Below are 68,621 nucleotides of genomic sequence, written 5' to 3'. Positions count from 1 at the left end.
TCTCTGACCAGATTGAGCCAGGCAAGGGAGATGCCTGGCAACATTACATGGCTGAGGTGAAAAAATATAAAGCCCACCAGTGTGGTGATGATGACAAAACCAGGCCTCTGGTCAAGTAGACTCTGGAATCGCCAACGGTTTGATGAGGAAAACCAACAGGAAGACACTTTGGAAGGCTGCAGCCTCCAAACTTTCCCCCACACTGCCAGACTCAGCTACCCTTCACAGAGGGAACAATCTGCCACACACAATATTGTTTCATCTTGTCTTCCCCCCAGATTATTATTATTTTTAAATTGTTTATAAGATTCATGTCAGCTTGTGTGGGGCAATTGTAGTTGGATATGATGTTACAGGCTTTTAGAAAATGTATGATTGATCCTGCTTGATTATTAAAGGGTGATAGCTTCTGGATTGAGTCATGACATGTTGATAGTTTATTTTGGATTTCTGTTGATTTGGCATTTGATGTCGCCTAAATCAAAGTTTGGATTAAAAACACTGCCCATTGACTTGTGTGTTGTGCCTCAGGTGTGTTGGTTTGTGTGTAAGAAACCCTGACCTTACATAAACTCAAACTGCTGTTTCAACCTCAAGTTTGGAGGAAGCACAGAATATTGTGTAGCCTTATGAGTGTATGGATTCATTTACCTTTTTGGGCTTCTTGGGATAAGATACTTAGTAACTATCAAACCAATCTTTTCTCCTGTGTGGTCATTTGTTACCCCGATTGCTTGACCTGTCAAATAAAGTATTTTTATGAATCTGACTCTTTCTTCACCCTAGGTAATATAGAAACATCTCATAAACGTATGAGTACTTGTGAATTCCAATATAAGACTATTGCATGGTTTTATTCACAACCCACTACGATACCAGTACCTACCTGCCATCACCTGTATTCTATCAAATTTCCTTCGCTTCATCGAGCTACTATATCAGCATCCCAATTCTCATCCCTTTTCCCTGAAGCGTACACTTATCCACTCCCCTAGGTTTAAAAGCATAGGACTGGTGTAACCCCAGGCTCTTATGTTATTAATTGAATGTGGGGTCGTGGACAAGTGAGCTCTTCAGGGAAAAGGGTGTAGAATTTGGAAGGGGTGTAGAAGGGGTGTAGCCTTGGAGCTTTGAGACTCGTCATGAAGTCAAAGCACAACACATGAGCTGTGACAACCAATCATATAGAGACAACACAGCATTTTTGTTCTAATCCTGCATAGCTCCTTGGGTTTTTGTAAGGCTTTTTAATTTGAGTTTTGTACAGCAAAAAAACTTGAAAATTCAAGTACAATGAAAAAATTGACGTCCCATTGCGAAAGGTTCTAATTCAACAAGTTTGCATTCATATCAATTTTTTTTACAGGTCTTAATACTAATAATTACAATGTAAAAAAAACAGCACCAAGTAGATACACTGACCCAGGTATCAGAGGGGAGGGTTGCACACACAATTCTGCACACTGACCGATAAAGAATTGTGCATTCATCCACACATTCATTCTCTCCAGCATTCAGACAACTGTCACTCACTCTCTCCCCCCTGTCCACAGTGATAAAGGTCTGTTTTTGTAAACACTGACAAAAAAAATGTCATTTAGCCATTCTATTAACAATTATTATCAAAACAAATATCAAATTGCTGTTTAAAAAAAGTAACTGTGTATCATACTTGGGCCGATCATATATAGAGAGGGTCCATTTCCCAAAATCAGCTTATCCTGTGATTGGCCATTTCATACGTCATTCAAAGCCGTCCAAGTTCCTGATTTGTCCTTATAGCTGTCATGTCATGGTCTCTACGTGTTCCAAACAAGCTTGGTCAAAGAGACTTCCGGTTCACGTCCCCTCCCTGGCTTTGATTGACATCTGGACAGGAAGAGTAGAGTTCTTGAAATGTTCGTGGAAAAACAAAAACAAATAGTAAAACAGACAGACACTTTTACACCGACGGAACAAATCACTAAAATGACTATGCACAGAGACAGACAGGCATGCGACCACCACCAGACAAGCAGAGAGACCAGGGGACAGATAGGATGCCCCCCCAAGAGGGGAGAAACACCAGACAATTGATGTGACGGCAGGGTAGAGAGAGGAGCAGGAGAGCGGAGGAGGGTCAGGGGTCAGGGGCGGGAGGGGCAGATTTTACCTGAGAAAGCGAGCTGCAAGTGAGGAGGCAGAGAACCTGACTGGAAACTCTTAAACAGATCTGAGGAGAGACAGGAGGACAGGGAGCATGGGGAGGAGGAGGGAACAGACAGAGGAGAGACAGGAGGACAGGGAGCATGGGGAGGAGGAGGGGACAGACAGAGGAGAGACAGGAGGACAGGGAGCATGGGGAGGAGGAGGGGACAGACAGAGGAGAGACAGGAGGACAGGGAGCATGGGGAGGAGGAGGGGACAGACAGAGGAGAGACAGGAGGACAGGGAGCATGGGGAGGAGGAGGGGACAGACAGAGGAGAGACAGGAGGACAGGGAGCATGGGGAGGAGGAGGGGACAGACAGAGGAGAGACAGGAGGACAGGGAGCATGGGGAGGAGGAGGAGGAGGAGGGGTGGTGTCAAGAAAGGAATGGAAATGACAAGGCAAGACAGAAGAGAAGAGGGCAAAGGAAAAGAGGTTGGAAAGAGGGGAGTCAATGAGTGATGGACAGAACAGTACAGAAGATTAAATAATGGATTGAATTGTATTTTGAAGGCAGAGGCACAGGCGGCAAGAGGAGAAAGGAGAGAAATGAGGAAAGAACCAAAGAACAAAATGGGAGAATGTCAGACAATGGGGAGAAAAATCTCACACTTCCAGGCACACAGTATGATGATATGCAACACAATGGTTCAACAACATGTACGACACAAAAATAGACTATACACAAATGACTCTACACAACTACTACACACTCGACACAGGAACCCAGACATCAAAAGTGACACCGATGGCACAGCATGTCTACCGACTACACTGTTCCTGATCACAGTTAATTGATCAACCTATTGATGACTTTTCAGAATTTATTTCGTTTTCCTGAACATTCCCGGACACAGATTAAGCCTAGTCCTGGACTAAAAAAAACATTGTCAATAGAAAATCTCTATTGAAGATGTGTTTGTGTCTAGGATTAGGCCTAACCTGTGCCCGGGAAACCTGGTTCAGTATTTCCCCATCTGCAGCCTGCCTGTGTCACTCACTCTGGGTCAGGGCGAAGGCTGAGCTGTTGCTGGCTGAGGAGCCGCTGGCCCCTGTGCTGGAGCCCCCCGCGCCCAGCGGGGGCAGGTTGAGGAGCGGGAATGGCAGGGAGACGGGCACTAGTCCACCCAGCCCCCCCAGCATCCCAAAGCCCAGGGGGAGAGATGGAGAGGTTGAGCCCAGGAGACCACCTCCTGCCGTGGACACCTGGAGAACAGGGGCAGATGTCAGGTCGGTGTCAAAACACACAGGCAAAACACAGACACTAAAGACACGACTGTGGAACATACATCACAATACTTCATTTTCACCATGAAGGGGACCATAACCTTCCCCCTTCCTCTCCTACCACACTTACCTGTGGTAACTGAGAAGAGACAGACGACGCAGAGATAGATGTCATTGTCTTAGCCCCCTGATTAGTTCCACCTGCCGGCCTTTGTCGAAGGGCCTGATTGGTCAAGGCTGCCGTGGGGGAAGGACTGGACCCTGAATGCTTGATGATGATGGGTGAGGTGTTTGTAAGGCTGGTGTTGGCACTGCTGATCTGAGAGGGGGTCTTCTGCCCCCCTGGAGGGGTGTAGCTGCCTTGCCCAGGCTTGGTTGGCCCTCCCTGGGCACCTGAGAAAGGCGGGTGGAACCCTGCTGGGCTTTTGGAGGGGTACTGCTGCATGCTGGGAGCTGCCTGAGGCCGGGGATGGGGCGAGGGAGAGGGGGAGGAGGAGGTGGGGTTGGAGGGGTTCTGGGGGCGAGGGGTGAGTTTGATGATGGGTGGAGTGCTGCTGTGGGCGGACTTGGTGAGTGTGGCCTGCATGGGGGTGATGAAGTTGGACTGAACCTGGGACGGCTGGGGGAGGCGGGGGGCCTGAGGAGTTTTGGGAGTCAGGTGAGAAGGCGAGGGGAGTGTGAGTGGCCGGGCCTGAGCGGACGTAGTGATGAGAGTGTCACCGCTGTAGGCTTTAGTATTATTGCTGCCTTTGAGGAGGCCTGTGGCTGGAGTGGGGCCGCCTGGCTTGGCCCCGGGGGAGCCGAAGCCCTTCTGCTGGGGGGGCATGAGTGGGGAGGAGGTGGGGGGCGGCCGCAGTTTGGCCGTGGAGGGGGAGCCTGGCGTGCTGGCTTTACTCATGCCCGTCCCTGCGGGCCTCGGGGTGCTCAGCATTGATTGTCTATGAGCCTGTGCCAGGGCGCCTCCGCCGGCCTTCACCATCCCCATCCCCAAGCCCTCGCTCCGGGCCGAGGTCATAGGGGAGGAGGAGGAGATTGGGGAAGGCCGAGAGAGAGAGGAGGAGGAGGAGGAGGTAGAGACGTAGAGAGGTGTGTTAGAGCTGGATGCGTTGATGATGGATGTGTTCTTCTTGTGCTGCATGAGGAGAGGCGAGGCGTGGAGGGAGGGGGCCGTGGGGGTCCTGAGGCTGTCCAGACTGTCCCCGTGGACCAGGTCCCTGGCTTGGTTGCTGAGGAGGGCCAGGGCCTGGGAGATGGAGTCCAGAGAGACCACGGTCAGATCCTCACCCAGAGAGTCCAGGAAGACGGGCTCAGAGGGGGACTGAGGGAGCCGCCGGGGGACTGCGACAGGGGAGGGGGTAGCACCTGCTGATGGGGTCGACCTTTGAACCCAACCAGCCTCCTGGGTTAAATGACAAAACGAGAAAGAAAGAAATGAGAAACAATGATTGGGGGTTGATCTAAATGTATTCACATGACAATCCCTTGTAAGCCATATACAGTGCCCTGCATAAGTAATGGGACAGTGAAGCATTTGTTCTTCTTTTGGCTCTACACTCCAAGCAATTACTATTATGTCCAAGTAGAGACTTTCAGCTTTTATTTGATGGTATTTGTGTACATTCAGAAATTACAACACTTTTTATGCATAGTCCCTCTGTTTGCATAGGAATGACTGTGCAAGTCATCCATGGATAAATTGCAGAATGAAGAGCAAGGTCAAAACCGTACCTTGGGTGTGGGTTTGGACTTGGGAGTGGGGACCATCTTTTTCTTAGCTCTGGATCAGAGAGGAATACGAAAGAACGTGCGGGTGTGTGCAAGAGAAAATGAACGCATTAGTAGAGAGACTGTCACACTTACAGCTAAATGAAGGAGGGATTCCTAAAATGTGCTCAAAAGAGAATCTAGGTGATGACTCACGTGTTGCCCGTGAGGTGGCCGTGGACCATCATGCTTTCTTTTAATAGCATCCTGAGGGAGAAGGAGACAGTCCATCAATGTGGTTTGTGTAGACATGTGCAAGAAAAACTAAGGAAAATACATAGTAGTCTAATCAAATATTTCAATACACACACACGCACACATACCTGGCCTGCATCCAGCCCTTGGGCCACAGTAGTTTGACCTCAGTCTCCATGAAGGCTTTGAGGTAGTCCTCTGGAGAGATAGAGCTCTGTCCTTCCAGCTCATAGCAGCTCAGCTTTACCCGCACCAGATTACACAGCAGCATCCTAAACATCCAGGTACAAGGTTAGCTAACATAAATATACTGTATAACACAATACATCAATATCCCCTCTACAGGCCTTGTGCTGACCTACAGTCTTGTCCCTGCTTTGGCAGTTTTCCATCAACATATTTGGTGAATATATTATGTTACAGCACACCCATTGTACATTGTCAAACAAATACCCAATTTACTTCATCACGTCACAGAGAATACATAAAAGCGGAGCTCACCTGAGCTTGTCATCCCAGACAAACTTCTTCCGAGGTCCCATCACCCTCTTCCCGGGCTTCTCCTCATCCTCCTCTTCTGAACCGTTCTTCTCCCCCTCCTCCGACTGCTGCCTGCGAACGCACCACACAGACAGAACGTTGAGGGGAGTTCTAAAGGGCGAACACAGCGAGAGGTTCCAGGACCTTGAGGACAAGAGGGGAGGTGTGGCGGCATGGAGATGTAGACGGTGAAACATACGAGAGCGGGACTTCATCTTTGGTACTGTGAGTTGGTTGATTAGTAGAACTCCTACACAACAGTCAACACTGAAGGCTGCGACTACCGTTTTAATGAAGGGGACAGAAGCCAGGTTGGCATCATCAACTTGCCACTCACAACATGTTCCAACCACAGACGCCACACTGGCTGATAGCTTGTTGCACTGCCAGTCACTTCTCTGAGCGGATCCCTCTCCTTTCACACTGTAAGTACGCTTGGTGAGAGCTTAAAAGGTCTGGAAAACTGTTAGAGAAACATTATCCTTGCATTTTGGATACTTTAAAAACATGTTGGCATTTTATGTGCCGTGCGTTTAATCTTTAACTGTAATCGTCTGGATACGACAATGGTATTCAATACAGGAACACTTGGACTGTGGTGTCATATAATGTTTTGAGTTAATTTTGCACAATTAAGATAGTCATAGATTATGAATATGGCTCTGTTGAGTACACAGACAATATTGTTGCCCAAGAGCCACAGGCCGGAATGCTGCACTGTATTTTTTGGGTTTTAAAAACATAACAGTTTTAGAACAGTTCATGCAAATAAAGTGTATGCTACAGAGCTTTAGATTTGTTCAAAAAGTTCACCATACAATTGAAAGATCAGGTTTTCTTTTTTTACTGGCTAGAAAATGGACTTTTGTTGACTGAAACGTCACGTTTCTAAGACTGCAGGGTCATACAATGAGGGGCGGGAGAACAGCAGGAAGTGTGTTTGTGGCATTTCCCTTCTGCAGCAGGTATGAGGCATGGCATGATTCATTGTTTTCGAACGTTTCATTAATGCTATACAAAAGTTGTGTTCTTAACATCAGCAGTGACTCTGTATTGAATTTCCATCCATTGTCGTGTGTGTATTCCAGTGGTACTGGATCAGCATGGCTGGAGTGTGACTTCCACCCATCAGAGAATCTGTGCCATCAAAGGCTCATCGGTGGACCTGCCCTGCTCTTACACACATCCCAATGGTCTTAATGTCACCAAGGTGTTCTGGTCTAATACATGGGAGGATGGTGTGGAGCCTGAAGATCTGAGCCAATATCCAGAATATGCAGGTCGTGTAGAGTACCTTGGGAATACGGAGAGTAACTGCACTCACAAACCTGAGAGAGACTGACTCAGCTGAGTACAGGGTCAGAGATTCAGGACGAATCAAAATGTCAATCATTCTGTCTGTTATTCCTACAGTAGGTTTTCAGGTGATGATGACTCCTGTCGCAAAGGGACAGAGAGTGACCCTGGCCTGTAGCGTCGCCTGCACTCTGAGTGACAACCCCACCTACGTCTGGTACAAGAACGGACAGCCTCCAGATTGGCCCACTTCTCAGCTACACTCTGTCTGGGGTGACAGTCCAGACAGCTACTCCTGTGCTATAAAAGGCTATGAAGACATCCGCTCTCCTGTAGCACATGTTCGGGATCAAAGCTGCTAGTGGGTGAAGTACACCAAGAGGAGGATCTGTGCCTTGAAGGGATCGTCAGCGGACATAATACTGCACTTACAGCAGTGGGGAGGTTATCGTCACTTCAGCACTCTGGTTCAGTCCTAAACAGAGCAGCGGGTGGGGGGATAAGTCGATTCCTGAGAACCTCACCAGAGCTTAAAATATTTGTTCATGCACATGTCTAGGCTTATGCTTCTGGTCTTTCTCTACTATGGGTTTTGCAGAACTAGTTACTCTTGGTAAGGAGCAGGACGTACTGCAAACCATTGATTTTGTTGCCATAAGTGACTTAAGATATGATAGAATAAATAAACATTTGAAGACAAACAATAAAAATAGAGTGAAGTCGAGAGAGGTAGATGGGTGGAGTTGAAGAGCCAGAGGCAATGGAGAATTCAGGATAATAGAACAGCTGGTGTAGAGAGAGGGCCTTACTTGGCAACTTTAGCGATGCAGTCCATGTTGTATCTGGCGATCTGCTCTGGCATCACACTGCATACGGCCAGCTTCAGCTTCAACAGAGGGCTACGCAGACGGTCATCCTGGAGGATAGAGGGACAGTGACGGTCAAGTCTCTCTCTCACACACAGGAGAGCTCAAGAACACTCAAAACTTACAAATACACAAGGACACACACCTGTATATTGAGGCTGAGTTTTTTAAGGCGTTTGAGCAGAGCCTCCTTGTTGCAGGGCACAAAGGCTTCCAGGTGGGAGTAGACCGCAGAGCGCACTGCCACTGGCTGCTCCTGGACCTGCAACTCAATACTGGTGTGGGGGGGGGGGGGGGGGGGAGGAGTGAGGGAGAGAAATAAACAAACAAACAGTTTCAGAGAGATAGAGATGATAGGAGGATGAATATATGACACAAACAGGCAAACAGTGTAATAAAACACAGAGAGCAGAGACTCACTCTAGGAGGATGTTGTTCATATCCAGCGTGAAGAACTTTTTCCTGCCCTCTTCATCAAACTGACGAGATGCCTGTCATAGAAACATTTATTCAAATTATCAACTCCGAAAACAAACACATTAGAGCTCAGGTGGACATTGCAATGTAACATCCAGTATCAACTTTGTGTCACTTAGGTGATCATTTGATCAATCTAAAACCTACCCTTCCACTCCTCCATGCCTCATCTTGTTGTCTAAGTCTCTTTTCCTCTCCCTCCATACCCCTCTCTCTCAGACTCCTCTCCTCCCTGCTCCACTCCTCTCCCTCTACCTTTCTCTCTTTTTCCTGATCCTCCTTTTTTCATGGCCTTTATCCTCAACCTTTCGGTTCTGTCAAAGAAAGAGTGGGCACTGTTCACCTCAACAATCTCCCTCAAAGAGCGTCAACACTCTCGTTTCCACAGCGACCTCTACTTCTCATTCCTCATTGTGACCCTGAAAGAATGTCTGTTAATCCTGTCCCTGAGTCGTGACAGTCATTCAAAAACATAAAATTACGTTATAACAGCTACACAGCTTTCTCCTACCAACAAGAAGGCACTTCTGCTCATGTAAGAGAAAAGAAGAAATTGACCAAGGAGCAATTACCTTTTTTGTTTGCAATAAACACGCAGAAAAAAAGACATTTGTATCAAAATCACAAAGACGTTTTCTACGCTCAAAAATGTTACCAACAGGCGGTCAGCAAGGAAACAGACACTTACTGCTCTGAGGTCCTCAATCCTCTTAGTGAGTGGGGCAGGCAGCCCGTTAGGCAGAGGCGGAGGGCAGAGGATACCCATCTGTGTCCCGGCCTGCCCCCTCCCACCCACTGGTTTATGTCCCATCCCCAGAGCCCCGTTCTCCCCCTGTGCAGGGCTGGAGGGCTGAGGAGAGTCCAGCAGTCCAAAGTCCAGGTCGCCCATCATGTCCTGTAACATGTCGTTGTTATTGGCCGATCCCAGCAGTGACATCATAGCGGGGTCGGTGGTCAGGTCAACAATGTTCATGTCGTTGCCGGTGGTCTTCTGGTTAGTGTTGAGGAGGGCACTGTTGGCGTTGGGCACTTTGGCGTTGGGGTTGCCCCGTGGAGTGACGGCGCTGCCGGGGGTCTTCTTGCGCATGTCTGCTTTCTCCCGAGTGAAGCGGCGTAACATGGCCGCTAGATTTAGAGAGTCCTTCATCAGCTTCTTCCTCTTCTTCTTCTCTGGCCGGTGGACGCTCAGGGCCGACACTCTGGAGGACGAGACAGGGGTTGTTGCATTCATGTCATGATCTGGTCATACGTCAGACTAGAGAGACATGCTTCATGGCTAATAGGAGATACAATGCACTTCCATACAGCTCACCTCAACATCATAGTCTGGCAATTTACAGGCTATCAAAGAATTGCATAACCTAACCAATGGAAAGAGAGGCGTTTGATGTTGTTGTTTATCAAGCTCACCCTTGCTTCGGCACCCTGATCTTCCTGGGCTTCTTCTCCTGCATGTTACTGCCATCTGGCTTTTTCCTTCGCTTCTTGATCACTCGCTCCTCGCCATCTTTCAACTTCTACACACAGGAGCAACAGAAACCAATGTTGAGTTGCATGATCTCAACATCTAAAGTGTGTGTGTGTGTGTGTGTGTGTGTGTACACAACCCACCTTGAAGTCTTTACCCTCCTCTCCCTCTGACTCGGAGGCTGCTCTGAACTGCAGGGTGCCTGTGTTGATGTAGAACCCTCCCAGTTTGGTGGTGAGTGAGGCTGGCACCAGTTCATCATACTGAGGATGAAAGAGTCACGAACAGCAGAGAATTGCAGTACCGGGGGCAGGAATGTACTTAAATCATTCATGAAAAAGGTCATGAGACAGGCACATAGCCAGAGTGAACTGAAAAAGTACCCTGTATGAATTTGAAGGACTATGCTTTTAAGCATCCACCTAGAAATTATCTGTTGCGAGTGTAAAATGGTGGCAATTTCCAAAATACATGAAAATGGTGGGGAATAGGGACACACAGACCTGCGCAGGCAGGACTCTGGGGTACATTTGAGATATACAGAGAAAGTACTTACTGCCTCAGAGTTATCTATGAAGGGGTCTGTTTCATCGTAGCCAAAGCCAATGTCAATGAGATCCTGCATCCTGTCTTTTCTCTTCTTTTTCCCTGTATTGGCCTGTAAACAACAAAGAGGAAAACAGAATTATCTAGACATACAGAATGAGTACAAAAATAGACATGCTCACATACAGAGATTATTTACTCTTTGGTCTGCGTGTAGGTTACTTGTTTCCATCACGGTGAAAATAGACTTACATATTTGCTCTCAAATTTCTTGGCGAGTGCTTCTACTTCTTTTCTCTCCTTCTCGTCGTCAGCGAAGGGGTCGTTAGGGTCAAGGGCAGGCGTCAGGCCTTTAGGGCAGACACTCAGGCCTTTAGGGGGTCCTGAAGGAACTTTGACCTTCTTTTCCTTTGAGAGACAATCAGGCAGGTCAAGAAATAAGTAAGACGGGGGGCTGAAGTGAGGATTTTATAAAAACGTTAAAATGGCAGTGAAAATAGATGTTGATTGGCAATACCTGACATAATTCACTGATCAAGTTCTATGATTCACTGATCAACTTGTCGATAAATCCTGTATCTTGACAAGCATAACTTCTTAAGATTCTACACTGACTGAATATTCTAAAGTGACATTTCAGGCAGGATTTCAGTATTATACATTTCCACATCAAACACATTAAAAGTTTTCATAAAGTTTCCATTTCCATAAAGTTGCACTGCTAGCTTGGTCACATCACACCTGAATTTGACAGGACCGCTACAGCGACTGTAACCTCGCGAGGCTTAGTCTCAACAGTGGCCCAGCCTGTTGTGACAAGAATAACCAAAATCTATTGTAACTTCCATGTCCTCGGCTTCACTTTACCAGAGTTGGCTGGACCAGCTCGCTGTAGTTGAATTCCGCAGACCCCCGGTCGCTTGGCTCGGACAGGGAAAGGTTCAGTCGCACTGTTCGTCTCGTCTCCCCCGAATCCCCGTCACCGGCACTCACGTTACCGAACAGACCACCGGTGCAACCTCCTGACCCGGTTGCTGCACTTCCACTCCCTCCATCTTTCTCCAAAATGATCTCGACCTCATCTTCCCGTCGGCGTTTCTTGGACTCCGAGGGAGGTGTGGTATTGAAGGAGGAGATTGTGACGAACGGCACTTTTCTCGGCTCGGCCATTTGATGCTGACCGACTGGGCTCCTCTCGCGCCGGACACACAAGAGAGGGCGAGACTTCACTGAACTAGCCTGCGAGCTAAAATTGGATATGTTCGACAACTAGCGAGCTAGCTAGCTAGCTAGCTATGTCAGAAAAGACAATAAACTAGCGGCAATAAAATAACTCTCAAAACCACTCCGATGTAATCATCCAAAAACAGTTATCTCTCTTGCACCTCCCCGGTTACCGACAGGGATTTAAATCACGTGGAAACGTAGTTTTAGTTGTTTCCATGAAATTGTGAGATAGCTACCGCAAGGAGGCATCCGAAGTAGCCATCTTGATCATTATTATCATCATTCAGACTGAGAGTAGTAACTGGGCGTGCGTATGGAAAGAAACCGGAAACAGGGCAGACGGGGACAAGTCTTTGACCAATAGCAGAGCGAGAACGCCCCCAGCGAGCCGCCCACTTGACATACTAGCGCGAATATGGAAAAGACGATTGTTCCCGACACGCGGGATGTTTTGACGGGGTTTTTTGCTTAAGCACCCCCTTTCTTTGGCCACAACAGTTGGAATCAAAATGACAACAATTCAGTGATTGGAGATACCAAAGCAATCCACTTTGTCGTATCCTTCTATTGGCATGTTGTGACTGCACCAGGGCGCACTACTAAGTTATTTTATAAGAGTGAAAGAAGAAAATAGATGCAAGCATGGCAGATTATATTATTTACTTCACATAGGCAAATATACATGTATATATATACAGAATGTATGTGGAATAAAGAATAACAAGATCCAAACTTTTTTTCATACAAAATAACAAATGAAAATTAATTAAGATGCATATTGCAGAGCGAACAAACTGGCACTTAGTGATGAATTTTCTTGCATGACACCATTTTGACTCTGTGTCAGTTCATCTGAGGGACCCTGTTCTTTGTATTTGTGTCCTTGAATAAATAATGATGTAATTAGAGAGAAACCCTGTTGTCCTTGGCCCATTTCTTCATAATCCTGATGATGTATTCCACCTGAGGGTTCCCAGTGTTTCTCAGCAGAGGCAGCACCTCTCTCAAAGTCTCCCTGCAAAACACACACAAAGGAATTCAATGTTCAATGAATTCAACATTAATATCCCAGCAATGCAAAGTAAAACAGCTTTTGTTACACAATAACTTTGCGGTCGTTGTACTGGAGAAGAAGAGACAAAGGGAGAGCTGAGGATAGGTAGTGTTAACACAGTACAAGTGTTTCAGTTTCAAGTTTATTGTTACGTCTCATACACGAGTGCAGGGAGTAAAAATCTTGGGCTCAGTTCCATGACAATGCAGCATACAAAGTACAAATAATACAAATACGCAGTAGTGCAATGAAATAAGGACAAGACAATAAGTGACATAGTACAAGTGGTGACATAATGTCTTTCAAATAGATGGCCGGAGTATGTATGACACATACCTGGGTTCCCGGCCAGACAAAATGAGCTGAAAGATCCCCACACAGGCTCCCCTTTTGCCCTCCCAGTACTCAGGGTTTGGGTCCAGTCGCTCCAGGACATCAAAGGCTTTCGCTGAGTAATAGAAATGACCCATCTGTGGAGAGGACAGGAGACAGCACAGTTAACATGCAATGCAAATCCTGTCTGCTGGAATATCCTCATAGCTTAAAACACAGGAGGAGTCCAACCTTGTAGCAGTCATTGGCAATGAGCTGCAGGAGGTTGAAGGACTCTGCTGAGGTCTCCATCTTCAGGTAAAGCTCCCAGGCCGAACGGGCCTTCTGGTTCATGATGTCTACATGAGAGAACAGCAGGGTTCATTATCAACAACAAGATAATCATACCGTGTAGCACTCCTCATTCAATGATAAGGAGAAAGAACGTACAGCAACGTGCCAACCAGCTAATGTACACGTAGTCGCTCTTGAACTTCTCACTCTGAATCAACAGGAATACCTGAGGGGCATCAGAGGAACACAAACATGTCAACAGCATGGGTTACATGTTAAGTCAAGTGTAAAGGGACTTTGACTATATCCAAAGATCACAAAAGGTGATGCCAAGGCTGTACCTCCTCTGCCTCCCTGTAGTTGCCAACGGCAGCTTTGGCCTGTGCATAATTGAAGTTGAAGGTGTCATCGTTGTAGAAGTAACTCTGTGAAGAATGAAAGGGTATTAGAATCAGTTACTGAATGGTCATCTTGGAACATGAATACTCTACCTGAACACAAACGTTCGTAGGGGAATTTGTACTGCGCTCACCTTGACAGAGTTGAGGTAGATGAGTACATCTTCAAACTGCCTGAGCAGGAAGAAACAGGAGGCCATGCACTGTCTTCCAGGGATGGTATCTAAGACACAGAGAGTGGAGTTGTTCAAACAGAACCAGCTGAGTTGCTTATCTACTAGTTAGTTCAACATAATTCACTATGATTAATAATATATCTTACTGCAACAACCCCAGTTTACATGTGTGGAGTTCAGTAAGGGGCACTCACCACATTCACTGGCTGAACCGCCAACAAGTTGGAAAAACTGCTGAGCTATCTTCAGATGATCCCTCTGTAATGGAAGACAGCTGGTTTATCACACCATGAAGGTCTGATTATGGCATGGTCATGCTGTGTTATGTTTCTTTTGTGTCTCCGAAAGATAAGTCTTAGTTTAAAAGACTGGATTAAATCCCACAGATCTTTCTGGTACTTACCGACCCCACCTCTTGTCCCAGTGCAGCATTCACTACCCCCTTCAATATGTACTCCTGAGAGAGATGAAGGGAGAGGGTAAACCACATATGCATTAACCGGACACCACTGTCCCTGGAGTCTATTGCTAAGACTGCGCTAACCCTGACATAGAGATGGAGGACAGGGAGAGAGGGGGATATGGAGAGAGAGCTGGCCACACACACACTTACTGTACGCTGATGTACATTAAGACTAACACTGCCCTGAACCTGAGAGAGAGAGAGAGAGAGAAGGAGAGAGAGAGAGAAAAGGTTAATACACAAACGCCTACCACAAACTACTACTCTGTAAATACTTACATAGGCTACACTGATCTAGGTATAGAGAGAATAATAGAGAAAGGTAAAGAGAGAGAGAGAGCCAGAGAGAGAGGTAGGGGCCACACAGGGTGTAACTGCACCCTAGCAAGGCTGAGGACTGATAAGTGGCGTTGAAAGATGGGGGAAAAAGAGAGGGAATGGGAACAGTTGGAAATGAATGGTAACTGAGGAACCTACCTGAGGTGTGGTGGGTTCTAAGTCTTTGATGAGAGTGTAGGAGTCCTGGACATCATCTGAGAGAGGTAGAGAAACAGAAAATGACTGTCCATACATACACTGTATACATCCCTTTCAATACAAGGATTTGATCTGCCAAAACATCAATAGTAATCACTGGATCAGCATTGCATTGTCCGTATCAGAGACAGTGGCAACTGTTGAGCCCCACCTTGCCTGAGGTAGTAGATGACCAGGTTGAGCCGAGCCTCAGCGATGACATCGATCAGGGCAGGCAGCACCTGCAAGGCCCCCTCACCGCCACGAAACACCACCTGGAAACCGCCGAGGGTCAGAGGGTCATCTGTCTACACGCAGTACAATATCTGAAACATCTGAAACATATCTGAAACACATGTGAGACGCTGCTCTCTGGAGCCGTCAAGTGTCGGTTATGAGTGAGGAGCAGGCCCCAAAACGTTTATCGGTCACGGTTCTCACCAGGTTGTGCCGGATCAGCTCCTTGGCAAACTCAAATGAGCTGGAAGAGATGTCTATCAGATTCTTGAGCTCTGCCTGACAGAAGAAAAAACAACTTACTGTACAACTAACTGTACTTACTTACCGAAATAGTTCGATGCAAAAAAAACGTCCTAACCATAACCCATTTTTTAATGTTTCATATAGCGTCATCTTGCAGTGTTTGATTTACCTCAGCTGCTTTTCCATTGTAGAGCCTGAAGTGGTTGCAGGCCTTGAGGTTGAGGGCAATGGCGGAGTCGGGGACACTCTGCAGGTAGACAGCCAGCACCTCCTGGGACACGTCGTAGTAGTCCAGCTTGTAGTAGCACAGAGCCACGTACACGTTGAGGGCCAGGAAGTCTCTGCAGCAAGCACAAGATAAAACAGACTTTGAGCACTCTCACTCCTCAAGTATGTTAATATTATTATACTATATTTGGAGAGGCATATAGTGATATTTGGAGTATATTGTGATATTTTTCTCTTACAGAAAAGAGACTGTAAGGGACGGTTTACAGGACACATATTAAGCCTAGTCCTGGACTAAATCACACCTTCAATGGAAAATCTCCATTGAAGATGCTTTTTAGTCTAGAATTGGTCTTAATCTGTGTCTAGGAAACCAGCCCAATAAATGCTAAAAAATCCAGATATGTGCATAACTACAGATGCAGTGTCCTGCTTTTTGCAAGGCAAAGCACACCAGCCATACATTCAGGGCCGGTTTCCCAGTTTTAAGGGTCGTCCTGGACTAAATAACATTTTCAATAGAAGATGCATTGAAGATGCATATTAGTCTAGGATTATGCTTAATCTGATTTAATCTGTTTTACTATCCCATAGTCTGTGGGGCTGCTCCATGTGTTTTATGCTTATAAAAATGTTTGGTAGTCTCCCAAGGCAGAGGTGTTGCCTTCCACAAATGACATATGCTCCCAGCTAGCCGTCTGCTCCACTTTTGGCTTCCGAGTCCTATAGACGGAACCGGAGGGACGTGCACGTGCAGAAAATCCTACTCACGTTATTTCTTTAAGCCTCCTCCGCTGATTCCTCCATTTCATTGTAAACCCCACCCATCCAAACTCGTGATTTGTCGGGTCGAGAAATTTGTTGAGAAAACCCCCCCTCGGACGATGCATTTCATGTAAATATGTGACTGATCTGTTACTCTGTGGTGCCTTCTGTGGGGTTCTCACCTGTTCTGCAGCAGAATGCGTTTATAGATGTCTATGGCCTCCTGGTAGTGGGAGCGCATGTAGTGGATGGAAGCCAGACTGAGTTGATCCTCTGTCACATCTTCCAGGTTCTGGTGGAAAGTCATCAGCTGCTTCTCATCACTGAACTGGGAACAACATACGGAGCGAAGATTAGGGCTAAGGGTACAGAATAGTACACAGCAGGGTATTAACAAGTATCTGAAGTTGTTTTAGTACAAGAGCTCTGTATGAATGACATGGGAGTTGAAGGCTGACCTTGTGTGATAGGTGGAACAGCAGTCGATTCTGTAGCTGGCTTTTAGGGGCTGAAAGAGACAGAGGAAGCGTGTGAGGTCAAGGGTCAAGGAGAAGGTCCTCACTATCAGATGCCAGTGGGTTGAATAATGGTAACTAAAGGTAACAGAGAGGAGAATGGTTCATTAGGTACATTTGAGTGCAGCCTCCTCTGCCTCCTTGTAAAGCCCCAGGAAGAAGAGGGTACAGGCCAGGAAGACCCACATATCTGGACGGCAGTCGGGTTTCTCTGTCAGGGCCTTGTACTCCTAAGGAGGGGACAGACACGGTGGTAGATCATGCATCTTACACTCACAAATAGGTTATTGCTTTTGGCACACACACAAAAACAATATGATGGAATGAAATAAATATTTCAAACCTCCATGGCTCTCCTGTAGTCACCCAGGTGGAAAGCACAGTAGCTCAACCACAGGTCTGCCTCCTCTGATCGCTCACCAACATTGCGCTGGAACTGAACACATTGAAATAAATCAATCCAGGAATGCATTGAGAGTTGAAGTGATTATAAATATACTGTGGTTAGTAGTTGAACCTAGAGGTCACACACTAGAGGTCACACACTCCAGTCAAGGGGTGTCATTACCTCCAGCAGTGTAATTGCCCCCAGGTAGTCTCGTTGGACCAGGTGATCCTCCACAAGGGTTGACTTTTTGCCCTTGGTCTTCTTATTGACTGAGACCTCTCCGCCAACAGCTGGCTTCACTCTGGACAGAATCTTAGTGAAAGGCACATGAGAGTAAAGACAGACTTAAGAGTTATTCCTCTGTGTTGATTGATACATGGTTCATGCTAGTTAGCTGCTGTATTTAATACCAATGCCATGTTTACAGTGACGGCGTATTTGACTGGTAACGTGAGCAGCATAATACTTTTTGTTGATATCCAGCTAGGTAGCAAGCATAAAAGTTACCTAGTCAACTTACCATAGCCAATGACCGTCGCTGACGAATAGATGTCTTCGGTAACAAAAACACTCAGATAATCAGATACGAGAAATAACCGTTTTCAAAAATTCCGGTGAATGTTCCCACAGTTGCAAGATTCATACAGATGGTCTGTGATGTTTACAGCATGGGAGCTCTGGTCGCCAAGCAACGGCCTCTCCTCCTGGCCCCTCCCCTGCACTCATCGTACCAGAAACGAAGGGATAGAAAACGTAGTTCCGCGTGAAAATGATCCTACCGATGGTTCCCTTGAAAAGTGGTGTTCTTCTTTTCGGTGAATATAATCCCAAGGGGTCTATAACAGAGCTACCACATTAATCTGATGAATGGTCTGCCTTATTATATTACTATGAAAGTTGCTCTATCTGGCTGCACATTCCCATCTTTGTGGGTTGGATTCCCTTGAATTTACCTTAACCATATTTCAATATTGGACATTAAACACCTCTCAGCAGGAAATGGAATATTACTGTGTGGAGTGTCTAACCTAATTCACACCAACTTGGGTTGTTTGGTCTTAATGGGGCTTATGTCTTTTGGCCTGTTCCAGAGAATGCAGGATCACTAAATTAGCCACCAAACTTTGAAAAACCTATCAGTTCTCATTGTGTGGTCTTCCAACAAAGCCCAATTTAAATGTTACTGAGAATGTCAATTACAAGAGCCATCTAAGAACTCATAAATATAAAGCTATTTCTGAATGTCCAGGGGAGGACTGCCTTATTCATTGATCCTGCTTTTTGGAACAACCCTGTTGTGTGGGTGTTTATTTTTGGGTAGCATTTCCAGGCTCCTAATTAAATAAAAAGTTCATAAAAAAATTCACACTAACAAATTCTCATTTGTCAGTTTGTAAAAAAACAAACAGCCATTTTATTATGCTGCCAATTGTTGGGTCAACACTGCTTAGGACCAATCAGCAGCGGCTCCACCCCACTCAGAAGCCTGGGCGGTAGGGGCAGCTGACCAATCCTCAGTGGCTGGTGTGGCACTCCAATCCTCTGTGAAAGGGAACACAAGGTTAGAAATATCAATAGAAAAATCAATGAGACTGTACAGTGCATTACTCAGAATATGTGTGTGTTTGATGAGTAATGAGTCTCACTGAACCACCTTACTTTTTCACTCTACTATTTATACTATACATTATTTGTATTTGTATGCTGCATTGTCAAGGAACCGAGCCCAAGAATTTTACTCCCTGCACTCATGTATGAGACGTAACAAATAAACTTGAAACTCAGAGAACACCTCACCTGTGGCTGCAGCAGCTGGTGCGGCAGGAGCAGCAACTGAAGAGAGCAAAACGCAAATTAGGATATCAAACTAAGGACTTTACAGATATGATAAGAGCATCAGATTCCCCATGCATCAACACAAGAGGAATTAGCCCTGTGATGAGTCTTCACACTTCTGACCTGCGGGGAACTGCTGGATGGGAACGGAGGGCACGGCCACTCCTTCCGACCAGTCGGCCACCTCAGGCTGGGCGAACTCAGCTGTGGGGGCGGTCCACTCTCCCTGGAACTCCTCCTTGGCCCCGGCCTTCTCAGCCGCTGCCTGCTCCTCCTTCTCAATCTGCCAGGGAGAGGAAGGAGCGTCAGGACTAGCAAAATGTATACAGTCTCCGACAAGAGCCTATACCGAAATCTGACCGAAACCTTGTGCTACCTCATCAAACAGGCAAAGCCTGTACTCGTGCGTTCCAAAGGGTGTGGGCGTGCGGGCCAAGTGTAGTCATCATTCTTACCTCCTCAGGGTCTCTGTAGAAGTAGAGATCGGGCATGACCTCCCAGGGGTGCTCCCTGGAGATGGTGCCCCTCATCCTCAGCACCTCCCTGGCCAGCATCCACCACATCAGACCCACAGAGTGGTGACCCTGGAGGAGGACAATGCAAAACCATGACCAACTGCATATAAAGCATTGCGTTGTATTTATTTTACACAATACAATTTTTTTTATTTAAAAAAAAAAATCAATGAATACAACAGGAATATCTATAGAGAAATGTGTAGCGGGGCCTATACTAATTTCCCCCCTCTTACCCACTGAGAGGGGAAGGGGAGGAAAAAAGGCCCTGCGTTTCTGTAGCACACATCCTACACCCAGCACTGCACAGACAGGAAAGCGCCGGGCTCTAACGGTGTGCAAAACACATACTTGACCGAGAAAAACTCATCCATCCCTGGAACGGGTCAGTACAGCTTGTGACGTAAAAAATAAACTAGCACTTGTCAATAGCAGCCAGGAGAGGCATCAGTCTAACCTTGTTGTTGCAGGGGATGGCGATGTCCACGTATCTCAGTGGGGAGTCGGTGTTGCACAGGGCGATGGTGGGGATGTTGACGTAGGACGCCTCAGTCAGGGCCTGGTGGTCGGCACGGGGGTCCGTGACGATCAGGAGGCGGGGCTCCCTGAAGGCAGCCTGGATCTGATTGGTGAAGGTTCCGGGGGTGAAACGACCGTGGAAGGTGGTGGCACCGGTGGCAGAGGCGAACTTCAGCACAGCCCTCTACAGCGAGGATGATAAAGGTTATGTTAAGAGTGCAATATGAAGCTATAATAGACATTTAACGTCTAGGATGAACAGACGAACAGCTGACAAGAGACAATTGACTAACTTAAATTGTGGCTCAGGTCACTATCAAACCCCAGTCACGGGACCGCAGTCCTAATGGTGTTAGCGAAAACCCAGCCGAGTCTCTGTGGCACACTTCCGACACCTGCACACCTACATCAGTGGCAGGGTTTAATAGTGTGCAATGCATGCAGCCATACCGATACAGCCCGGTTTCTTTGTGGAGAACAGACGGCCAAATCGACCCCATATGACAACCTAGACGAGGCCACGCATGCACATCTAGGTTTTTAAACAGCTAATGGAGCCCTAGCGCCAGAAACCTTCATGTCAATCTAATCAGTTATGTTTCATTTCGAACACTGGAGGGTCACCTGTCCAGTGTTCCTGGAGGAGATGACGCAGACATCAGCTGGGTTCTCAATGGCCACGATGGCACGGGCAGCCAGCAGCAGCTTCTCCCAGGTCTTCTTCAGGTTGATGATGTGAACACCTGAGGATGAGGGAGCTCAGTCAATGAAGGAAATGCAGAGCATTGACCCATGAGCCCAGGTAAGTGTGGCGTGTGGCTTATAAAGATGCTTTGGTTTCCCCAAATGGAATGTTAGTTTTCCCCCCCCATCTAACTCACCATCACTTTTTCTCTTGTAAGTGTAGTGGTTCATCTGGAAGTCGAGGTTGGTGCCCCCCAGGTGAGTTCCTGCCGCCAGGAACTTCAGCACATCCTCCTCCTTCATCTGAAGAACATCTAGACCTCCGGACATCGTGACGCTTTCCCTGTGTTACGAGTAGATGGGAAAGCTGGAAAGAGAAGGTAGCACAGCATTGGCAAGATGAAAGCAGGTGATCAGTAACAAAACTACATCCATCATTGATGAGTCTGGCAGCTTATCAGTCAATCTTTTTTTCACAAGGGGGGGGGTAAATTACAAGACATAACCTCCGACTAGACAATTTTAGGCACTAGCACAGAACCCCATTTCTTAGTAAATTCCCGACTTCTAGAGACATGTGACCATGCCTCATTCTAATTTGACATATCAGTGTTGTACCAGCGATTGAGGATAGAACCAGAAGACGAGAAACATTCTGGCACCGAAGACATAGCACTGGACTTTCTATTCCTCCATCACATACACACACGAGTACAGGGAACTGCGTGCATGCCAAGAAAGGAGGTTGATATTGTCAATCATATGATACGTAGACAACCAATTCCGCCGCCAATAGAAGTCGCTCCCCTAATAAATAAATGTGGAGACGTCTCCAAATGTAGTAAACATTTTTGTTGTTGTTTAACATAATTCATATGGATATAAACTACCCCCAACGAGAGGTGAGCGAAAACGCCATTCTACGGGTCGTGGCGAGGACACGGCGCGGACAAAAAAAACTGCATGTCGGGCGCGTGTCAATGGTTACTTGGGATGTTAGCTAGCTTTAGAGTCAAATAATAAGACCTTCCAACTCAAACAATTGAATTAAGGCCGATGTGAAATATGCTTAACATATTTAATGAGCGTATGTGACCCCGTTAAGTAGCATCTGATTGGTTGAAATACGTACAATTAAACTTTAAAACTCACCACGGAACAACGCCGTATGGAAATCTGTACCAAATGGTGAAAAGAGAACGAAAGGGGGAAATGACGTCATATATATACCCCGATTTGTAAGTCCACGATTGGCTATTGCGCGAGTGTAGAAGTTGCTCCCCACTGTCACGTTTTAATCACTAGATGGCGCTGTCTCGCAACGCTCTGCCAGCTTGAATGACAAGTCGACCGGAGGGACAGGTTACTGGAGTTCGGACGATGGGCCCATATTAAGACAATGGGATGGAAAGACCATATTAAGACACTGCGGAGACGTTGACTTCTCGGTGAAAGAGTGGCCCGTGTTGCAACTTTATTTGCTCGAGATAAAGAGTTCCAGGTATCTCAATATGTACATAGAGATTGTGGAACCTATTTAAAAACATGTTTTTAAAATGTTATTACTTTGTAATTAGAAATTGCAATAGGTACATACCCTGGACACAAGTAGGCTTAGATACGTTACAAAGATGGGTAGAAACAATTGCTAGACTGGAAGGAAGGTAGATGAATGGATTTAGGTCTTGGGTGTTGGTACAACAAAGGTCAATTATGTTTGCACAGAGGCCAAGGGCATTAGATAACTGAAGATAGAGAGAACACATACGGTTACAAGAAGTGGTGTGATGAACAGGATAGACTAACATGATGTCCTGAGTCATCTCTCATCTCTCAGGCCAGAATATACACCACTAGACAGAGATGTCACCGCAACAAAGCCATGTCTGGTTCTATCTTTACAAGACATTTCAATTCACATGCTTTCTTGGGACAAGTATAGTCCAGATAGACATGTATTGTTACACAGCAGGTTTACTACAAATAACTCAGCCCGGTCTGTAGTCACTCTTACAGACATACATCAATTCTACACGACCTCAACAAACTCACATTCTTGTCTGCGTCATTCGTATTCATGAGATCAACGTTACATATTTAATTCAGTCAGATCAATGTTACATATCTACCTCAGTCAGATCAATGTTACATATCTAATTCAGTCAGATCAATGTTACATGTCTAATTCAGTCAGATCAATGTCTAATGTATAATTCAGTCAGATCAATGTTACATGTCCACCTCAGTCAGATCAATGTTACATATCTAATTCAGTCAGATCAATGTTTCATGTCTAATTCAGTCAGATCAATGTTACATATCTAATTCAGTCAGAGAAATGATGATGTAACACAGTGACATGTGGCTCTTTGACATGTCAATGGGAACGGCACGGGCATGAGATCAAGGGGTCTTAATGACTGATTGATTCCAATATAACCACAGCTTGTGTGCATATGCTTCTAATCTGTTTACCATGTTGTGCTCGTTTTACAGACGTATACAAAGTGTTATGCACAAACAGATCAAATACAGTGCATAAGTAATGGGACAGTGAAGCATTTTTTCTTAGTTGGCTCTCCACTCCAAAGAGTTTGGATTTGAAATCAAACAACTATTATTAAGGATATGAAATAGGGGGACTATGCATAAAAGGTGTTGTAATTTCTGAATGGTGAAACCAATATGTACACAAACGCCATCAAATAAAGGCCGTAGAGTGTAGAGCCAAAAAAAAAGAAATCTGCTTCACTGTCCCATGACTTACGCAGGGCACATGTCCTACTTAGCTAATGACATTGTTTTCAATGAAGACCACGATGTCGCTGTAGGAGAAATTAATCAAACATTGACATGAAGTGAAGAATAAGAGGAAAATGACTGGTTTGGTGCAGTCAGTTGAAAATCATCAGCTCCAGTGGCTTAATATCTTACTTGAGCCTTACTGTCACCTTCCACTCTCATTATCATTAACTCTCACATTGTTTAATGTCCCCCCCCACCCCTCCCTATCTCTGTCTGACAGCTCTGTGATAAGCTAAGTAGGACATGTGCCCTGCGTAAGGTTAGGGTTAGGGTTAGGGTTAGTCCAGTACTATCAGAGGGAGCATAATGTTTCTGCATAATAAGCTGGACTTAAAAAGTAGTATCTCTCATACTGGCGTACTAAAATTACACTAGAGAGAATGTGCCAGAAACACCTCTCGTACCCTGGACATCATATTACTTTGTGGCATGAGAAGGCAAAACGTGATGTTGAGGTTATTTTAGTTCTGAGACCAGCTATCTATCTGTGATTTATGGTGTCCTGCGTTGAGTGAAGTAAGTAGGGCATCGGTGGGCTGCTTGCGGTGGGCATGTGAAGGTTGTCAGGGTTGAGCAGAGCGCCGTGTCAGCTTGTATCTGGCACAGTGACCCCTCTGCCTCAGCCAGGATTCACTATATCAAGTGTAATTTCAGCTATCTCGAAAGACACCATGGTTTCAGTGCCCTAAGGCAGCCCTGTCACTTTCTGTAGAACTTGAGAGAGAGAGAGAGAGAGAGAGAGAGAGAGAGAGAGAGAGAGAGAGAAAGAGAAGGGAGGGGAGAAACAGTGGGGAGAGGGTGTGCAAAAACGCATTACATATACGGTAAACACATTGCACAGACCCTTGTAAAATAAACACTAGAGTAATCATGATAGATACCAATATAATTTTATTCATTTTCTTTACAAAAAACATAAAATAACAGCATATTTACCATACAATATTATTGACAGTAATAATGATATCAAAAAACCACAAAATTATAATACCATCTTAAGGCAAATCAACTGTACAGCTCAAAAGGACAGCAAGCACAGCTTATTTTATGTTACAACATCGCAGCCAGAATAAAATATCTTGATACAGAGGCCATCATTTGGCACATAGGACAGGCAAACAGACTCCCAAACCACTACAATATAGATACATGAGACACTCCACGGTTTCCATCCTACTGAAGCTCCACGTTTTACTACAGAACTCTTGTAGTTAAAGTGCATTCATAGCAAATGAGCTTAACCAGACTAGCATGCTAAGTCATGAGTGTTTTTGCCTGCAGTTATATAGACATGTAGACCAGGAACCTAACATTAAAGAATGCTACAGCGGGACACAAACTGTACTCCTCAAGCCTGGAGTGACTCATACAGCATGTGTAAATGGGGGGTCAAGTGGTTAATTAGGGATCAAAAATACTATACTACTTATAGTGCAACATAGGATCTTGAGAGTAGTCTAAAGCAGCTTAAGAAAGCCTTGTTCAGTGTCGCCCCACATAGAAAAACATACGAAAGACAGTCGACTTAAATATTGTGCAATGCAAAACTATTATTCCTGTACCTCAACCACAATTCAGTCAAAGATACTGATATCTTATAAAAACAATTAGTCCTCCTTGTTTCTCTGTCGTACCATGGATGATGCACAATGCCAGTTATTGGGGCATCGTATCTCTGCATTCGTTCAACCAAGCTGCCAGCATAGCTGGTGTTATACGGCAGAATAAGTCAGTGTGTTTCGGTCCATTGGCACACTCTGACTAAGCTTTATTAAGACACAATCACCATAACAGCAGCCTCTTCCAGTGCACTCCTCTTCACTGTAATGCTTGGGCCTCCTCCTTCAGTGACTTGACTGTTTCTCTCTCTCTGTCTCTCTCTCCGGCTCTCTCTCTCTCTCTCTCTGACACGTTCCGTTCCTCATGTCTCGTCGTCACTTCTCCTCACGACTTGAGCCCCACATGGGACATCATCTGCTCGTAGATCGTCCACGCCATGGCAGCCATCATGGTCCGCCTCAGAGACCGCGGCACTCCGCCCCGGAAGAACCCTTGCAACCCGTGCTCCTGAGAGAGAGAGAGAGAGAGACAGAGAGAGAGAGAGAGAGAGAGAGAGAGAGAGAGAGAAAGGAAGGCCGAGAGGCACATGTCAAATCAATCATCCATGTGATGATATACCAGTGTGGGTTAAGCACATCAAGAGGGCAATATGCAGACATCTTATATCTAGAGTAGACTTAGACTTAGTCTAACCTGACCCACATAGGATCAATGTCAGTATACTGATGAACACAGCAGTGTTCTAACCCTAAGCATACAGTGCTGTACTTAATGAAACCCGGAGAGAGAGAGAGAGAGAGAGATAGTTACCGTGTAGATGTATCTCACGGCGTCGGAGGTCCTCTTGTACAGGTGCGGGCTGATTTGGATGTGGGTTTTGACGACATCGGCCGGCTGGGTGAGCAGGGAGGCTAACACCCCAGCCATGATGCCACAGCTGAAGTTAGCCACGGGCGCGTAGGTAGACATGCTGATCTCTGAGAGAGGGAACACAGAGAGAGAGAGACACACTCTTAACATCTCCACACCAAACAGTTCCTAGCTAAATGGATATGTCCCACGAAAGGAACATACAGTTCATAGCACTCCTTGTTTTTCTTTTGGTGTCCTCATACAGATTCTTAGAAATGATCAAATAGGGCTGGGGTCTAGTGCATGAAAAGTTCAGCGTGTGTGTGTATGTGTCCTGTGTTGCTGATACTGACCCTGCGGCAGAGCGCTCTTGGCCTGGCTGTAGAACATGACGTAGATGCCAGAGAAGGGAGCGTCTCTGAGGAGGGTGGCGGTCAGGCCTGAGAACAGAGCCCTGGGTCCCTCCGTCTGGCACACGCTGCGCAGGGCCCCCGCCACGCTCCCGTAGTTATACTTCCCGCTCTGGAACACGACAACACAAACAACATGACACACACTGACTGTATCGTGCTCACTTCCTATTCTACACAGTCCTGACGCTTTATATAGTACACCTGAAAACTAATCTATCCCAAAAAAAGGTTTCCTCCAGCTCCACTGCCACCCTAGCCCTCCCTCTGCTTGCGTACCTCAAAGCGAGTCTTGATGACGGTGACGGGCAGCATGAAGAGGCCTGCCACCGTCCTGGCCCCAGCTCCCAGCAGCACCGCCTCCATGGGCCCAGGGTTCTTCTCCAGGAAGAAGTGCTGCTTCAGGGAGAAGTAGGTGCTGAAGTAGATCCCTACGCCAGGGATGGTCCGCACAAACGACTGAGAGGGGGAACACACAGGAGACAGGCTGTCAGTGTGTGTGTGTGTGTGTGTGTGTGTGTGTGTGTGTGTGTGTGTGTGTGTGTGTGTCTGTGTGTGCGTGTGCGTGTTTGTTTGTGTGTGCGTGTGTGTAGTGTAGTGTGTGTGTGTGTCTGTGACTGTTTTCATGAAAGAGGGGTTTTCTCACCGGTGAAATTCCCTTCCACAGTCCCAGCAGCTTCTCGGTCCGCACTACGCTCAGGAACACAGTTACCATCCCCACTCTCGCAGAGCTGAGGGAGGGGGGGGGGGGAGAGAGAGAGAGAGAGAGAGAGAGAGAGAGAAATTACACGTTGACACACAAGAATGCACAAGTAATTCCGTACTAAAGTAATTCATAAAGTAAAGACATTAAGGAACGACGTTGCTCTGATTTAGCTAACTCTGATCATGTGTAACCAGCATGATAGGTCTACACATGACTCTTCAAATTCCATTCAGTTAAGACTAATCAGCATACCAGCCAACAGTGTAATGTGGTGCCTAGTAGCCTACTCACCCAGGCTGCATGTTGGTATGTAATGTCTGCAGGCGGGTCTTGACCAGGTCCAAGGGCTGGAACAGCAGGGTGGAGCAGGTGCCACTCAGGGAGCCACACATGAAGGCTTTGAGAGCTGGGTGAGCCTGGAAGGGAGGGAAGGAGGGAGGGAGGGAGGGAGGGAGGGAAGGAAGGGTTTGGAGAGAGTTGGAGTTTTAACACACCTTATTAATGAATGGTACATATGTACATGGTGGCACACCTTGCCTTTATAGAAAACAAAAAAACAGACACAAAACAAACCAATACAAATCAAAACAACAACAAAAACAAATCCACACATCAGCCCCCCTCTCTTAGTATCACGTCCACCAAAACGTTGGTCACAGAACACACAGCTCCCCTACAGCCCCACTTCTCCTCTATAACAGAGGGACATCCTTCATCCTGACATGAAAAATGTCCAGCCCGGTCCTAACACCTTCAAGGCCCTGACCCCCCCTTCTGTTTTCTGCTTAAAAAGACTGTCATCTTCTCCTGGCCCAGTAGGACATTTGTACTAGAGTGAGGGGGAGGGAGAGAGGGGGGGAGGGAGAGAGGAAGGGAGAGTCTACACAGATTTCACACCAGTCACGGTAGGGTGCCCTTTAGTGAGTGAGTGCCGTAGGCGCAACATGTCTACTGTACATGATGATGATTTACATGATGGAGAGTAACGCAGTGTGAGAAATGTGAGCTGTGAGACATACAGGACGAAGCACAGACTAAGCACTAACGTAAGCTGAACATTCCATCATACATTTATATATATGTCAAATAGTAGTAAATCAAAACACAAAAGACATCAGACACAATCACTCACACCAGCCATGACGGAAAGGTGAGGGATGTGACATGTACATGGGATCACAGTGAGAAAAGATAGAAACTCATACGCATCCACATATGAACACACGCGCACTCTCAACCTCCCGGGAAGCGTCACCCTGAATCGGATATGCGTTATCATAATTCGCATGATTTGTACCACACACAATCTGCCCCCCCACACGAACATCGACTTAAAAAACAGACAGCAAAAGCAGAACCATATCACGCGTACGCAGTAATTTCCATTTCTATATGTTAGGATTATAGATAAGCACAGCAGAGATATCGGTCGTTCCAACACACTCACACACTCCTCTCCACACTCACACACTCCTCTCCACACTCACACACTCCTCTCCACACTCACACACTCCTCTCCACACTCACACACTCCTCTCCACACTCACACACTCCTCTCCACACTCACACACTCCTCTCCTCTTATGCCTCCTACCTTCCCCAGGCTACAGGTTGATTTCAGTGGTGGATCTTGTTTTTCTTGCATTTCCCTATTTCCTTTATGGCTGGGCCGTTATGAACAGTGTGTTGTTTGGGCAAAAGCCTCCATCTCTCTCTCCATTTCGCTCTAAGCTCCACTTCTCTTTCTGCCTCAGCCTCCTTTCACAAAGCAGCGCTCTCGCTCTCTCTCTCTCTCTCGCTCTCTCTCTCTCGCGCGCCCTCTCACCCTCTCGCTCTCTCTCGCTCTCTCTCTCTCTGCTTCCAGTGAATGTGCATCTCTGTGAAATGCCATGGGTCATACACTGGATGTATACATGTGTGTGTATGTACTTATGTGAGTGTCAGTATGTTGTGTGCAAGTGCACATTTGTGTATTCAACGTTAGTGTACTAGGGTCTGTGCTGACTTTGGGCTATAATCACACCTTAATCTACAAACTATAGTAAAACCTGTAAATTGTGTGTAAAGTTATGCCAGTGTCCCATTATTTGCATGTCATTGGGCACGGACTCAAGTGCCAAATTAGGTGTACCATGTACCGTGATATAACACCACAGTAAAGTACATTGCTTCCCTCAGCAGAATGATCCACACTGAGCCTTTCACCTGCGTTCCTTCTCTTGGACTTGAACCCACAACCCTGCCCACCCTCCTTTCTCCTCATTTCCCTGCCCCTCCCTAAAGGAGGGCGGCAGGGAGCTATTGCAACAGACCACTGCCACTAGTGCCGGTCGGCCAATGGCAGTGTTGGCACAGTGGAGGCTTGGCTCAACCTTGCCGAAGGTTTGGCAAGTCATCTGAGATTTAAGGTGGCACTGAGGGGTTTGACCCACTTAAGAGCAATAGGGAACTTGGAATCCTGACAGACATGTTGAACATTCTAGAATTGTTGTGGTCCACTTTCAAAACAACAGACTGAGAAAGTGCGTAGTAAGAGAGAGAGAGGGAGAGCATTTACAATGCATTTAGGCATGTAGACATGGTCAAGACGACCTGCTGAAGTTCAAACCGAGCATCAGAATGGGGAAGAAAGGTGATTTAAGTGACTTTGAATGTGGCATGGTTGTTGGTGCCAGACGGGCTGGTCTGAGTATTTCAGAAACTGCTGATCTACTGGGATTTTCACGCACACACAACCATCTCTAGGGTTTACAGAGAATGGTACGGAAAAGAGAAAATATCCAGTGAGCGGCAGTTCTCTGGGCGAAAATGCCTTGTTGATGCCAGAGGTCAGAGGAGAATGGCCAGACTGGTTCGAGATGATAGAAAGGCAACAGTAACTCAAATACCCACTCATTACAATCAAGGTATGCAGAAGACCATCTCTGAACGCACAACACGTCGAACCTTGAAGCAGATGGGCTACAAAAGGGGGTCCAACCCAGTACTAGCAAGGTGTACCTAATAAAGTGGCCGGTGACTGTACAAACATACTAACATACACTCACAATATCATACAGTATCAAACAGTCACTGAAATATACTAGTATTATTGTATTGTTCCAACCTAATAGAAAAGGCTGGATATCCAATAACTGTAAGTGATGCAATGCCTGCATAGTAACCCAACGGTTGAAAAGGCCCAAAAATATCTATTCACAAGTTATTCCACTCACCAGTGAGAGTTCCATGGTTCTTATGAAGAGATGGATGAAAGGGAACTCCAATCCAATAGCGTTGCCTTTAGAATGAATCAAATGAGTCTCCTTTTTCTATCTCTGCCGGCTTAGTCCTTTATCTGCTGCTGTCCTCAGTTACTTTCCCACAGAGCTCCTGGATAAGAGATAACAAGTGAAGAGTTAAATCATTGACATTTCACCTCTACAACACCTACCATTACAGAACACAGCCAGAACATTTCAATGAAGATACAGAATGTCACAGGGGGTTAATCTTACAGCTCGTAGTAGAGAACTGGTGCCTCCTACACTGACTGGTAGACTGAGGGGGCTTGGGACACTCACCACAGACCTAATGCGGGACATCACCTGACCCACACTATGGCTCCCATTTCAGACCAAACATTACACACAGTTACCCATTAACTCATAAAAGATCATAATCCCAGTATATTCAAAAAGCATGCACCCTTATCACTGCACGTGTGTGTGTGTGTGTGTGTGTGTGTGAGTGTGTAAGTGTGTCTGCGCACTCAAGCAGAGCTTAATAATAATTTTATGACTGAGCACAATAGACCTATTGCTAAAAATGTGACACTTCATAGATGTTACAATTGGTTGAGGTCTGTGTGGTAAATGACACTTATCTTTTGACACACCAATCACCCTTACAACTACAACATGAATAAAAAGTTATCAATAGAAATATAATTTACAGGTTTCACACTAGATTTAAGAATGATGTCATGAATTAACATGCTCAATCTGGAATTCTAACCAGGAGAGATAGAAGACCATCATCCTTTAGCCTACAATTACACATTGACATAAAATAAATAAAAAAAAATAAAAAATAAAAAAACATTGCATCTATTCAATGGTGATTAATTTGCTGCTGGTTTTATGAAAATACTTTTTGGTCAATAAAGTCTACAGTAACTTACCCTGTCTCTTCAAACTCTAGGAGGACCAATAATGGAAAGTCATCTCGTGGTCACTGCAAACTGTGGCCAAATTTAGAGAACACTCCTGATGTCGGCAAATTGCTTAGGCGACAATGTTTCAATCTGTCCACGAACAATTCTGTTTTTAGAATTCTTCAGCTAATTCAATAAAGACTGTCCCGTCAGCGACATAGTCGGCGTCTAGTTTCTGCTCTTCCTAAAAAAAGGCTACATAGATTACTACGTAATCTGAAAAATGTAAGAGCTCTGCAAAAGCGAGAGGGTTGAGACACTGCAACAATGTAACGACCGGAGGCTCCAGCTACCCTTGATGTAGGATTAAGTAACCACTCTTTTCTTTGTAATGAAGATGAACCGGTCAGTTCCAATTTTAAAGTGACACAATGCGACCTCGTAACTGGTTGTACAGGACATCCTTAAAGTACAGCCGAACCACGAAACTTGCTGGCTGCTGATTGGCCAATACGCCTGACCTAGTAACATATTCCTTACAAAGTAACATCTGTAAAAGTTCTGTAGGCCTATATTAAATGTTTCAAATTCCGATGAGGCAAAGACAATACAACTTCGTACCAAATTAACTGACATTGCCCGAAGACCCAGCGGAACACCGAAAATACATGTTTATCAGTTGTGCAATAACGTGTATATGAATTCGTAAAAATGTTATTGTAGCCTATTCAAAGGCAGGATGTAGCCTTTGTAGTACAGACAGTTTATTAAAGATTAGAGATTTTTTTTTTTTTTTTACATTTCCAGGATGTAAACCATTAACCAAGGGAATACAATAAGTATAACATTTATTCATGTTCAATTAGTTATCAGACATCTTACCTTTATGTATGTATCCAAACATGTCTAACACAGACATTGAGAATATCGAAGGCAAAGTTTGACTGGGAAATGGACAGAATATGCCCCATGGAAGCATCTAATATTCATATAAACTATTGTTCCATATTAGAAACAAGTAATAGTCCTAAGTCTATTTGTACAAATGTGTTCACTTGAGGACTATACAATTATAAATTATATCGCCTATATAGGCCAATCACTGTTGAAATTAAATATGAAAACAAATCAAAAGGCTCTCACCCAAATTGTTCATCCTTGTTGACAGTTTCTGGCCAATGTGATAACCGGTTTAAACTTGTTACATTATCATGCTCCGCTTGTCCCTAGGGGGTGATGTGGGTACCATTCAAAGAGTCAATAGTGCCCTCTTGTGATGATGTATGAAACTGTAGCAAAGAATGCAAGACTGCAACACTGTTTGATGGCAAAGACCTGCAGAGACAGTCTTTGAGCATTGCAGTAAACACCACAACACAAACACAAACCCTAACCCTTGTCAAAAGAAATCAAGTCTCAGCAGTCATTGGTAGCAGTTTAGAAAGCCATCTTTTATTGCAATAATACCAACAATTCACAACTCGTCTCTCAAGACTTCATTTCCAGAGCTGAAGCCGAGAAAATGAACAGTACAAAAATTAAGGAAGTTTTTTTTTTCATATCTTTTTTTTTTTTGCTTCTAAGTGTGAGAGAAAGAGAGAGTGATCCTTTATCTGTTATCCATCATCATCAATAATAACAAATTCCTCTCACTTCCCAGCAGTGTGAGCGAAAAAGCCACCCCTGAGCACAGCCTGCGGGGGTCATAGGTCATGCCCAGACCTACAGCACCATCACTCTACTACACACACACACACTATCCTTCAAACATGTGGTCTTTTAAATACCTGGCCAGGCATTTCAACAGGGAGCATACCCACTCCATCTTTTTTTATTTCTAATAAGAGAAAATGGTCCATTAAGGACATGGTGTGTGTGTGTGTGTGTGTGTGTGTGTGATGTAAAAGACTGCTGCTGTAATACTAAACCAAGCCCTTTAATCTGGGTAGAAGTGAGTCTCCCCTCCAGCTGACTCCCATTGGTCTGTTAACCCTTCACCTGTACCCCCGCCAAGCAGTGCCCTGAGAATACAGTGTGTGCCGTGAGTAATACTAAACCACCCCACCACCCTGTTAGCTTTGCCCTGCGCATCAATAAAAACATTGATAGTAGTAAAGAAATGCATATAAAAAAAAAATCAATACATGGATCCAGAAAGAAAAAAAAAACATCAACCTTGAACAGAATTTAACTGTATTTAAGGCTTTAGTGTGTGTGTGTGTTGGTGTGTGTGTGCATACGAGCATGCACACGGTTACTCTTACATCTTGTTTTGTATGAGGCGCATCTGTCCTTTCTATCAATGTCTCAATTTAATGCACCAATGCAGTGGTTTACCATCATATCCAATCCAGAGTCTTCTATATCTCAGTGCAAAAATACTCAATTTCAGCAAATGTCTTTACATTATAATGCGAGTCTCCAATTGTGCATGTGTGTGTGTGTGTGTGTGGTGTTGTGTACTTTGTCTCTCTTATTTAATGTGTGTGTTAAATGCATCAAATCTATCGAATTATTAAGCCCAAAAGCACATTCACGTGACAAGTACTACGCGCAGCTAAATTAATACCGTACAACGAGCACATACACCTCGATTATAAATGGAGGCGAGAGAGCGAGCAGGAGCCATAATAAACATGTAGTACTTTTCATACTTAACCGTTATAAAAACTTTAGAATAAAATACAAATCTATAGATTGCGATATTACTTTGGTCCCCTTCGAGTAATCTTTTCTTCATTTATTTATACTTTGCTTTCCTTTCTTTTCTTCAGTTAGAAAAATAGATCCTGAAACAGGACTATTATAATTGGAATGTTTCCTTACAAAAATATCATTCATATTTCTTTTGTTTTCCCAGAGAATGAAAAATGAAGCATGAGAAAAGAAATTTGGCCCACAAGTATGTATGAATGCATGAGTTTACATGTATGTCAGCGTGTTGATTGTCGGAAGGTTCATGTTGTATTGGCTTGTGTATATTCGGTGTACATAGATTGTCAACCAATCAATCTCCTCATAGGGTTCTGTGAGACTGTCATCGGGTCTAGCTGCGAAGAAACAGCCTATTCCCTGCCTCTTAATCATACAGTATCATGATGTTTGTGTCCCTCTGTAAATGTCAGTGTGTGTCTCTGTCTCTGTTTCAGTATGTGAATGTGTGTTCATGTTGCAGTTCAATACTACAGACAGCAGGGGGCACTGTGGCTTTTCATTCAGGCTTGGGCTCGGGGGTCTCGCTCTTGGGCTCGCTCTCCTCGTCGCTCTCGATGCCAGCGCGGCTGACGATGCGGCGCATGGTGAAGGGGAGGTCTCCTCGTCTGGAACACAAACAGCACCAATCAGTTACCAAGGAGTGACGGGATTTGGGAAGTATTGATGAGATGAGGGACCGTATAGAGCAGTCTCTTGGACAAATTAACTAGTCCCAGACTAATCCTAGACCCAATGGGACTTTCCACAGAGAATCTTTATCGGTGTCTGGGAAACCAGCAAAGTTCAGGTGTCAGGTGAGGAGAATACACACCTGAGCTTGCTCTTGAGGGTGCTGACTTCGCGGTTCATGGCATCAGCTGACTCGGTGGCGTCCTCCAGCTCCCTCTGCAGTTTCCTGCGGTTGGCGTTGGCTCTCTGGGCCTCCTCCTCAGCCTCCTCCAGCTGCCTCTTCAGCTGCTTCATACGAGAGTTCAGCTTGTCCGACTGGGCGCGCGCACACACACACAACACGAAGATTAGGCACCAACGAATCACAAACCCAAGTGGGAGTTACAAACTGAAACGCTTTATTCAAATCTAATCCATAACCATTATGGTATCATTATTCAAACTAGAGTTGCAGAGAGGGAGAAAGTCATATACTCTGGTGTAAAATTGTAAAATTGTTGATGTTGGTTTAAACCCTGACCTGGTCTTTGTACTGCTCCGTGTTGCGTCTCTCGTCGTCCACCTGGAGGATGACCTCCTTCAGCTTCTTCTCTGTGCGTCGGACCAGCTTGGACGCCTGCTGCCTCTCCCTGAGATGGACAGGAACACGTGGGTCAGACTTGAGGACGAGAGACTTCTACACAGCTTCTCCATGGCTACTACTGCTCTTAACTGTCTAAACCACTTATTCAAGCAGCGAAAAAAGGAGGCCATTTGCAATCTTGACATACACAGCCAACGACACAAGATGGGGCTATGGTATTCCAAATATGGTCACTATGCTAAGAAACTAGGGCTGCTAAGAGACTTAACTGAACTGACGTTCATGGTGGTAGGACTAGGTAGAGCCATAGGGGGCTCATTTCTGGCCGTCTCACCTGGTCTCGATGTCCAGCTGCTCCTCCAGCTGGGCAATCTTGGCCTCCAGGGCAGCGATAGAGGCCTTGTACTTGCTCTTGACGGTTCCCTCCAGCTCCTGCAGCTTCAGCTTCAGCTCCTTGTTCTGGCGCTCCAGCTGGGAGCGTGCTCCCTCCAGGCGCTGGGAGGTACTGCGCTCGGCTGCCATCTCCACATTCATCTGGTCAGTCTGACACAGGGAGACAAGGGGTTAGCTTAAATACCCTTATGATCTAATTCCCCTTAACTTTATAAGATGCATACAAAGAGATGGAGATAGGGTCTATACAGTCAAATACTGTCTTGTGGCCTGGTAAACTTTACCATCATTATTACTATACCACCCAGTGTTTCCAAGCTGCATACCTCAACTACATTGCACCCCATTATCTTTTCAGATTGATTCCTCTCACTCAACAGTCCACCAATGGCATCCCTCATCTTCCCACATGACTCTTCTCATTGGCTGTCCTACCTGCAGGAGGGCTCTCTTCAGCCTATCATTGACTAGCTCAGTGTTGCACTGCTCTTCCTCCAGCTCCTCCTCCAACTGAGCGATACGAGCCTCCAGTCTCCTCTTCTCCTCAGCAATCAGGGAGCTGGGGATGGAGGGAGAGGGGGACGGGTGGATGGAAGATAGGAAGACGGTTGGGGAGGATTGGTCATTAGCAGCATATACAGACAAATGAACAGCAGTAGGGGGTCTCATAGAGAAGAAGAAAATGGCTCCTACTTCTTGGCGGCCTGGTTGTTAATCTCATCCTGCAGCTCGTCTCTCTCCTGCTGGGCCTGTCTCTTCACACGCTCTGCAGCAGCTAGCTCCTAAGACGAGCAGTAAACCACGAGTGTGTCAGGAACCACGCGTGTGAAGTTTGAGAGCAAACAAGCAATATGTGCATGTGTGTCTGGACCACACACAAAGTTGGAATAAGACTGAGACTTGGTAGACAGAGACACTGACCTCTGACATCTGGATCATGTCTGCCTCCATGCTCTTGAGCTTCTTCTCGTTCTCCTTGGCCTGGGCCAGGATCTCGTCTCTGGACATACGGGTGTCTTCCAGCTCCCTGAGCAGCTCCTTCATCTGGGCCTGAGAGAAAGAGGAGAGGATGTTAATAACATTGTTAAAATCAGCAAAGAAAACCACACAGTCTCAGCACAAGTGTGCATAAATAGATTTTGGCTACAGTAAAAAACATTTAAACAAAAAACAGAGTGTCTCTAGAGCTCTACCGGTACTACTACTGTAATTGGAAGTGGCACCTGACATTCATAAGCACTGATACACCAACAGTTACCTGCAGCTTCTTCAGTTGCTTGAGAGCATCATCACGGTTCTTATTGGCCATGTCAATGGCGGCCTCCAGCTCCTTCAGGTCCAGCTCCAGCTTTTTACGGCCCGCTACGGCAACAGAGCGCTGCTTCTTCTCATCCTCCAGCTCCATCTCCATCTCTCGAACCTGAGGAGCAGACAGACATGTTCTCACTTTATGGACTACATATAGGAAGTAAAAACCAAATCAATAGCGGAACCAGTATGCCAAAAGAGTTTTGTACCAGGTCATTATTGGAGTTGAAGTCCAGATGTGCAAAGCTATTTAACAACTACAACAGGACATTTGCTGAAGTTAAACAACATACTCATGGTGAGCTCAGTAGCCCTGTGAGAGTGTGTCTGTGGCCTGTAGCCTGCTAGCGTACCTGTTTGATCAGCTGTCTCTTCTTCTCCTCACCCATCTCGTCACGTCCAGCCAGGTCCCTCTCGTACTGGGCCTTCATGGCCTGCATGTTGACCTCCAGACGTAGCTTGGCGTCCTCTGTGGCCTGCAGCTCATCCTCCAGCTCCTCCAGCTGGGTACGCACCTCCTCCAGCTGCTGCTCCGTGCCACGCTTCGACTTCTCAAGCTCGTGGACCTGGAGGAACGGGCAGAAGGAGGGGAAAAACACGGGATTGTAAAAGGAGGGCAATGGCAAGACATGGTACTAGTGTGGAAGAACAACAATGGATTTGACAGGTGAGTGGAGAACAATTCAACAGTCTTGTCCAACAAAGTGATCAGCATTCCCGCCACCTCACCCCTGACACACACACACACACACACTTACACTCTTGCCGACGTCGTCCTTGGAGGAGACCAGGTCCTCCATCTCTGCACGGAGCAGCTTGTTGGCGCGGTCCATCTCGTCCTTCATGTCAATGAGGGTCTCCAGCTCGCGGGTCAGTGCCAGGGCACGGGTCTCCTTCTCCCTGGCCTCAGCCTCGGCACGGTCACGCTCCTCAGCGTAGCGGCTTGAGATGGACTTCTCCTCAGCCAGCATCTATAGACAGAGCAGGGGGAGAGGGGAGAAATCTTGGTTAACCTTAACCTACAGACATTGTTATTTGAATGCCTTTCAAATTCAACCAATGAGTGAATGTATTCTTCAAGTATTCTTTATCAAATAGTCAACCCTTCTTCACTACAAGCCATACTATTCAAGCTTGAGAGAGTCTAAATGTGGCATTTCTCTCAACAACAGTGGAGAAGACATTTCTCCTGGTGACAGTACCAACACTCACCTGGTCAAACTTTTTCTGCTTCTTCTCCAGGTTGGAGACGATCTGTCTGAGGTGGTCCTGGTCCACCAGCATGTCATCCAGCTCCTGCTGCAGACGTGTCTTGGTCTTGTCCAGTTTCTCAAAGGCCGAGTTCTTCTCCTCCAGACGCTGGTTGACCCCCTCCAGGTCCCTCTGCACTCTCTTCCTACACTCCTCTGCGTTCTCCAGACAGCCGGCCTCCTGCTCCGCCTTCTTTTTCATCTCTGTCAGCTATAGGGGGAGAGGGCCTGTCACTCAAACACTTACGCTGTGGCGTAGCAATATGATTCATGTAATGTGATGACAATAGATCTAACAGTGTGCTTGTTTGTATTAATCTAATTCTGAGATGTATGCTGATTGTGTGTTTTTCTGTGTGTCATTACCTGAGCCTGCACAGTTTGGAGCTGCTTCTCCACGTTCCTCTTGCCCTCCTCTTCCTCCTCCAGCTGCTCTCTCAGGCCGTTCTGTTCATCCTCCAGCTGACGGAGACGAGTGTTGAGAGACAGCTTCTGACGAGTCTCCTCCTGAAGCAACTCCTATAGGGGAGAGAGAGAGGGGGCCATGGTCACAGTTTGCAAAGTAACAACGCTTTACTGCAGTAAAACATACCTGGCACTGTACAGTGAATGGAAATAGGCTTGATATCTGACTGACAGTGAAGCACTCAGTGTGCGTTTCAAGAATTGTCACACTGGCAAAAAAGCATATTTTTTTCAGACATAACCTTGACACGGTGTTTATAGTAAGTCTTATATTGAATACTCAGTGCTTGTGTGGAGAGAGAGAGAAGTACTGTACCGATGCATCCTGCAGCTGAGACTCTACAGCAGAGCAGTCCTTGCTTGCTTTGATGGACTTGCCCTCCACCTCGCTGAGCATACCGTTGACGTTGTCCAACTCAGTCTGGAAGAGAAACAAGAACCAAACCGATAAGGATATAGACCCACAGTTCATATATGCTTTATCATTTGGTTCATATCAAATAAGTAACTTTGCATAATATGGCTGTATGTGTGTATCTTTAAATTGTCCAATAAATCAATAATGAATGGAATGATGCCAGTCATTCTGAATCGTACCTGCATCTTGGCCACCCTCTCGAACAGTTCCAACCTCTGGCGCTCGCTCTCTCCATGTTTGACCTGCAGCTCCTGAACCTGGGCCTCTGCCTTCTTCCTGCGGTGCTCGGACTCCCCCTTGCCCTGCATCAGCGTCTGGAGCTCGATGGCCAGCTCATTGCGCTCGCTCTCCAGGGCCTGCTTGGTCTTCTCCACAGACACCTTGTTCTGTGATGGGGGAGGGAGGAGAGTAATACAAGGAGTCAGGTGTGGTTCAGTAATGTGCAGATAATAGGAAAGGGTGTGTGTGGCTATATAGTATTGTATGTATTCATAAGTACGAATGAAACTCCTTAGTGAGTGAGTGAGTGTGTACAAAGAAGTTGACAGGCTATCCCAAAATAGCTGACATAACTGGTGCTAGGTTAAACAAAAAATATGTAGAGAAAGAAAATGCACGCACACAGTATATCAATGCTCCCCAGTGCTGTACCAAACAAAACAACATGTTTTGACTTCAAAGAGAAGTCTTCGTCAGGTGTGTGTCACTCACTCTCTTGGACTGCTCCAGTTGCTCGTTGAGCTCATCGAGGGCCTGGCTGTGTTTCTGTCTCATCTCCACCACCTGCACCTCATGTACTTTGGCCTCGTCATCCAGGGTCTTCTTCAGCTGGGTCACCTCCGTCTCACGCTTGGTCCTGACGGAGAGAACAAAAGGAGAGGGTGTTTCAGCATAACGTCCTATCTGTTACGCTGCGGGAAAATGTCCTCAACAAAGATTTGATTTGATGCAAGGCATCCACGATACGTCACCCGAGTTTGCAATGAGTCACAGTTTCAGTTTAATAGTGTCTTTCTCTGTAACTGTGAGCTCATGGACCCAGTCAGTACCTGAGCTCCTGCTGGGCGGCCGTGGAATCTAGTGTGTCCTCTAGCTCAGTCTTCAGAGCCTCCAGCTCCTCTCCCAGGTCCCTGCGGTGTTTCTCAGCCTTGGTGCGGGCCGCTCTCTCCAGCTCCAGATCCTCCTGCAGCTCAGACAGTTGCGCCTCCAACTCACGGATCTTCTTCTGGGCAAGGTTCTTCTGGGCTGCCTCTTCCTCAATTCTGGGGGAGAGAAAGGAGGAAATTTAGGGTGTTTTATAACACAGGAAAACTGGTAGAGGTGTATAGGGCAATGATGGAGGGATGTAGCCTCTGAGGTTAATTTGGGGGTAAATGTGTGAATTCTTCGATCTATCATTTGTCCTCAAATGGGTGTATGAGTGTACACGAGTACACACACACACACGCTTTAGCCACACACGCACCTGGCCAGGGCTGCCTGGAGCTCCTCCTCCTTCTTGGCCAGTTGGGCACGGAGCTCAGCAATCTGGGCCTGCAGCTCAGCGATCTGGTCGTGGAGCTCCACAGAGTCTCCGTCCAGCTTACGCCTGTTCTTCTCCAGCTCCTGACGCTGCTTCTCCTCACGCCGCAGGCGGTCTGAGTGTGAGGGATGGAGGGAGGAGAAAAAAAGAATTATTATTGCTCTTTTGGTGCTTATCAGTTTACAAAATGTTACGATGTTGGTTCCATGAGAGGGAATGGTAGGTGTGTGTGTGTGTGTTCCACCTACCCTCCAGGTCAGTGATCATAGCCTCGTGTTTGTTTTTGAGTTTCTGCAGACTCTTTGACTTCTCCTCCTCCTCAGCCAGGTTAGTGGTGAACTCAGAGATCCTCTCCTCCATCAGCTTCTTCTCCTGTGGGCCAACACGGACACAACCAGGAGTTTAGACAAGACCAACACTGACCGCCATTACTGGAGTATTAATACTGTGTAGTCTCAACACTATTTTCAAGGTATCCATCCAAATCGTCCCTCTCTAATCCTCCTACCATTGTTGCAGCATGCAGGTGCAGCATGAGTCCTAGTTCTCCTACTGACCTTGTTGAGTTTGTTGTTCTGGTCATCCAGCACCATGACTTCGTCCTCGATCTTCTTCAGCTTGGCCTCACTGGTGACCTTCTCCAGCTGCAGCCTCTGCCTGGCAGCCTCCTCCTCATCCAGCTGCTGCTCCAGGTCCTGGAGAGACACACACACAGAGGAGAGAGTTAGTACTGGATGTCTGCACCACGCAGGCGGTGGTAGAGGTGTACATGTATACGCACTGTATTGACCTAACTACGCACCACAACAATGTTATTGACGGTGTGTGTGTGTGTACGGGAGTGTGTGTATGACAGAGGTGGTCCACCCTTACCGTGATGTTCTGCTGCATCTTCTTCTTTTCTGTCTGGAGATGGTTGGCGCGCTCCTCCTCCTCCTCCACCCGGGCCTCCAGGTCGTGGAGGATCTCCTCCAGCTCCTGCTTCTTAGCAGTCAGACGGGACCTCATCTCCTCAGCCTCGGCGCACAGCTCTGTCTCCGCCTGGAGCTGCTCCTGGAGGGCCAGCTTCTCAGCACTCAGCTGGGGACGACCAGAGAAAACGTTATTTACTGAAGTCAAGTTCCTTACTTGCCCAATCCTCGACATCCCCTTTGGGACATACCTTTATTCTGAAAGGTTTCATTATCAATTTGGAACAACGTATTGCACGTTGTAGAATTGCTTTGAGAGACAAAATAGACAAAGACCTAACACGTCTATGTATTCGTCATTTACTACTAAGCTTCTGTTTTCTTATCCGTGATGAGGGGATCCAACTACCAGAGAGTCATAATGGAATCGAAGGGGCAGTTCTGCTTCTCTACCTGCTGTTGTTTGACCTCCATCTCCCGCATCTGTATCTCTGCATTCTGCTGCTTCTCCTTCACCTTCACCAGCTCATCGTCCTTCGCCTGCATCTCCTCCTCCTGCCTGCTCACCTGCAGCAGGGGCTTCACCTGGGGGACAAGAAGAGAGACACACACCAGGTTATTAGAGGAGAGGGAAGGGCACAGAGGTAGACAGAGACAAAGGTGGTCAGTGGTGGATGGTGTTTTATCCCCATGAAAGATACAGTACTTTGTACATCTTGTTAGTGAAAAGTGCGATGTAAATGCAATCCACTCTTATTCGTTTGTTATTATAGTATTTCTAGGTTTGGTCGAGTCATTCCTCCTACACCATGGCTATTGAGCTCACCTTGGTGAAGAGTCTCCACCACTGCCAGTTCCTGAGTTTGAGGTAGGCGGCACAGTTCCTCTGGATCACCTTCATGGCTGTCAGCTGCTGCTGTCTCTTGGCGAAGGCCCTGAGAAACGACATTGGGGGGGAAAAAAGACACTTAGGACAACAGTAAAATACAGGGCATGAATTGACTATAAGCTCAGTCACTGCACTGTGTGTGATGCCATATGATTGACGGGTGGGGTTAGTGTAAGAGTGTCCTTACTTGCGGGCCACGTAGCCTCTGCACCAGGCCTGGAAGCTGATGATGACATCAGTGATCTTCATGTCCCTCTCCTCCTCCAGGTGAGCCAGGACTCCGGCTCTGAAGAACACTTTACTCTGGCCAATCCTGTACAGGTTAGGGTCCAGCTCCAGGGTTTTGATCTGACAGGTGAGAGAGGAGGGGGGGGGGGGGGCATCAACCAGACTGTGACTATTTTCATCAATTTATTCAGACTTCACTCCATTGTTCAACTGTTGGCATTCTTTCAGAATACGACTGGTACTTTTACTGGAATTCCTTCAGAATGTTCTAGAAGCTTACCATGAGCACACAGGCCTGCTTGCCATCCATGAAGCCCTTGGGAATGGAGTTGGGAGTGAGGATCTCATACCTAAGAGAGGGGGAAGATTTTAGGAATATGCTCACCAGACACATTTTGTAAAGTCCAGCAAGAGTACACACCAGAGTACTGTAAACAACAACTCTGATACGACACAGTATCTGCAGGGTAATGATTAAATTGCATCTCTGGGTTATTGGTGGAAATGTTGAAAATACTAAGAGACGGACACGTGTATTATTAGCATTCAGCAAACACGGGTGAGTGTGAACAGCACCTCTGTCTGAACTCCTGGAAGACAATGCGGTTGGGGAAGCCCTGTCTGCAGATACGGATCCCCTCCAGAACACCATTACACCTCAGCTGGTCCAAAACCAGGTGGGGGTCCAGCTTTCCAGCCTGAGAGAGAGAGCAAGAGGCCAACCAGTTAACGTGTGGAAAATAATAAGGAGATTAACTTCTGTGTCCCGTTAGGGCTGTCGTTTTAAGGTTTGCATTGGTGGAAGTCGGTGTTCCACACGGGTACCTTCTTCTCGTGGTTGGGGATGATGCAGCGGACAAAGTTGGGGTTGGTGTTCCTCAGTGTGGCCATGAGCTTGGACAGCTGCTCCTTGTACAGCTGCCCCACCGTGCGGAACATACCCTTACGGGTCTTAAAGGCACCAGGCATCTCAGACATACCAGCCACCTTATCCAGGCCCACGATACGGTCGACTGAGAGGGGGAGCACGGAGAGAGAGACAGACAGGAGAGGGAAGAGAAGATGGAGTGAGAGGAGAGACAGGGTTGAACATTGGGGAATATCTGACCAGGCAAACTTTGCACAGTGAAAACCAAACCAAACCAGAAATACACATGAGGGAGAGTACAACTGCCCACTCTCTCTCACCCATCTCCTGGTGAAGATAAACACACCAGGAGAGAGAGGGGGGGGGGGGGGGGGAGATGGAGAGAAAGATGACTGGCGTTTTCAAAAAATGGTGACACACCACACCAACACTGGGTGAATGCAGAGAGGGGAAGACAAATAGGAAAAGGGGGTTTGGGGGAAGGAGAGTCGTCACAAAATGCCAGTGAAGCGTGGGGGGGGGGGGGGGGGAAATCACACTAACAACAAGAGGCAACTCAATGCAGTGAGGGTGTGTGTGTGTTGCACGTGAATGAGTGAGGACATGTGTCTCAGTATGCTTCTTCTCACTTGGAATGATGCATAATGTTAAACATTATGCATGTTAATGTCAAATGTGTGGGAGATAACTAGAATATGTATGCGAGTCAGTGTTTGTGACAAACTGTGCATTTGTGGGCATGTTTTTTTTTGTGATGACAGAACCAAACCCATGCAATATATACCCATTGCTGCAGTACCCAAGACCAACACCAGGGGTCCCAAAACTCACTATTACACAAAGGGAGAGAGGGAGAGTTCAATAAAAGAGCAACAAGTGGTAGGCAGCTAGCTCTGAGTCTTGATTGCACACAGAGCTGGGGGCAAAAAAGTTATAAAAACTAAAACATGATAAATCAACAGTGTATATCACAGGGAGAAATTAAAGGTATGACAAGAGCAGAATATAAAAGACAGAGGCAAGGATTGATATTTAGATGAAGGGAAGGTTTATAAAAAGCAAGGAGGAAGAAAAGGGAGAAAAACAGGAGAGATATAAATGAAAAAGAAAATGGTCACCTGAGTAGAGTATAGGAAAACGCTGATAAAAATAGGCTCTCTGACAATCCTGTACCTCTGAGACCAAGTAAGAGAGAGAGGGAGGCACAGGGAAAGAGAGGGAGGCACAGAGAAAGAACAGACAAAAAGGGGCCATACACAGGAGCAGAGGAAACCATGTAGAAACCAACATATGGAGAGTAAAAGGGTCAAAACAAAGGTCCAGACACCAAACATTGGATGAGAGAAAAGAGAAGTGAATATGAAATTAACCCTTAGACATACAGTACAGTATCAGCATCTCCCAACATGAAGTGTGTTTTCCACTGAGTATGTTGTATCTGCTGAAGCACTGAGTGGAGTAGAATAGAATAGTACTCTACTCAACGCTCCTGTGGAGGTGTTGGTCGGTGACTCAAGGTCATAGATCTCTGACTGAACTTACCATCCTTCCACAGCTCGGACACAAACTTGTCCGTGGACTGGTTGAGCAGTGAGGCCACGTTGTCATTCAGAGGGTCCATGTTCTTCATCAGCCACTCATCTGCCTTGTAGTCCACCTAGAGAGAGAGAGATGGATGGAAAGATGGGTGCTGTTCAGAGCTTGCAAGAAACTAGCTCTCACTTGTGAGAGTTTGAGTCCAATCTAGGTCGTAGAGAACGTGCTTATTAACATTGGACAACTGTCATATAACAACATGACGGTCTTAAGGAGAGGGGCAGTTGGATCCATTTACCTTCCCGGCGTAGTGCATGACGCAGAAGTCGGCCTCGTCCTTCAGTTTCTTGGGCTTGTAGAACTTGGGGTGCGTGCCCTGCTCCTGGAGGACCTTCTCCACAAAGCTCTTGTCAGTGGCCTTGGGGAACCAGCACTCCTCATCCAGCAGGGCTAGGATACCAGGAGGGCTGGCCTGGTGGGGGAGAGGAGAGAACAGGGCTCAGAGAGGGACCCAGGGATTCTGGAGGTACAGCATAGCACCTATACTGCACTGAACTGAAGAAAACAGAGGGGGAGGGGGGTGTAAGGGTGTATTGGGGTTAATAAGGGAGAGTAACTCACAGGCTTCTCGATGAGGTCGATGCAGGGCTGCAGGTCCAGGCCGAAGTCGATGAAGCTCCACTCGATGCCCTCCCTCTGGTACTCCTCCTGCTCCAGGATGAACATGGTGTGGTTGAACAGCTGCTGCAGCTTCTCGTTGGTGTAGTTGATGCACAGCTGCTCAAACGAGTTCAGCTAGAGGAGACAGAGAAAGAAAATGTTAATGTCATCGTAATAATCAAACAAAATGCAGGGTGGCTCCAATTATCAAAATTGAAATACTCCGATGGTCTCGTTTCAAAATGTTCCAATCTGGTCTGTTATTTAAACCCCACTCCAACTCACCTCAAAGATCTCAAATCCAGCGATGTCGAGGATGCCTATGAAGGAGGCCCCCTGTCTCTTGGTCTTGTCCAGGGCCTTGTTGATGCGCATGACCAGCCAGCGGAACATCCTCTCGTAGGTGGCCTTGGCCAGAGCCTCCACTGCAAACTCAGCCTGCTCCTGCGTCTGGGCCTTCTGCACGTAGTCTCTGCCCACCTTGATGCGCGGGGACAGGATGGCGCGGGTGAAGTCTGTCACATTCATGCCCATCAGGTGGCTCACCTTCTGAGCAGCTGTAAGATGGAAGGGGGGGAGAGAGAGGGAAGAGAGGAGGGAGAAAGGAGAATTGAGAGGGAGAGATGAGGGGATAAGGGTTAGCCAAGATCAGATGCCCTACTGCAGCGGATAAAATAAAAATAGGCTTTGCTGAACAGCATATCATCTGATTACTCTGATACAAGTCAGTAGAATGTAATAGACTAGGCTACTCTCCCAAAAAGAGGATTCTCACATCAGATATGTCCAGAGGGAAAGGGTTGTCAGTACCTGTGTCGTCAGGCATGGAGGCCTGGTCTGAGTGGCGCTCCTTCTTGAAGCTCATGTTCCCCAGCTGGAGCACTGCAGACACCACCTTCAGCAAACCTGCAGGAGGAGAGCAGAAGAGACCAGTCAGTCACAGTAACACACACACAGTGAAAAAAACAGTGTGTTTGCGTCACATGACTCACCAATCTGCTCGTCCTCTGGGATCCCCATGATCCTCATGGCCTCCAGGGTCTCTACGAAGAGGTCCTTGTCTTGCTGGCCGGGGATGGTCACGTTCCCGTTGACCATGAAGCGGTAGTTGTTGTAGCCCTCCAGACACAGCTCAGCTGGAGGGGAGACCAAAGGGTGGAGAAGGGTCATGGAAGGTTGGAGCAGGTAACAATATACCGGTCACTGGTATACAATATTCTCTGTGAGATGAAGAGTTAACTATTCATCATGCTGATGGCAGAACGGGGTCCATCTTGTAAAAGATTTTACTCAACCAGATTAACCTGGATAATGAACTTGTAATGAATAAACTTACAGCGCATCTTGTCTCCAGCCCCTGTCAGCATGTAGTAGAAGACATGGAAGGTCCTCTCGTCTTTGGCCTGGCGAATGGCACGGGACTTCTCCAGAAGGTCTGGTAGCGAGTCAAGGTCCCATTTATTTCACATTGGACAATGTGTGTCTACTTGTGAGGGGGTATTCATTTGTTTACCTTTAAAAACTTTGGCTATGTCTAGAGTTGTATTAATTTATCTAAACCATGGTTTGAACAAATCAGTAGAAACTAAAGTTTGCCTTGCTTAAGTGAGCCTACTGATGATTCCATGGTGGGCTACATAGTATGAAGGATACAGGTTTCAATGTTGGCACCCACGATGTATCCATTGACATCAAAGTTGATCCTGATGAATTTGCCCTGGGAGAAAAAGAGAACATTGAAGGAAGAAGAGGCATGTTATCAAAATATAGAGTCATTCACAAGAAGTCACGACCATGAAGGGGGTACTAATGGTCTTAGGGGGTAGTAATGGTCTTACGAATCGGGAGGAGTTGTCATTCTTGACTGTCTTGGCGTTTCCAAAGGCCTCAAGGATAGGGTTAGCCTGCAGCAGCTGCTTCTCCAGCTCTCCCTGGTGGACAAAGATAGTAGCACCACACTATTAGCCAATGATTTTACCTCACCCTTTTGGGATCCTCTCCACAACCACCTGTTGTCCTTTTAAGGTCTCAGAGATCAGTGTGAATTTTACGGTTCTGCATGCGAGACGCTGCAACAGGATGAGTTACTTTGTCATTTCTGAGCAGAGGGATCAACTGTCATTTTTGGGGGGTGAATCAGATGGATGACTCATTGTAGTGCATTGTGAGGACTCATCTGCTTTTCATTTGCTATGGCATCACTTTATTGTGAGTCCTGAGGCTGTATAAGCATTGGTTGTTCTGAAGTCCCATTGTTCACAAGAGGAAAAGTCAACACAAACCCATACAATACATGACAAAGAAACATACTTACTTCGCCGATGGAGTGAAATCAACTGTGCACAAACTATACAGTATTGCACACTCGTGCACACACACACCATTACCCACACACACTGCAGTGTTAGCGCCCACACCGCCACACCCAACGGATGACCCTGTGGAAGCCATCAGTAACCCTTCACCTTTCACCCAGAGCTGAGGAACCCAGAGACCCCATGCAGAGACCTGACTGCTGACATTTTTAGCTGAGATTTGCAACATTGTACGGCTCTACACCTGCAAACAATCATCTCCTCTAAGCTCTCTACATGACCGTTTCCTTTTACAGGTGGGTCAATACACACAATGAAATCCCTCTAATGCCACTCGTACCAGGCCCACTACTTCAACTGTAAACTGATCTGTATGTATCCATCTCATATGAAGACATCAAAGGCTAGCTACTTATACCCCAAATACTGGAGACTGGAGGATGAAAGCAGCAATTAACTTACACTGAGTCTGAAGGGACAATGTTACTCAAACAGATATGAATATAATCGTGTGTATTACATCAATATGAGGAGATTTAAGTGACAATTAAGAAAAAAAGGGGTCTGTTATTGAATGGAATGGCTGCTGGGACTGTGGTCACAGTCTGAGGTACATTTAAAAATATACAGTCAGCTATCGCTCTCACACACACACAGCAACTCAGTGTGTTTGTTCAGAGAGCTTTAAAAAATATTGTGAACAGAGAGTGAGGGATGGAGGGGGAACTGTGAAAAGACGTTGAACAGATCTCTGAACATACACACTGTTACACAAACACACACAGCGCAAGCCGACCCACTGACATCACACACACAGATAGAAATCACATCAAGCTCACTCCTGGGACCATGGGTGCAGAGACAAACAGCGCAAAACAGGTAAAAATTCAGCCAGACAGGTCTGAGACCAGTTTTACTCTCTAATAGTTTAGACCAAAAGCCTTTTTAATAACGATCAATCACCTAAACACTCATGCTCTGCTCTTGGTCCGGTCTGGCTGAATCTTAACAGCAAAAATATAAATACAGGAACTCATAAATCTTCCCTTCTTGCCATTGGCTGACTCTGGTCATGTGATCTTTGATCTACACTTCCAAGTGACCCGCTATCCCACCACAGAGAACGCTCCAGCAGCACGAGGAGAGAGAGAAAGAGCAAGAGCCGGGAAGGGAGGGAGGTAGGGAGGGAGGGAGGGAAAGAGTGAACGAGGAGGAGATGGGTGTGATGACAAGAGGCAGGGTGGGAGAGGAGAGGGGTTGGAGGGAGAGGGTATAACTCACATGTGACAGGATCGAGCTGGTCTGTTGACGGGAAGAGAGAAATACACAACCTCAAAGGAATGATAGATACGAATACTGATCTGGTTTCAGAATAGGACGGGGGAGGGGGAGGGGGGGGGGGGGGGGGGTCACTCATTGAACCCTCTAGTTACAGTGGCCAACTACAGTACGGCAGGTTATTACTGGACTCTCATTGCATCTCTAAACCAATGGTAGAAATCACAGATGAAGTAACTCCACTGTGGTATAGTTATGAATCTGCTGCCAAGAGAGTTCAACCCAAACTAGAAACCTGCAGTGCTGTACTGCTGCCTTCGAGGGGACAGGCTTGGCTATTGGCTCTCTTGGCTATTGGTGTTGTTCCATAGACATGTGAGACTAATGTAGAAAAGCAGCTGTCCAAGGTGATCAATATGGCGATGGATTGAGGATGGTGTGTTGTTACGTGCCAGTGGCACCACTGTATTCTCACACGCTCACACATACATACATACAATACAATCACAGTGCAAGTGGGTGATATCGTCAGGGTCATAGGAACCACCCTTTCCGAGCCCTTCTATCTGATACAGGTGCAGGGGAACATAGGAAACCAGGCTCACTTTAGGGAGGGAGGGGGAAAGAGAGAGAGAGAGAGAGAGAGAGAGAGAGAGAGAGAGAGGAGAGAACGAGAACAAGAACAAGAACTGGAAAGAAAAAGGGAATAGGAGGAAGTAGAGGGAGAAATGGAAGGGTGGAGAGGGTGAAGTGTAAAGATCAGAAGGAGAGATTAGAGAAAATAATAGAGTAGTTGAGGGAAAGGTTATGAGATGGTACAGGAAGGAGGCAGGACTGACCTGGTCTTTCTTGGTCTTGTGGGATGAGGCCACGTGTGCCAAGTACTGGATGACCTTCTTGGTATTCTCAGTCTTCCCAGCACCAGACTCTCCTCTGAAGAAGAGAGAAGGAGAGAGATGGAGAGGGAACAGAACAGAGTCAAATGGATGTCGATCAATGTACTGAACTAAACTGTAATATTTCAAGTTCATGTTGTGAGGAAGGTCATATGCCGTTCTATAATCTTTGGTGCTTGTGACTCACGTGCAAAGGATGGACTGGTCTTCACGATCTGTGGAAGGAAGAAGATGCGTTTAAACCCTCTCTTCGACATGCATCACAGAACATGAACCAAGTTTGAATTGAATAACCCGCTACAGAGTTGAATTCAATATATGTAATGTCCCATTTCATGGTGTCATTCTGTACTGTTAGGCATCAATTAAGAGTTCAGTAGCCCGTTGTGTGTGTGCGTTTGTGTGTGTGTGTTGTCCATTACTGAATGTACCCCAGCTTTATATAAAACTTGATTACAGTACAGGGTGCATGTGTTATCGCAAGAGCACATCCACTACAGTTCTCGCTCTCAAACAGGAAGTGCATTGGCTACAGACAGGAAATCGATATCCGGCTTCCTGTAACTGGAAAGGGTGCAGCCTTTTAACCAACGAGCCAATTAACCATTGCCTCCCATTTCTCTGAACATTACCCTTTAGTCCATTAGAGCTAACAATGGGAAAACAAGCTCTAACAAGGCAGTGGAGAGGGGATGGACAGCATGACAACGACATAGTTCTGTACATCAAGATAATGGGGCAGAAAACCAAAGGGTCGCCCAGAACAGAGTAGGACTGAAGTGCATAGGCAAACATCCTCTTACAGACAGCCTCTGACTAATGAGCCTTCCTTGATAAAGGCAAACAGGAAACTGAGGCCAATGTGCGCTACTTAAATGCAGACTTTTAGTTAATTGGAGTGAAGTCCGTCTGGCATCTGCATAGGCCAGTGGGGCGTATTAAGATAGAGATGAGGACCCAGGCAGGATCAGCTCCAAAACCCTGAAGCTAAGAGCCAAGAGTTTCCCCCTAACAAAAAACACTAAGTCAAAGCCACCATCTATTCCCCATACTGCTCTTTTCAAAGGGATTTATCTGAATATAGATTATATAGACCGATTGCTTTATTTAACATCGACTCCAAAATGCTTCCAGTAACTGTTTCACTCCACTCATGGGAATGTGTTTGTTGGGTCACAATAGCGTGTTTACTCACCCTGCATCATGCTCCTGTAGGCCGTGTCGGTGATTGCATAGATATGAGGGGGCATTTCATGCCTCTTCTTGCCCTTGTACATGTCCACAATCTCCTCTGAGTAGATGGGCAGGTTCTTATAGGGGTTTATAACCACACAGAAGAGCCCGGAGTATGTCTATGATGCAAAATAACAGAAGAAAGATGTTTAATGTTAAAAGCATTTTAATGCCATCTTCACCGTCCATGCTCGAAAAAAAAAAAAAAAAAAAAAAGAAAAAACGGGCGACACGATGGATTGTGTGCGCATCTTTGGATTTTGGCCAGTCTGGGAGTTTCATTTCAAGCTAAATCTAGCCGTCTATATCCGAGAGTAGTACAAGGGAGATTGGCAGGTTAGTATTTAGAGTTTGGGGTGATCAGGAAGCTTCCAATGCAGCAGCGGCAGCAATTTCCGGAACCTGAATGTTTATGAACTCTTTCCTGTGGTATGCCACAAAGCTCAAGTGCAGACAAACATTTCAGGAGAGGACGACGTAAGGCCAGAATGGGAAAATGAATGAGCAATACTATCATTTCAGATTCGACCTTTCTCTAACCCTCCGTCTCTCAGCTACTCCTTCATCTCCTAAACTCATCCCTCCCACCTCATTACCAGCAAGATCTGGGTTAGATTGCCCATATTTCTATAACTAGGACACTTATCCAAGCGCAAATGACAACATAATCCAAGACTGTTTCTCACCAAACCCTACTGCATTCCTTTCTATATAGCTCTAAATCCTCCGTTCTTCAACCTGGTCTGGGTATCTGGTATAACTCTCCCTACTCCCCCTCATTTTATGTTCAGCAAACCCTCCATATTTCTCTTCTACATCTTAGCTACATTCCTTTGCTCGCTTCCCCACGGCTCTGTGCCCTGGTCTGGTACTGATCTCCCCCTCTCCCATGAGGCTCCTTCCTACAGGGTACCCAGTCCAGTGGCGCTCAACTCGACTGGGTCAAAACACACTGTAGCAAGTCACCAAATCACTCCCAGCCAGGGGCCGAGGAATAAATGGCATTAATTATGGTGCAACAATAACAATTAAAGCACGATTTACATTCCATATCATTTCCAGTTCGGCCTGTAACTCGACTCAAAGGGTTTACTTCGCCCCCCTGCCAACCCCCACTCTAACTCTACCTCACTCCCTGCATCCCTACCCCCCCCCCCCCCCCCCCCTCTCTCTCCAGAGAGTATTGTTCCCTGCAACTTCCTGTTGACAGTCAAATTCCAAACACAGAGGGAGAGAGAGAAGGGAGCGAGAGCAGGAAGACAACCGAACCTAATACCCGTTATGATGAATACGCAAGGCTGCACTTAAAGCAAGTCTGTGTAAAGAGATCACTCCCTTTCATTGGCACTGACAATCTGCACACAATGGGCTGTCTAAAACAATAGGCTTTAATGGGATAATCAGAGGGCTGGACGGAGGGAGTAACTGGCCAGGTCAGGTTCTTCAACATGAAGAAAAGACCTTAGATAAACAGTCACCTAGATAAACGGCTTTACTACACTGGTGGGGGGCAAAATGTAGGCCACCAGTGGTCAAGAGGGCATTCATGTGAAAATCAATATATATAAGGATTTATGACAACATTAAAAAGGGCCAATCTGTAATTGGTAGATACATCTTTGGAAATTTAAATTAATGACAAAGACATTGATTCTTGAAGAATATGCCGCTTCATGAGCTTAGTTAAACTGTGTTATCCCATCAGAACCCAAAATATATGCTTGTTTTATTCCATAGTTTGTAAACAATGCAATTGTAAACAAACATTGTATAGCTTCAAAACATGGTTAAAACTATAATTTTAATCTCATGGATGGTCAGTCCTTGCTCTGTTATTGAAATTGAGTGGTTAAATTTTTTCAGGCACCATCCCTCAGCTATTTACAGTGGTGGGGAGCCCACTTTATTGTTCTTGGAATTACAGATTGCATCTTTAAGGTTTCAGAGGGTGTGTGTTCTTCAGTGTAGGTGTAGGAGTGTGTTCTTCAGTGTAAAGTCTGTTACAAGGTGTATACTCACGTAGATGAGGCCAGAGTAGTATCTCTCCTTCAGGTTGTGCAGCACCGAGGCCTCGTTCAGGCAGGTGAGCTCGGCCATGTCCTCCACCTTGCTGAACTTGGGCGGGTTCATCTTCTGGATGTCGTCCTTGTTCACCTTCACCTTCTTGCCAGAGTCGGCCAGCTCCACCATGCACTCGTCGCCGCGCTCCTCCTTCACAGAGCCCGCCTCAAAGCCAAGCCGCTCCGAAGGCACCCACACCAGCTTCTTGGTGGCCCAGTCGGCCTGTGCCAGTGGGTTGTTGACCATGTTGCGGTCCACGTACAGGAACTTGTCTGCGTCCGTCATGGTTGCTGTGAGAGGGGAGGGGGGGGGGGGGGGGTGGGGGAGATGGGGAGAGACAGAAAGTTGTTAATTAAGTGATGAGAAATTTAGCATTCGTTTACAGATTGAGGACAGAGTTCTTTCTACCAAAACCATATACTTACCATTAGAAGTAAGGAACTGTGCAGACGTAGGCAGAATAGAGTTAACAACGGTTTCCCCTGAGAGTATGACGACTCAAAGCATTTTCTTGTATACACAAAATCAGAATGCAATTCAATTTCACCCTCATATAAACATATGGCATCGATACAATGGGATAGTGCTGAGCTTCAGAGAGAGATAGCCTAGCTCGGAGTGTAGTTTGAGGGAGGTCTAGTTTGTCCATCTAGGCTCTAAGACCCATTGGTCTTATGTAACCTCTGAGGAATCCAGGGGTCACCAGTGTTGGGCTCTACAGCAGGTTAGGTCAGGTCGACATAAAACACAGAACACATCGGCAAGAGCCCCACGTTCCTGGCAACCGCTACGGACGCTAATCAAATCACGGGCCGCTTACCCTCCCCTCTCATTGCCAAGAAGATCTCACTAACAAAAAGTGAGTCACAGCGCTGTAAAACTCACATTTGTTAGTAATGCACAACATGTGCCGACTGTTTAATCTAAATACGTGGTTTTTGGAACGACTTCGCTGATTACACGGTTGTAGGAGCATCTTAAAAACAAGTTGAGCTTTTCAGAGTTGGGTTTCTAAGGACGATGGGCAGGTCGAGGTGGGAGGCTAATTGTCAGCCGTGGGAGGCCTGTGAAACCGCCAAAGTGTAAAAACAGCTTTGGCGGGAGGTGAGGTCCAAAAGGACAGATTACAGAGAACATTGAGACTGCCTCATGTCTAAATGTCCCATAAAATGGTTTAAAAGACCTAAACATATGTTCTCTCTCAAACGTTGTCTGCTGCAGACTAGAGTTCTCATGTCAAACACAACCACATTGCCAGGGGTGAATGACATCACGAGCAGGCCCTAACAGGACCCGCTTTCGTCTGGGCGCTTGTCTTTGGCACGTCTCACAGCACAGAAACAACATGTATACAGTATCCCACGGCAGGCAGTCAGGCACAGGCAATGCTGGGGGTTAAGCCCATATTGAGGTCAACTAGACAAGTATTACCAGAAATTATCAAAAAAAGGGAACGGTTGGTGTTACACAAGCTTCAGCTGCTCAGAAGAACAGAGAAGGCAATTATCTGAACACGCTGCGTTTCTCACAGGCACAACCGTATTTACCGTCGCAATTATCATCATTCCAAAACTACAGGAGCGTAATGCTTTCCCACCATCACCAGGCTCGTTAGCCTAAACATTCCCCAACTCCCAAGGGGAAAACTAGGAGTCGCAATTTACAACAACTGTCGCAGTTCTGTTTACATATGCAATGTTGCACATCAGCAAACAACTAAAAAGGTCATGGCATTGCAGGTCAAGGTCAGCATATTTCTCCACTGTGTTATTATGATTATAAGCTTTATTTGTTGGCAGGGTTTCTATTTGGATTCTTTTGTGAAGCAATTACACTTAGTGAATGTCTTGGGGAGGGATTTTACAGGTGCAAAATTCCCTGAAGTTGTCATTGTTACACTATGCCAACTATACTTGCCAAGTGGTGCAACATTATCAAGAGTAAGTTTACTTAAACAAACTCATTTTCAAAAGTGAAGCTAAGCGACGTGATTAAGCAGTGCAATCTATTGATATACACAAAGACCAGGGCGAGGAGATGTTCGGGGATCGCGGTCTGTTTGAATATAGCTAAGCTGCAATGGACATGGGCACTGAGAGAGGGATGGGGGGGGGGGGGGGGTATGTGAGAAAACCAGTGGGTTAACGCTATTCTAACAGGGACACGTCTGGCCTGTCCACTATGGCACATTAACCCTGCTCTGGGCTAGACACACAGGGAGAGAACAAGGGCTGCAGAATCATTCTTCTCACGCCCCCCCACCACCACCACCACTCAGACCTCTACAGCTGACTTCCATCACTACACCCCCTTCCTCATGTCTGCTCTGACACGACCCCCCTCCTCCCCCGTTTCCTGCTATAGAGAATGAGGTACCCCCACAAATTAGTCCCCCCGCTCCCCTCTGTCGGCTCCAAGCGCTCTCTTCCCACCCCGTCCCTCCGTCCCCCCTCTGTTTATGCAGTCTTCCAGGGTCACATTCTTCCCATACTCACCCTTTATCAGAGAGAGTGAGAGAGCAAAGGAATTCCACACATTTTCTCTCCTCCTTCCCCCGATATCTCTCTCAGTCTCGCTCTTTTCTTCCCGTCTTTCTCCCTCTATTCCCGTCACCGGGTCAGTCGGGCCCCGAGGGAGTTAACACACCCAGCATTTATCATTGTCACCTCGTACTGGTACTACAGCCGTGGGCTGTACAGTCAAACAGTTAGACTGTGTTAAAACAGTTATACTGTTTGAAAGTCATCTAAAGTGGTCTGTAGTCAGTCACTTGACTGTGGCAGTTCGGCCTGAGTGCAACATTAGTCAGACATTCAACCGCACTAAGAGAATTGGACTTGGGTCAGTCCCACACAGAGCTAATGCAATCTTTACTGCAACTGTAATCCTTGTTGCTTTCTTGTTTGGCAAAAACAAGCTGAGAGGAGTACAGTCCAAACACACCCAAAGCTCCTTTGGCTTTGGTTCTTATCAGTGTGAGCTAGCTAGCTGACAATCGTGTGGGCGTGCTGCATGGAAAGAGACACGTGTGTGTGTGTGTGTGTGTGTGTGAGTGTGTGTGTGTGTAGACTACATGAGAACAACATCTTAAACAAACAGCTCAAACATATACACGCCATCTGTTGTCGAGTGGAGGCTGGGGGCCAGAGAGAGCAGACGGTTCAGCTTGCATTGTCTGAAAGCAAGCCGTTAAAATGGCCTCGTATGGATAAGCATGTGAACAACATGAGCAAATCATATAAAAACACTGAAAACAGGCCTGTAGGAATGTCAATGACAACAATAAAATAGGACTGCTGAAAAGGAGAGCATGCAGCCGTTTTGGACGACCCAGAGGGAGGGAGCAGAGAGGCCTGCGCTGTTCGTGTCCCACTCACACGTCTTGACACAGATTAGTCACTGACACACTTGCATCCCCCAGCTACGTCTTCTGGGAGCAGCAGAGGGGCTAAATTTACAACTACGTCTATTCTTTTCACAGTTATTTGATGGACGGCGCTCTACATCGAAAGGAAAAGGTAAAAACCAACCCTAGGACGATAGTCCGATAGCCTTGTCTACACGTGGCAGAGAGATAAAACCGAGTGTCCTATCTGACTCATCTCAAACGAGGTCTCCACCTCCTTCCTCGTCCATTTCCTCTGTACTGAAGTCCACAGCTCCCTGCCTGTCTTTGGCCACGTCCCCTTGTCTCAGCCTGGATGCATCTTAGTCCATTCATCTCCAGCTGCAATGCCTCCCTACATCTTGTCACTTTAAACAACATTCAGCTGTGAAAACACTCATCGACTCAGCGCTATCTGGGCCTCTATTGAGATTAGCCAGACTGGTTGTTCATACAGAGCTAGTTATTCATTTGCTACAGCACATGAACTGTCATTAGGCTTGATTTTCACAAACTGACTTGACAATTCATAAGAAGGCCTGTGTGTCAGTCACGGATATATTAAAATAAATAAATATAATTTTTTTTAGAAAGACACGCAAAGAATAACTATCAAAGACATCCAATCAAAGAGGTAGTACACAGACGAGGAAGAGGAATCTAAGCTCAACAACACGAGGAAGAGGAGCAAAAATGTGGGCACAAAGGGAGGAAGTGACATAGCAAGGGAGAGAGGGGGGGGGGGGGGGGGGGGTGAGGACAGGGCCCAAGAAAGAGTAACGAGTGTCCTTTTCAGCGCCTGGACGTCGAGCTAAGGAAGCAGGCCAAGAGCTGCTTGCTCCTCAACGGGGCCATCCCTCACTCACTCCTTCCTCCATCCCTCCCTCCTTTCTTTCTCCACTCTCATTCCATTCCAGCTCAGTAACTCCCGCTGCTCCACCTCACCAAGAGATGTGCAGAGTCGCTGGAAAAGCCAAGAGTATTGATCCCTCATTTTCACAAAAGGCTAGCCTACATTTGAAGCCTGACCATGGTACAGTAAGTCTTGTATCCTACCACCAGCCACAAAGCAGCAGGGGCCTGACGGTGAATGTTAGGCCGCGTTGGTGGGACCATTAATAGAACCTCTCCTCCCATCCCATTCTTCTTTTGTCCTCATGTTGGGTTCAGTCTAGCAATGTCAGTCTTGTCTAGTTAACCTCAACTGTCTGTGAGTGAAAAAGAAGAGCCCCCCCCCCCCTCCATCTTTCTTTCTTTCACCCTTTCTGTCCCCCTCCATGTCGTGCGTGCTGACCTTACCTCCAGCTCCACTCGCCTTCTCACTCTGTCGGTCGAGAGATGAAAAGAAGGAGAGGGAGAGGGGGTGCCAGACAGGGACAGAAAGGGCAGGAGAGGTGGCGGGTTTGTCTAAGTTCATTATGGACTCAGACACCGTCTCTCTGGTGTGTAACAGGGGAGGGAGGGGGGGAGAGGAAAGAGGAAATGACAAAGAGGGAAAACTATTTTGCCACTTGAGGAACTTGTTGTGTGTGAATACTTGGAGGGGAAGGTGCCAGGAGACACTGTTGAAGCGAAGAGAGATGGTCGCCTTCTGCAGAGCGCACGCTGAGAAACTCTGCAGACACGGCAGTAAATTAAGACTTTGCTGGAAACTAACCACACCTCATGACAGATCCTTATCCTTTTCCACGATTTTTCACATTCCTAGCTGGAGGGATGCACGTGTAAGAAAGAAACTTGGCCCAAGTTTTATTTTTCATTCTAAATTATGGACAAAGCCATAACCATCTACCAACACATTCCATTAGGAACTAAACTGAACTCTCCACTTAATACCAGTCATGGACTATTTCCATAAAGATAACACCATACACTTAACTGTAATTGTTTACAACCAGTATAAATACAACAAAATGATTTAGAGTCATGAAAAGGCCTAATTTCATTGAAGTGTAACTCTCAGAGGCCAATTAAACATATGATAAACTTTCCTACTTGGCATACTAGGCCTAATATGGTATGGCACCCATTTGATGAACAAGTCAAAAAGCATGGGATATTAGATCACGGTTACATAAGGCTTTTAACAATTCTGAAAGAATCCAGGGGGGAAACATACACTCTCCTTCTCTTGACATTTCAAATAAGTGTTCATCAAAAACCTCCTCAGGACATAAAAAGCAGAACTCATCTGACATTGGGAGTTGCAATGTGGCCAATCCTAAACTTAGCGGGGGGGGGGGGGGGGCAAAACTTAGCGGGGGAGGCAAAGCCTCCTCCTATCCTTTGTCTTCTTAGTCATATCTCTCCTTATCTGTGAATAGTCAGACTTATCAGACTATAAGGGCACTCCCTTTGAGTCAATGTCTACATGACGACCACCATCGATTGGACCGTTTAAGGGCTCTGTAGACCAATCAACAGGACACACAGGTCACAGAACACATGCTGTTCTTGAATGTGAGCTGGTCGGGGGCATATGGTGCCCAAACTGCATTTGGGATTGACAGGGAAATAAAATATTGAGTGGGAGTTAGGGTAAGTCCCGGTGCAAACTATGTTTCAAAGTGCACAGTGTGAAACTGCATGTGTGTTTGAGTTGAATGCATTACGCAATAGCCCAAGTATCAACTAGGTCGACACACACACACACACACACACCAGGTGCGCAGGTCACACACCCAACCCTGAACAAAGTCTATTTTATGACATACATTAGAAGGCAGCTTTTCACCACCTACACAGCCAGTATAAGGCCTCTAACTAACTATTATTATCCAGCTAGTGTAGTCACACACACACACACACACGCAAGGGTTTTTCCACAAGGGCACAGACATGGGCAGTACAACACTTTGTTCCTGGTGTGCCAGATTTCTTCTAGCTCCAACAGGAAGTTACATCATCAAGCTAGATTTTCATGCATGACCTCATCCTTCAACCAAGCATACAGTTGAGTCAACCATAAACCAAAAGGAGCAGCAGCCATTCACAGCTTCATGTTACATTTAAGACATTTCCAGAGAAGAAGTCCGACCAAGCTTTGTTTGTTTGGAATCCCAATCATGAGCAGCCGTTTCCTAGCATTGTTGCATTCAATAGACCCCTACAGGTGTGCGCAGTGAGGGGGGAGGATGGAGGAAAGGATGTGGGGACCCGAAAACAGGAGATATGAAGAGGAAGAAATGGACGGAGAAGGAAGAGGACAGAGGGAGAGGGTGAATGAGAGAAAGCAAAGAAAGAGAAGCAAACAGTAGGATAGAGGCTAGTGGGAAAACACAGCAGGCCTGTTGGCGAAGTCGTTCAACAGGCCTGCCAACTCGACCAATCTAATTGACCGAATTCAAATCATGCTGTTCAAGTCAGACTGGACAAATATCAGTCTATTACATAAAAATAGACAGACATTGATATTGAAAGGAATGTGTGTTAATCCGCTCAAATAAAGTTAAAAAGACAAGTTGGCAAGCCAGCCACAGTGAAATACAACTCAACCTGGAATCAGACAGTACAGATGTGTGTGCGTAACGTCTTGCGTTTGATGTCTGCATTATTAAGAATCCTCCACATCAGTCCTGTCTGTTGTTGAGGGGGGGGGCATATGACTCATGCTGACAGATCATACTGTCCACTCAGCTGTGGCTATAACCAGGCTGTGTCAGAGAAACCGATGAGGAGCAATAGCACTCACTCCTGTAACTAATTGAGCGCCTCCTCTTACGTGCTCCTTTGACTGAAAGTATGCTGCACTCGGATGAATCTCAGCTGACTCGGGCCTATAAAATTATCTGTGACTCGTGCACTGCTACCAACCAAGTCAGACAACAATATCAATCTAGTGTGAATTATTCACCAAAGTGAACAATCGGCATTTTCGAAGCCGTTGGCATTTTTCCCTGAGCTTCCTTTGTCTACTTCATTAGCAAGCATTAATGTATGTCTTTATTATTGCCCCATGCACTGAGGGGGGCAACCCTTTCCCTGTAAATCTACAGTCAGTCTGAGGGCCTCATAACTGAAACGAGGTCAGACTCAGAATTTCCTTGAGCTTGTGAAGGGAGCCTTGAGACTTCCTAACCAAGCCTTGGGTCCTCAAGTGTGTCATGGTGCCCTTTACTACAAGTCACATCTTCATTCTAAAACAAAGAGAAGTCGACTCCTTGTAACCTTCCTCGGCCAGGATACTGCACCCTATGAAGACTTTCAATTAAATCTAACATCAACAGGCCTTTTGCTCTGCATCATGTCAAGTAGATTTCAAGGACTAGGCTACTAATATATGGAATGTTCTCAGACCCATATTCACCAGTTACAAGGGCCTCAATTCAAATGACCCCCCAAGGACACAGCCTAAAAGTCGCCTACGTTACTGAATTGCAAATTAGTGTTGTAGCCTTGCCAAGTAAGTATGCAGTATAAAAAAGCAAATCAATGCACCCACCAGATCATTACAAATCTACTTTTCAACAACAGCGAGTGCATTTCAACAACAACTAGGCTATGCGGCAAACTAAATGTTGAAATTCAGAGGATTAGTCTCAGAAGTTGCCAGAAGTTTGATTCATGGTTCAGAGCACCAAACAGGAAATGATAACATTCTAACTGGAACTCCTACAAAGACCTTAGCACACAAGCTACATTTCTGAAACAGTGCCTACACAACACGCCACCACCACCACTTCCCTGGGAACAGAGAACAGTCTGCTCTAGGACAGGGTGTGTCATCGAAAGGTGGCCCAGAACAGTCAGTAAGAGTGGAGGAAGAGAAGTGAGTACATAGGGAAGGTACCTAGGGCCTGCTTGGCGAGTAGCACCTTGCAACGGTACAATATGTCATTGTATGCAGAAAGATCACCGGGCTGCAATTGGAGAACGTCCTTTTGCATAGTCTTGATAAGACATGGAAATACGTTGAAATAGAACGAGATGGCAAGAAAGTGTGTAGTAGCAATAATAGCTATGGTTTTCAAATGTGTCCACGTCTAGAAGGCCAAGTTCAAATAGAGACAGGCATGTGCGCAGGCCTCGAGTGTGTCCAGCCCTGTGCCTACAAGCTGGAGGAGTGTATACGGACTGGAGAGCCGTGCGTAATTTACGGTAAACTCCGAGGTCGAAATGATCGAAATCAGGGCGTGCGCGCACATTCCCCGCGAGCCGGTTTCCTTCGCCACCGCAGTGATCTATAATCTCACGACCCCAAACATACTCAAACCAAGAGCGAACACAAATTATACTGACAAATCACAACTTCTAAACAGACTGGTGGCGCCTTCTGGCAGATATGTTTCATAATTGTTTAACACGGGTCCACTACTGAGAAAAGTGAATCCGTTTAGTCCAATTACAAATAGGCTCACCAAGCAAACTCATGTCTGGGACAGTTAGCGAAGATAATCTGAGAGGTAACTAAATAACTGCATGGGCCAAGACATAGGCCTGCTATTGCTGTGCTGCGATTTCATTAAGCAGAAAGCATGCTCATGGGATTATAACGGGACTCTGCAGTAGGATGGGACGTACGTTGAAGAAGGAACACAGAAGACACGAATGACGCAAATCGGTCAATCGAAGAGCGAAGGAAGCGTGGACATTACAGAGAATGTACTAATCAAAGAGTGACGTAATGGTGCAACAACACTCCCCGGGTAGTCTTACACAGCCTTGTTTGCTTGCCCGGCGGCTGACCACACACAGTGAGCCCTAAAGTGGAAAAGTTCAATTCTGAGAGAATAGACACTTTCCAAAGTCTCGGACAAGACACGACCATGAGTTTGGATTCATTTAGTGCCCCGACTCTGTCCTTAACGTACTTCTCATTCCCTCCCTTTCTGCAACTCATTCATGCGAATCACTTCCTGTACCCAGCTTACTTGCTACGTTTCTCTCGCCATTGCTCTGAAGCTGCCGATACATTGTTACATAGTTTGACACCGTGTCTGTTACAATGAAACAACCGTTAATTTGTGTCAACTGTGGGATACGAAACTTGACACAGTTTGCATGTGGAAAAGTTTTAAATAACTCAAAAGCAAATCTGGTCCCACCCAGTGCAGTGAGGTGATGAAGTTGCAGATCTCGTTCTTCCTGGTTCAGTACACTTGCTCGCCGCGAGGGTTAGCTAGACAAGCAAGGAGCATGATACCCGATAGAAGGAGACAATTAGGCAGAAAAACGACAGGTAGCCAACGAGCTGCGAAATTACCTGCTGTTCAGATGCAGACGCCTTTAGGGGGTGGCTAGCTACAACCGGTGGCTTAGTCGGTCTCCGTGTTGCCGCGAAACAAACTCCTTTTCAGTCGACAGCAGCCTTGCAAAGAGCTCGGATCAAACTACAGTGTTAGCTTCCTCCCTCTCGTTCTCTCCCTCACTCTTTTTTTTCTTCTCTCTTTCTTTTTCCCTCCCTCTTCCACTAGCTAGTTAAATTCACTCTTTGCGTAGTCAGTCGGGGTGCGGTCCAGAGGAGGAGGATCTATGGGGGTATGTCTCCGCCCTTCCAGCCTCTCACAGCCAATATTTTGATAATCCTCTCGTTCTGGGCCAATCATGGTATTGAAGGGGCGTTATCCACAGAGAGCCTGCCACTGGGCAAAAAGAAAAAATCTGAACTTGAAATAGTTGAGGGGAGGAGGAGAAGGGGGGGCAAAGATAAGGTAGTGTTTAATGAAAGAGGTATGTGCACACTAAGGATTTTTATGACCATATAAGTACCAGTACATTCAGGATGGGCTACATCATCCAGGTTATCCACATGTGTCACTAGGGCTTTGGCTAGTCTCTGTCTGCATTGGAAACAGACTGACAGACAGGGTGGAGAGACGTTCAGGCATCAGCTACTTCTACATCAAACACCAAGTGGTACCTACCACGACCACCGTCACTAGATTATCACTACGACAACATTTATTATTTTTGTCTACTGTGTCTATCTAATTGGAAGGAAACTTGTATTGGTGTCTGGGAAACACACTGAAACTGTACACAAGCATCATATTATGCATAACATTTTAGACTTTAATTCTTTGTGAAGCCATAACAAATCATCAGTTAGATCATCAGTTCCTTCCAATTGTGTGCAACAACAATGACTTATTATATAAATACATATTACAAATTAACTTTGAGGAAATGCTGAAGTCCCACATCAACAATATAATGACAGGGAAGTTATGCTTGTTTGACTTGTTCTTTCTGTTTCAGTTAAGTCTAATCTAAGTACACCTGAGACTCCTGATCTTTGATCTTTGATAAAAATAGGGGAACCAAGCATACACTTTGAGGAAGACAAGTAGCCTACAAAAAGGTTCAGCAAAGTGTGTCCAATGTCAAACAACAGCAGTGTACAAAATGCTTACATCATACAAAGCTGTCATTACATCTATGAATGATCAAGCATCTGACAGACAAATGAAAACGTATTTAAAAAAATACCTTTATGATTGAAAAAAGGTGGTAGGATCAGCAAGAGATACACAAGGCTCTCCTGTCCAAAAAGGACAGCAGCTGAGTGGTGAAACCTATGGTTCAAGTGAGAAGGGGAAGCTTAGCCAACACTGAAAGCCAAGAGTACACAAATGTGGACAGCAGACTGGAATTGTGGGTAGGCAAGCAAATTCATGTCTGGTGGGAGTCAGGTGTCAGCCTCACTCCCAGGTGGCAATCTGCTGTGTGTGTGTGTTTGTGTGTGTGTGTGTGTGTGTGTGTGTGTGTGTGTGTGTGTGAGTGTGTGTGCGCGTGCGTGCGTGCGTTTGTGGCATGCCAAAACTACACAGCTTCAGCACTTCCAGATGGAGATAAAACTGTAGCCTGGACAAGCAGCTTTGGACAAGGTTGCCTTAATATAAGCCTAAGAATAACAACACTGGGAAACAGATGACAACAATATTCTTTTTATGGTTAGGTGATGGCGGAAGGGTGAAATTAGTATGGGGGGGGTGAGGGGGGTGTTGGGGTGGAGGTGCGGTGGCACAGAGAAAGAACAAATGTGGAATGAGACAGTGAGAAAGAAAATGAAGAAAGAAAAAAAAGAAGAGGGGATGATGTGAAATGAATGATTCACTAATGGGGTGAAGAGCCAAAGTACATATGTGAGTAGAAAGAACAGTACCACCGTTCATTCCATTGTGCTCCCCCTGAGGTTTTGGGTAGGTGATCTGGACGCGGGCCGATGGAACAAAGGCACAGGGCCAAAACACATGCCACAAGCAGCAGGGAGACATCAGCAAAGGAAACTCAAAGTTTCACACTATCAGTGTGAAATGTAGACGCAGCAGCAGATATAGTGAGGCCAAGAAAAGACAGAAGAGAAAATGCCCAGGTTGGTCTGAAGAGAAATGGGATAGGACAAGATGAAAGAGAGAAAAATACAGGGGGGGTAATTCAATACTTTTTGCACTCTTGACCTGATCCTTTCTCATCTTCTCTTTCTCTCTCTCTCTCAGGGGTGACGCCGGCCCCTCTAGCCGTTCCAACGGTCCCGAACGTGAACCAGATGATGTTGTGACCTCATCGGATAAACAACTTTAAACACGACCAGCCTCAACAAGCGGAAACTTAACACAAACATCCTCTCTACATCAAGTGACATCAACACAGACTGTATGTAGTATTGGCATGCACAACATATCCCACTTGTACTTTTCAGAGGCTGCCAGATCCAAAATAGCTGTGTCACAAGAAATCATAGTATGACATAACATCAAATATGATAGAAAGTTCAATGAATTTTCAACATGTTCAATGTGTCAGTCTCTGTGGAATGTGTCTGTTTGTTCCTGGACATTTTAGCAGCTGTGTATCATATACATAGGACCAACAGTGACGAACATGCCATGTGAAAAAATCTATACATCCCTCGCTCTGGGCTGGTGAACAAGGAATTTCAGTCGGGTCAAAGGTTAGCATCTTTCTTTGAGCAGTACCAGATGCTGAGAGAACAGAAAGGGGAGAGAGAGAGAGAGGGGAAACACATTTGTGAGTCGTTATCAAAGTTTGAAATGACTCATGTCTGGTGAAGTCACATCAATAGTGACAGGACACAACAAACTGATATCGGCACACAGAGCTAGAGCAAAACAGAGCAAAAGAGTGGATTACCAAATATGGACACTCCTGACCTCACTCACTCTTTCCCTCCTCCCTTGCTATGACCCAGTCCCCTCTCCCCCCTCTCTTTCTCTCTCTCCCTCTCTCTCTCCCTCAGTTGTAATAGCAACAGGGTGTGTCCGTAGCTCTGGGTGTGTAAAGTCATTCTATCATCTGCTCACAAAGAAAGGGACCCATTGACTTGCACTATGTGAACACACTGGTATGAGTTCATTGAGCACGTCTACTCTTCAATAGCTTGTGTGAATTCATGTGTGTGAATTCATGTGTGAGGATGTGTGTGTGGACCAGCATTTAAATGTCAGATCTGACAGCGACTGCTGTATCCTGTCCAATCCTGATAAAGACACAATCTCCAACACATATGGTGACACAAATGAAGCTCATACACATGTTTGAATATGAACCATAGGATTATCTGTGAAGACATATAGTCCTGGTTGTCAGTTTGTTTCCAACCCCCTGCTTTTTTGTTCGACACCATCAGCAATCATGTCAAGTCCCTTGCCAAGACTATTTTACGCATCTCACTTCAATTTACTGAGGCTCTCTTGACATGACAGAGTAGGGCTGTGTGAATGTCTGTTTGTGTGTCCTTAAATGGCAGGGATGGAGCATCCCTTACACTGTCCAAACAAAACCGCAAAAATCATTAAAAGCAACTCCAGCAAGCCAAATATGCTGTAATGAGAGTATAGTACAGAACACATGGCAATTTATTCTTTCTTCTCTCCTTCTTACTATCCCTTCCTCTTTCCTAGTAATCAGTACACAGGAAGGGGTGATAAGACTCATGTTGACTCACAAACTGCAGGAATGTGGAGAAAAGGGAAGGGGTGGGGGGGGTGTATTTCTTGTCTTTCTTATTCTCTTTCCCACTCATCAGTATACATTCAAACTCTTTCTCTGCGAGGTCATAAGTTTACATCTTCTATGAATCTATATTGTATGTACATGCCGGGAAAAAGATGGAGTGATAGAGAGAAACAGTGGCTGCCTTGTATATTAACATTGACATTTCTCTGGAACAGAATGGAGATCCAAGAAGTGGGAGGGCGATATGTGTTTGAAATATAAATAGAGCTATGTATTTACTATAAACACAGAATAGTCTTGAGCTGTGCCAGATCTGGCTGTTGTTACAGCATCGCCTTCATACACACACGCACACGCACACGCACACGCTCACACACACACGCAGACACACATACACGCACCATACCACACACACAAACACACCGCAAAGGCATTTTGACTATGTGGCACAGGCGAGGCCACTCAAACAAACACACAGCAAACATGAACAGTTTTAGAGTCTGAGAAAGCAGGGAGAGAGGGGGAGAAAGACTCTCCCTCTCTGCCCGTCTGTTCAACAGTCACTGGCTTCCCCTGTCTTTTTTGCCTTATATGGTAACAAGAGTGGTTGAGAGAGAGAGAGAGACAGACAGACAGCGAGAGCGAGGATGGAGGTGTGGTCTATTGTTTTTGGCGGAAGAGGTGTAGGGTTACGCTACTCATGAACCTTCCAGGCTGCCGTCATCTCTACACCTCATTCCTCTGACTCAAACAAAGAGGATGAAGACAAAGACGAGTTACTGAGGGGGGGGGGCAACAAAGAAGAAAAACACACACACACCTATCATCAGCACAGGGGTCTCGGCACTAGCCACAGAGAGAGAGAGAGAGAGAGAGAGAGAGAGAGAGGGAGGGTTAAAAATAGATGATTAACAAAGGTGTTCTGCTCTGTCATTCCAACTATGTAATTAGATGAGGAATGTCTTTCATCATCACATACAACGTCAGGATTACAGATCTAGACCAGGCTGTTCCAATGCCCTGCTCATTCACACCTGCCTTACGTTATACCTATGGAATTCCTCCTGTTGACAACCCACTGGATGTCTGGTCCGTCTGTTGGCTACTGAACAGCTCAAGGCTCGAGTCAATCTCTCAGGGCCTTTGTTTGTGTACCTAATGATCTAATCCGGGGCTATGAAAGCATACAGACGGAACATGTCAAACGTAGGCAGTTTAAGGGTGGCTCCAATCGGTAGTCGTGTCCTAGAGGAGGCCTGTGCCATGATTGTGTCAGCTGTGGCTCTGTGATAACACGCTAATGAACTCGAGGCATGCAGTGTGGGAATGTCCCTGAGGGCCGTCATGTGAAATGGAATGATTGATTAATTGAGGCAGGGAGGGAGCCTGAACACAGGTGCCAACCTAGACACACAGCGACAACCTGGTGAGAAAACGGATGGGTGGAGGGTTGGCGGGGGCAGGTGAGGTCATAAGACAGAGGAGCCACACCTGCGCTGGTGAGAGACATCCAGCTGTCCCAACGGGTCAGGTGTTTAAGGGTGAGGTTGACTTAGAAGTGCTGATATAGGGTCCGGTTTGGCATTTGACTCCCCTTACGGTTGAGGTGGGGTTGGGGAGCTGATCCTAGATCGGTGCTTAGGGCCAACGTAGGGTCATGCCGTCGGACCCGATTGAAGAATGAGAGACAAGGTGTTATCAGCTGTGTTGCC

General features: G+C 46.2%; 6 protein-coding genes across 10 annotated transcripts in view; 1 reads left to right on the top strand and 5 right to left on the bottom strand.

Annotated features, from left to right (window-relative positions):
• trir (telomerase RNA component interacting RNase) overlaps nucleotides 1-769 on the top strand; it is a 2,230-nt gene extending 1,461 nt beyond the window's left edge. Inside the window, exon 3 of the mRNA XM_083676547.1 lies at nucleotides 12-769. Coding sequence (XP_083532673.1) covers nucleotides 12-119 — 108 coding nt within the window. The 3' untranslated portion in view covers nucleotides 120-769. The remainder of the gene's footprint in view (nucleotides 1-11) is intronic.
• Nucleotides 770-1,234: 465 nt separating this feature from the next.
• On the bottom strand, nucleotides 1,235-12,045 carry ubn2b (ubinuclein 2b). Of its 4 annotated transcripts, none has more exons than XM_083677542.1 (17): nucleotides 11,435-12,045; nucleotides 10,820-10,975; nucleotides 10,578-10,679; nucleotides 10,165-10,284; nucleotides 9,964-10,070; nucleotides 9,242-9,752; nucleotides 8,497-8,567; nucleotides 8,222-8,351; nucleotides 8,020-8,126; nucleotides 5,876-5,986; nucleotides 5,503-5,646; nucleotides 5,336-5,386; nucleotides 5,144-5,192; nucleotides 3,546-4,814; nucleotides 3,190-3,394; nucleotides 2,153-2,212; nucleotides 1,235-1,890 (listed from the first exon to the last, which is right to left on the bottom strand). In XM_083677542.1, the coding sequence occupies exons 1-17, from the start codon at nucleotides 11,735-11,737 to the stop codon at nucleotides 1,823-1,825; spliced, it is 3,564 nt and encodes a 1,187-aa protein (XP_083533668.1). In that variant the 5' UTR covers nucleotides 11,738-12,045; the 3' UTR covers nucleotides 1,235-1,822. The 4 variants fall into 4 exon arrangements, with proteins under 4 accessions (XP_083533668.1, XP_083533669.1, XP_083533670.1 ...); XM_083677543.1 differs by having other exon boundaries at nucleotides 1,235-1,869; XM_083677544.1 differs by lacking the exon at nucleotides 2,153-2,212.
• Nucleotides 12,046-12,507: 462 nt separating this feature from the next.
• LOC310809652 (intraflagellar transport protein 56-like) lies at nucleotides 12,508-18,102 on the bottom strand. Its single transcript, XM_083677028.1, has 18 exons — nucleotides 17,907-18,102; nucleotides 17,567-17,698; nucleotides 17,342-17,434; nucleotides 17,114-17,228; nucleotides 16,942-16,991; nucleotides 16,666-16,811; nucleotides 15,660-15,831; nucleotides 15,449-15,523; nucleotides 15,180-15,282; nucleotides 14,969-15,024; nucleotides 14,432-14,485; nucleotides 14,223-14,286; nucleotides 13,987-14,075; nucleotides 13,796-13,879; nucleotides 13,611-13,680; nucleotides 13,413-13,519; nucleotides 13,185-13,318; nucleotides 12,508-12,809 (listed from the first exon to the last, which is right to left on the bottom strand). Exons 1-18 carry the CDS (start codon nucleotides 17,907-17,909, stop codon nucleotides 12,698-12,700), a joined length of 1,659 nt encoding a protein of 552 aa, XP_083533154.1. The 5' UTR covers nucleotides 17,910-18,102; the 3' UTR covers nucleotides 12,508-12,697.
• Nucleotides 18,103-18,762: 660 nt separating this feature from the next.
• Nucleotides 18,763-22,140, bottom strand: LOC310809079 (small ribosomal subunit protein uS2-like). Its single transcript, XM_083676227.1, has 8 exons — nucleotides 22,093-22,140; nucleotides 21,138-21,307; nucleotides 20,881-20,999; nucleotides 20,195-20,440; nucleotides 19,678-19,806; nucleotides 19,346-19,505; nucleotides 19,184-19,219; nucleotides 18,763-18,928 (listed from the first exon to the last, which is right to left on the bottom strand). The coding sequence occupies exons 2-8, from the start codon at nucleotides 21,268-21,270 to the stop codon at nucleotides 18,834-18,836; spliced, it is 918 nt and encodes a 305-aa protein (XP_083532353.1). The 5' UTR covers nucleotides 21,271-21,307; nucleotides 22,093-22,140; the 3' UTR covers nucleotides 18,763-18,833.
• Nucleotides 22,141-24,625: 2,485 nt separating this feature from the next.
• Nucleotides 24,626-32,580, bottom strand: slc25a38a (solute carrier family 25 member 38a). Of its 2 annotated transcripts, none has more exons than XM_083676750.1 (8): nucleotides 32,552-32,580; nucleotides 30,489-30,645; nucleotides 27,565-27,689; nucleotides 27,214-27,298; nucleotides 26,847-27,026; nucleotides 26,511-26,679; nucleotides 26,116-26,282; nucleotides 24,626-25,812 (listed from the first exon to the last, which is right to left on the bottom strand). In XM_083676750.1, exons 2-8 carry the CDS (start codon nucleotides 30,501-30,503, stop codon nucleotides 25,690-25,692), a joined length of 864 nt encoding a protein of 287 aa, XP_083532876.1. In that variant the 5' UTR covers nucleotides 30,504-30,645; nucleotides 32,552-32,580; the 3' UTR covers nucleotides 24,626-25,689. The 2 variants fall into 2 exon arrangements, with proteins under 2 accessions (XP_083532876.1, XP_083532877.1); XM_083676751.1 differs by lacking the exon at nucleotides 32,552-32,580 and adding an exon at nucleotides 31,436-31,780.
• A 258-nt stretch (nucleotides 32,581-32,838) lies between these two features.
• myh9b (myosin, heavy chain 9b, non-muscle) lies at nucleotides 32,839-63,432 on the bottom strand. The gene is made up of 41 exons (XM_083676179.1): nucleotides 63,194-63,432; nucleotides 53,565-53,896; nucleotides 51,508-51,664; nucleotides 50,500-50,527; nucleotides 50,256-50,349; nucleotides 49,420-49,440; nucleotides 47,662-47,754; nucleotides 47,477-47,540; nucleotides 47,160-47,258; nucleotides 46,816-46,959; nucleotides 46,634-46,729; nucleotides 46,109-46,380; nucleotides 45,785-45,958; nucleotides 45,462-45,635; nucleotides 45,170-45,284; nucleotides 43,585-43,772; nucleotides 43,336-43,457; nucleotides 43,040-43,109; nucleotides 42,719-42,879; nucleotides 42,469-42,577; nucleotides 42,096-42,227; nucleotides 41,605-41,811; nucleotides 41,289-41,426; nucleotides 40,980-41,103; nucleotides 40,675-40,846; nucleotides 40,259-40,471; nucleotides 39,921-40,065; nucleotides 39,389-39,595; nucleotides 39,108-39,212; nucleotides 38,693-38,845; nucleotides 38,289-38,537; nucleotides 37,835-38,047; nucleotides 37,430-37,642; nucleotides 37,027-37,188; nucleotides 36,690-36,818; nucleotides 36,462-36,550; nucleotides 36,204-36,327; nucleotides 35,710-35,918; nucleotides 35,313-35,421; nucleotides 34,935-35,107; nucleotides 32,839-34,728 (listed from the first exon to the last, which is right to left on the bottom strand). The coding sequence occupies exons 2-41, from the start codon at nucleotides 53,889-53,891 to the stop codon at nucleotides 34,620-34,622; spliced, it is 5,883 nt and encodes a 1,960-aa protein (XP_083532305.1). The 5' UTR covers nucleotides 53,892-53,896; nucleotides 63,194-63,432; the 3' UTR covers nucleotides 32,839-34,619.
• Between the last annotated feature and the right edge of the window lie 5,189 nt (nucleotides 63,433-68,621).

The sequence above is a fragment of the Argentina silus genome (genome assembly GCF_951799395.1).
Source record: "Argentina silus genome assembly, chromosome: 9".
NCBI lineage: Eukaryota > Metazoa > Chordata > Actinopteri > Argentiniformes > Argentinidae > Argentina > Argentina silus.
The sequence above is the reverse complement of the archived record's forward strand: the minus strand, read 5'-3'. Positions and strand labels throughout refer to the sequence as shown.

Excerpts from the sequence above, each read along its gene's own strand:
- ubn2b (XM_083677542.1), bottom strand. The coding sequence starts at position 11,737 with ATGGCCGAGCCGAGAAAAGTGCCGTTCGTCACAATCTCCTCCTTCAAT. Across the intron at positions 10,285-10,577 it reads TCATAGATAACTCTGAGGCA|TATGATGAACTGGTGCCAGC; the intron begins GTAAGTACTTTC and ends TTTCATCCTCAG. Across the intron at positions 2,213-3,189 it reads AGCCTTCGCCCTGACCCAGA|ATCTGTTTAAGAGTTTCCAG; the intron begins GTGAGTGACACA and ends GTCTCTCCTCAG.
- LOC310809652 (XM_083677028.1), bottom strand. Across the intron at positions 15,524-15,659 it reads ACAATGGAAAAGCAGCTGAG|GCAGAGCTCAAGAATCTGAT; the intron begins GTAAATCAAACA and ends TTCTTCTGTCAG. Across the intron at positions 13,880-13,986 it reads TCTACCTCAACTCTGTCAAG|AGTTACTTCTACAACGATGA; the intron begins GTGAGCGCAGTA and ends CATTCTTCACAG.
- LOC310809079 (XM_083676227.1), bottom strand. The coding sequence starts at position 21,270 with ATGTCCGGAGGTCTAGATGTTCTTCAGATGAAGGAGGAGGATGTGCTG. Across the intron at positions 20,441-20,880 it reads CCTCCAGGAACACTGGACAG|AGGGCTGTGCTGAAGTTCGC; the intron begins GTGACCCTCCAG and ends TCCTCGCTGTAG. Across the intron at positions 19,807-20,194 it reads CCATCCCCTGCAACAACAAG|GGTCACCACTCTGTGGGTCT; the intron begins GTTAGACTGATG and ends GTCCTCCTCCAG.
- slc25a38a (XM_083676750.1), bottom strand. Across the intron at positions 26,680-26,846 it reads TCATCAAGACTCGCTTTGAG|AGCGGGAAGTATAACTACGG; the intron begins GTACGCAAGCAG and ends GTCGTGTTCCAG. Across the intron at positions 25,813-26,115 it reads CCGTGAGATACATCTACACG|GAGCACGGGTTGCAAGGGTT; the intron begins GTAACTATCTCT and ends TCTCTCTCTCAG.
- myh9b (XM_083676179.1), bottom strand. The coding sequence starts at position 53,891 with ATGACGGACGCAGACAAGTTCCTGTACGTGGACCGCAACATGGTCAAC. Across the intron at positions 43,773-45,169 it reads GTCCGAGCTGTGGAAGGATG|TCGACCGTATCGTGGGCCTG; the intron begins GTAAGTTCAGTC and ends TCCCCCTCTCAG. Across the intron at positions 40,847-40,979 it reads TATGATCACTGACCTGGAGG|ACCGCCTGCGGCGTGAGGAG; the intron begins GTAGGTGGAACA and ends CCTCACACTCAG.